Source organism: Ipomoea nil, unplaced genomic scaffold (genome assembly GCF_001879475.1).
Source record: "Ipomoea nil cultivar Tokyo-kokei standard unplaced genomic scaffold, Asagao_1.1 scaffold0642, whole genome shotgun sequence".
In the NCBI taxonomy this organism is placed as follows: domain Eukaryota; kingdom Viridiplantae; phylum Streptophyta; class Magnoliopsida; order Solanales; family Convolvulaceae; genus Ipomoea; species Ipomoea nil.
In genome coordinates this window covers 5,649,580-5,721,668 of record NW_017617070.1, presented here as the reverse complement: position 1 = coordinate 5,721,668, position 72,089 = coordinate 5,649,580, and the positions used below count along the sequence as shown (strand labels likewise).

Here is a 72,089-nt window from a genome sequence, read left to right as displayed (position 1 = left end):
TATATCCAAAAATGTTTTAAAGGTTAACAGTTTTAACTATTGTTTTCCATATTTAGTCTCCAAATTAGCATAATAATATTATTATGGCTATTTATTGCTTTTTTGGTTTATTTGCAATTTTATGCCATTAACAATACTATTAATTGAGTTTTGGAGAGTGATTTTTTATCGATTCAGAATTTTGGAAAAACATGTTTTCTAGGCATTATTGAACATTTATCCCATAATTTATTTAGTATTTAAATTATGTTTTTTTAGATGTTAGTGCCCACATTTAGTTAAGTATGAATAATTGAATGCACATTTAGTGTTTTTCATACACTTTAAATTGTTTTATGCATTCAATCAGATTAAGTGCATAATATTAAGTTTAATTATGCAATTAGAATTTGTGAGTTTTTTAATTTACGAATAAAACATATACTATGGCTTGATATTTGTGAATTCAGCCTGTTTCTCACAAATTTGATTTTATGCAATTAAAACATTTTCACGTGGGCGTATAGTTTTTAACCTTTCAAAGTATATATCTATTACATTATTATTCAAATTTTGGATTTCTTTTGGTTAGAAGTCATACTAGTTTTGAATATTAATTGTATACTTTGAGGTTATTGCTCATATTAAAATTGTTTTCATTTATGCAATTTATTTGGAATATATGAGTTTAATGTTTAATTTTATGCATACTTTTCCACCGCATAATATTTTGTTTTTTTTTTTTTGTTACATTATGCAATTTTATTATGCCTTTAGAAATGCATACTTTAGGATGGAATTATATTAGTTCCTTATTAAGTTGGACCTATGCATAAACTTTAGTTGCAGTAGTGCCTGAATTTGAGCACATTTAGTCCGTTAATTTAGTTCATTGATTTAAAGCCTTATCCATGAGTGAATCTACAATTTTATAGATCTCCCAACCGATTTTACTTCAAACATGAACACACATGACTTAGGGAAGTTTCTTGGGAAGGAATACTAGTTCTATGGCCCTGGCTTAAAAGCCTTGTTGCTACTAGTCCCCTTGCGACGCTACTCTGTCTAAGGAGTTGGTATTTAACCGAGCTTCGTCTCGACCAACTTTCCTGGGAGTATACCTAATAATTGTATATCATGTGTTGGTTTAATTCGTTTGTTAGGCTTTAACTTCCCCTTTTGCCAAGTGATTACAATGTTTAGATTAATTAAAGAGTAGCCACAACATTTTTAATTTACTAAAAAAAAAAAAAAATTGTCTAAAGTTCAAATCACATAAAGATGGCAATGATAAATGTCTAGTGATCCTATAATTTTAATTAGTTAGGGAGTAGCCACAGCATCCTTAATCAGTTAAAATTATATATTGAGTTGTTGGGTCACATAAAATTTGATAAATGTCTAGTGATCTTATAATTTAAATTAGTTGGGGAGTAGCCACATCATCCTTAATCAGTTAAAATTATATATTGAGATGTTAGGGTCACATAAAGTTTTAGACATATCAATTGTGATTAATTGTATAGACATATCAATTGTGATTAATTGTATATAATATGATGGAATTTAGTCTACAGGCAATTTCGTTATATTTGTATGATTAATTAGGATGAAATACTGAACTATGATCATAATTTAGCCCACATGCAATTATGTATCGGAATGTAGTTTAGTAGGTTTATCAGTGATGATAGGAATAAAGATTCACCTCTATCATGAAGCTTAATTTTATGATGTAAACTTTAGGTCATATATCTTAATTTGCCCACAGGGATTAAGATAAGGAACATGATCTCTTAAGTTTTTTTGTCATAATGGTTGTAATGAATCTAATTGAATTAAAACTTCAGCCCACAGGCAAGTTTTATATCACTTGATTCTTCAACCCATTTGATAATTGTATGGTTGTAATGAATCTAATTGAATTAAAACTTTAGCCCATAGACAAGTTTTATGTCACTTGATTCTTCAACTCATTTGCTAACTGTTTCATCATAAAATTTCAGTTGGATCTAATTGAGTAGAACTTTAGCCCACAGGCAATTTTATGTCACTAGATTCTTCTGACTATTTAGTAATTGAGATAAAATACTATCATAAGTGTTTAATTGAATTTAATAGAATTAAAACTTTAGCCCACAGGCAAGTTTTATGTCAATAAATTCATCAACCCATTAGATAATAACTGTATCCCAATTTCTTAGAATTTATAAATTTAGTTCAATTATAATTCTAAGTTTCATGGTTTGCATTGGTAAAACATGTATTTAGTCACTTTCCAAAATTTAGATACACCTTTTATTAAGAGTTAATACCCAAAATGGTCCCTCAACTATGCTATAATTACCAATTTGGTCCTCAACTACCATTCTTACCCAATTAAGTCCTCAACTATGTAACTTTTACTCAATTAAGTCCTCAACTATACAATTCTTACCCAATTTAGTCCTCAACTATACAATTCTTACCCAATTTAGTTCTCTGTATTAATTTGACTGTTTATTGATTGTCAAAAGTCAGGATAAAATTATAATTTTACAAGATTTCTCATTCCTCTCCATTTAGTAGCGCCAAACCATGCAGCAATACACTCCGATCAGATTTCGATCGTCAAAAAATCGTTGGAAATCAAATTCATGGGCTATCCGATGCATAACCACTACTTCGATACTGACAGGTTTAGAACCCAACCGAAGCTTATTGCTACATGGTTTGGCGCTGCTAAATGAGGAGGAAGGAGAAAACTTGTAAAATTATAACTTTATTTCCACTTTTGACAGTCAACAAACAGTCAAATTGACAAAGGACTAAATTGGGTAAAAATTGTATAGTTGAAGACTTAATTGGGTAAGAATGATAGTCGAGGATCAAATTGGTAATTACGACATAGTCGAGGGACTATTTTGGGTATTATCTCTTTTATTAATTATTTTTCACGAAGCTTACTTGGTTATTTGGACTAACTATAGTAAGTTGCGTGGTATGCTATACCTCTTTGGATTCCAATAATAAAATATATCTTCTTAGCCGAATTCCAACTTGGTTTTGGAAGGCGTATTTTATTATTTTAGTATGTCCAACTATGGTGGAGAATCATGTCCTCATTAATTATTCATTTAGTTGGACTATAATTGGAACCAAATATTGATTATTTAGTATGCCCAACTAATGGTGGAGAATTATATCTTCATTATTTAGTTGGTCTAATCAATTATGAGTGTTATATCATTAATTTGGCTAAAGAATATCTTAATCAGTGGGAGTGATCATTTAGGAAAGATCATTAAGATACTCCACTAAAGCTGATGAGTTTAGTTGTTTTCATACATTCCAAATTGGATTGTGCGTCTAGCAATAAGTCCAAAAGTTTCCACAAGTATTAATTTAGTCTTTTGTTCTTATAATTCATAAGTTCATTTCATTGAACGTTTGGTTGTACAACATATTTATGAAAATGTTGTAACAATATTAATGAATTTATTAGAACGAAAACATTTAACTTGTGGTGCACTGCCAATTAATAAATTCTTTAGCAATTAACAGAGTCTTTAGTTTCTTCAAAATTGATCCTGGGCTATTTTTGGTTTGTAAGGCTCAAAACAATTTTGTAAGACATAATAAGACTCGTAATGTTCAATTAATTTCGAGGTGGACCTTGAGATTATTTGGGAAGTTATGGTGTATGTTTAAGATTCCAAATTATGGACGTAGACCTTTTGGTTTGTTGCCCAAGTTATTGGAATATTTCTGTGACTTGACTATCTTTTGGCTATCTTAATGAGTGGGAGTGACAGACTTGTCAACTCCAAGCTCTTAGCCGTTAGAGGTAGTGTTTATGTTAACTTATAAAGAAGTCATAGAATATAGTTAGCATTATGCTAACATTAAGAGATCTCTACTTAAGGCATGCTTCTAAGATTTTTGAGATCATACAGTGAATTTGGATGGTTTCTTCCTTCAGTTGTGCACATAATATATTTTGAGAAACATCCATTAAGGGACTAAGAATAAACATAGGGTTTGTTCATTAAGAACCTAAGTTAGGGAATTTAAATGCATGTGATCATAGAAGATATTACTCACTTGATTAGTAGATGACGTATTACTATGATTCATGTGTTTTGTTCTTTAATAAAGGTTGTGCCAGTACTTGCACCAAGTGGGAGAATGTAAGTATTTTCCCTAAATACAATATATTATAATATATTGTATTATTGGGTGGCTGTGGTGCAAGTAGGAGATTGAGTCAATTAGTGACTTAATCTGTTATGCAACTCAGGATATTCAGTTAAGCTTTAACTGAATATCTGCCTACGTTGATGCCATGTAGGCTTCTAAGCAAAACAGTCCTCCAACAGCTCCCGTGTTCAGGACACGCACCATCACGTATTCGGGAGAGAAGTGGTAGACAAAACACATACATTTATTCTGCTGGTTTACCATCTCGTGGCAATACCAACGACTATGGCTGGGGATATCCGGGCGATCCTAAAGCTTCCGCTGTAACGAGGCAGGTTACTGGTTTACTACAGTTTATGTTAGTCTTAATATTATTATCTAACATCTAATTCCTTTTGTTAATTCCTTGAATGTTTTTAGGGTGTTATTGTCTAATGTGTCTTGTGAAATACCTGCAAATATTCATATGTCTAAAGCTAAGTTTTTATGTGTTCATTTACCTACTTTGGTGCTCTCTACTTCAATATCCTTGCATTTATCAAATCTTGACATTTCTTCATCTTTGCCAATGTAATATTCTGCATCTGTGATAGAATCTATTTCAGAATAAGAGAATTTACCTTTTGAATTAATGGTTCAGTTCCTACATGCTCTCGCATTGCATCTATGTCTTTTGTGCATGTGTCTCTCTATGATTGATTGGTCCTCTATTCCATTTTTTTTTAATTTTCTCGCATTTAGTCCTTTTCGTTACCTACTACTCTAAATTGCGGTTTGATTCTTTGTGTTTTGTTCTTGACGGTTTTCTATGCGTTTTCTAAATGTTATACTTGCGTTGTTTTGAGTGTTTTTAACTGATAAACATATTTTTTGCTTAAGTTATTTTATTGGTGTTTCTATATTGCATCTTTGAATTCTCTATGGTTACTTGATGAACTTTTGATGCAATTTGTTTAATATTTGTACTCTCCTTTGTTACTATGTGAATGTTTTTTTTTTTTTTTTTTTTTTTTTTTTTTGGTCCGGTCATAATCGTATCTGTGTTTGCTTGTGTACTTATTGTGCTAACTGTTATGAATTCTTGCCTGAAAGTGATTTATATGAATTTGTGCCTGATGTTGCTTTAGTTGAATCTCTGGCTGAATATGCTTTACATGACTGTGTTTGTTTTGTTTGTGTGTTTTACCGTGCTATTTGGTATGAATCTGTGCTTGACTTTACTCTATATGAATATGTCCGTAAATGTGTTTTCATCTGAATGAGCTTTATCTGAATGTGATTACTACTTGGGTATGCTCTGTTTACGTTATCTGCTCCAACTAGATATTCGTGTCTATAGGTGCTTATTTGTTAGTTAATTGTTATCTAGTTCTGCGTTTCTTGTTTCTAATTTTCTTGTGCAGGTCCAATCCAATAGGGCACTCCGTCAGACTCAATCCACTAATATAGATATTCACCTTTGTCAATTTATTGGCAAGAATGGGGGAGTATATACTAAGGGGGAGTATGGTTGGAATAAGGGGGAGTTTTGGTTAATTGTGGAATATGGAATCTGTTATGTTTAGTATTTGGCATGAATGGATTATGGATTCTGTTTTGGTATAAGGGTCTCGGTTGCATTATGGATTGGATTATCTACTATAATGCATCTTGGTTTATATTCTGGATTTCTAATAATATTATGGACTATACTGGGATTATCTTTGGATGAAACAATCTACAGATTTCTAATAATATTATGATGGACTATACTGAGATTATCTTTGGATGAAACAATCTACAGATTTCTAATAATATTATGATGGACTATACTGGGATTATCTTTAGATGAAACAATCTACAGTTTTGACTCCTTTTACAGTTAATTGAATGGGACTTATTTGGGAAAGGAGCTACGGTTCACTGGCCAAGGTAATTCAATAATTAAACTCGTACTTTTAGTATCTTGTCAAACAGATATACTATGGGCTATTTGTTAATAAAATTCATGTTTACTATCTTTTGTTTGCCCTAAGTATAGATGTCTTAGTTTTTGCCAGTTAAATTGCCAAATGGGGAGATGATTGTAAGTGTACAAATGATACACATTAAAAACCCATTTGTATTGGCTAATTTAATTGTCAATCTAATTAGTGTGTGTTGAATTTGCTTATGGACCATGAACCGTATCTCCAGTCAAGAAGATATGTACAGTCTACAAGGGAGTTTATTTGGTAAGTTGGTTGTTTGGTAATTCTTGGTAATTTTGGTGGTTTAATATTTTTGGTAACTGGTTTATTGAAAATAAATGGCACTAAGTTAGGGGGAGTAGTCGAAAGTAAACGGCTCCAAGTTAGGGGGAGTAATCCAAATGCAGTGTGACTTGAATGGTATGTTTGGTACACTCTTAACTTATGACATGCATGGATTACTGGCAGCATAATATATATATGTGAAATTTGTGAAGTCAGTCAACAATCAACAAGGTCTAAATAATTAAATCACACACACAAGTGGTCTATGGTCCAAAAGAATTAAATTCCCAACTGTAATTTATTTTATCCTGTTGTTCAGTACGTATACTACGGGATGTTAATAAAATAAAATTCTGTTATTTCTCAAAGTATATTGATACTGTGGTTTTACCAAATAAATTGCCAAAGGGAGAGATTGTAAGTGTACAAATTAGTACACATTAATTTGACTAATTTATTAGTTTAATTTATTAGATTGATTTATTAGTTTGTATTATTTAGTAGTATTATTATTTAGTTAATTTTTGGGACCAAGATCAATTTGTGGTGGAGATTTTCTCATGAAGAAGGATTCAAAATGCAAGTCAGAGATTACTAAAGAATGAGTGGCTAAGGATGTTTGAATCACATGTGCAACACATAATGTGGATCAAGAAAGTGAAAGGTGAAGCGTATAAAAGGAAAGCACATCAAAAGGGAAACTTGCTAATTTTGAGATTACAATTCTGAGTGCACACTTTCCTTACAAAGCTTCCTAATTTAATATGCTATGTTATTTAATTGTTAAGAAGATTTAAATCTGTAATACATGTTCTGTACGTGGTACTGCTGAAGCATCTTGTGAAGATTGTTCTGGCATACGTGTGTCAGTCCTGGATAGGTGTTAGAAAGAGTGGTAGTGGTAAAGGCTGAAGGCCATCTGTATTTACCTCTTGTAATACTCCTTTTGGTGAACATCTATAGTGGATTGGGCAGACGTGGAGTGCCCCGCAGACGTAGGAGAAGGAGCTCTGAACTGCGTAACAATTTCCTTGTGTTTTTACTTTCGTTTATGCTTTCTGTCTTCATTATTTATATTTGTTTAACCAAGTTTAATTAATGAACGTAACTGGTGCTTAACTTAAAAACAAGTAAAAATACATTTCTTTTTTATTTCATGATTCACGGTGCAATTTTAGTTTTTTTTTTTTTCATCTCACTTAGACGAACTCGAACATACTTTGACTTGATCCAAACTAGAAATGGACCTCATAAATATTTGTACCACAAAGTGAATATTTAAAATGTCAATTTTGCTAAAATTTCTAGTAGAATATAATGGCCATGTTTGGTAAAATGGCTGTTAGTTGTTAGCTGATTGTGTTAATTAGATGGTATAAATAGTTGATAACATTAGCTGATTGTAGAAAAGTGTTTGGTAAATTAGCTGTTAGCTGATAGCTGTTTGATATAATTTTTTTTCTCAAAAAGCTAATTGAAAAAGTTGCTTGGAGTAGCTTTTTGAATTTTAGCCTTTTGGAGTTGCAAAAAGCTAATTAATCAAACATTTATATTGATATTTTAACTAAATCAAACAATTAATAATGATCAAATAAGCCAAAATTGACCTATAGACCAATTTTTTTTACCAAACACGGCCAATATATAAAATATAAATGTACAATCTAACTATTGAAATGAAACACATCTTTTAATTTTGTAGTAGAGTTAGACCAATGCGAAAGGTCACCTGATGAAGAGGCTATGTCAAGGGCAAATTATTGTGTGGACCATGGTCCACACAATGTTACGTGGACCATAACAAAAAGTATATTTTTAATATATTAAAGGTACATTATTTTTTTACTGAATGTACATTATACAATATAATGTACACTCAATACAAAAATAATGTACATCCCCTGAATAGAATGTATATTATTTTTGTACTGAATGTACATCATTTTGTATTAAATGTATATTATTTTACAGTATACAAAATATGACCCACACAACTTGTGTGGACCATGGTCTACACAATAATGATTGTATATCAATGGTAATCAGTATCAACAAGCTAAAGAATATTGTTCGTAACTTGTAAGCTTCAAGTTGCTTGGTAATGAGATCTAAGTATAAACGGATTCAAGAAGCCTTTAATACTTTTATCCAAGCTAATTGGAATTCAACACCTTTTTATGTAGGAGTGGACCAGTTGGGAAAATCAATTTTATTCAATTAATTTTTAAATTATCTTTTTGAAAAGGGCTGCTAGTTTAAGAAGTGTGATTCATCTATGTAGTTCACCTAAATGAATAATAATTGTTTATAAATTTTGATGATGCAAATTATATATATTAAAGATAGTATATCCTAAAAATTTCTTTATTATAAATCGCAAACTTGTTTCGCTCTCTACAGAAAAAAAAATTATTAGAAAAAGTATAACCAGAAGGTGTAATGGAAGGAAGCATTTTAGGGAGAAGAATACTGAAAGGAATTGATGAAGTAAACTTTAAAGAAGTAAATCACAAAAAGTTTGACAACATAGACTGTCATGTGATTATCTATCTTCACTCAACACTCGTCAAGAGGCCAACGAATATGACCTGTTAAATTTATAATTGCTCAAATGTTATAAAAATCACGACAATTCTGCATAGATTAGCACAAACCATTTGAATAGGTTCAAGCATAATGAATTTTCATATTTTTATTGAATTGGGTAATGATGACCAAACAACACAATAAATTGAGAGGTTTGGGCATGGATGGCTAGCACTCCTAGCAGAAGCAATGACAATATGGTTTTGCATTTGCCTCCTTTGCTGAAATTACTTTGAAAGCAGCGTTGATTACAATCTCCATCGTTACATGGTCCAATCGGATTGTCAAAGCAGCAATTGAGATCGCACTTTACTTCAACAATGTCTGATGAAAAAAAAAAAACAAACAAAGAAAATGATGCAAATTAAAACTAATTATTATTAGTCAATTATACTAATATCTGTGTAATTAATTTCTTAATTACCATAATAATTATTAAGTAATTATATTAATATTGTGCAATTATACTTTTATACATTCAGTATATATATATATATATATATATATATATATATATATATATATATAATTACCATAGTAATTACACAAAAGAATAGCCTTATGCTAAGTATTAAACTTAATTACCATAATATTTATTACAGTAGATTTTATACAGTAATAGCTTGGGAAGTAGTTTGAGAGGGAATTTTCAAAAGTATGATTTTGTTTTTATTCTTCCAAAAGGTTGAACCTCAACCCTATGATTTTGTTTTTATTGGTAGTATAGATAGATGTGTTCAATATATACGTTATTATTAAAATTGGAATCTAGTTTTATTTATATAATAAACTTGAATTTTTTTCCTTCCTTTTTTTTTTTTTTGGGTACATTTGAATTTTTTCCTTCCTACTATAATATATACACTAGTAATTCACCCGCGCATTGCATGAAAAAAAATTATGTTATTATAAATATAAATAAAAAATAGAAAAACTAAAATATTTTAAATTATTTAATATAGTAATATTTTTGAGCTTGGTCAAGTATTTATTATTTTTATAGAATACAAAATTACAATTAAAATTACAATTATAATTATAATTATAATTTTGTATGGTTAATATAATCTCTAATTATGTGCATATTCAAATAAACTTATAGAGAGAATTTACATAATTACATTGATTTATTCTTAATTGTATTTCATCTATATTATAATTTTCACAATACGAATAATAACTAAGATAATTACATTTGAAAAGCAAATTTCGAATTTTGTATGTGTAAATTTAAACTCTAATTGAACACATTTTTTATATGATTATATAATATATAGATATTTTATTTTTCAAAAGTATATTTTTTATACGATTATATAACATATAGCTATTTTATTTTTTAAATGTTGTGCTTTTTTTTTTTTTCATAATAAAGGATGTTGTGGCATTAATTGTAACATTAATTATTTTCCAAACCATATAACTTTATTATATAAAGGATTATACAAATTCATTAATTCTTCTTTTAATGTATTTAATTTTTTTTGGAGATCTTTTAATGTATTTATTTAATATTAATATTAATATTAATTGGGAAGAAAATTTTTAAGTATTGGATTCTTTCCAAAATTAAATACCTAATACCATAAAATATTTTGATAATCTTATAATATTTCCTTATATCTTTTTTTTTTCTCAAACTAATTAAATATATAAATATTTTCTTGATATATTTTAGGAATTATAACAATATTATTCTTAGAAAATATTTGCAGATATCTTAGAAATGTTCCAAATTTCTCGTAGTAATTTCTACAATATATTCACAAATACTTTAAATATGAGCAAATACCGATTTTGGTCCCATGAGTATTATCAAAATGACAATTTTGGTCCACATGTTTAATTCATACCAATTTTCATCCACGACTATTGTTTTAGTACTAATTTTGATCCATGACTATTATTTTAGTATCAAAATTCATCACATCGGTCATCCATCTATTTAAGACATCCCGAAATTTAAAAATTTTAAGGGCATTATCGTCCTTTTCAACTTAAGATTCCAATTTGAGCATAAATAAATGAATTTAAGCCCTAAGATCGATCCCAATTCTCAGTTCTCCTCCTCATCCTACCTTAATTTGAGGAGGTAAACTGCGAATTGTGATAGATCTTAATGCTTAAATCTCTCTATTTATGCACAAATAGGGATCCTAATTTGAAAAGCACGAAACTACCCTTAATAATTTCATATTTCAGCATGTCCTAAACGAAGGGTGATCGGCGTGATCGATTTTGGCACTAAAACAATAGTTGTGGATGAAAATTGGTACTGAAACAATAGTCGTGGATGAAAATTAGTAGGAATTAAACATGTGGATCAAAACTGTCATTTTACTAATACTCATGGGACCAAAATTAGTATTTTCTCAAAATATTTTAGTTAATAACTACTTTTGAAATACACACTTTTATGTTTATTTAAAATATTGAGGAAATTTTCAAAAAAAAAAAAATATAGAGGAAATTTCAAATTTGGTCCTATGACTATAGGGGTCTTGTTAATTTTAGTCCCCGACTTTTAAAAGTGTCAACTTAGTACCTTGAATATTCAATTTTTTTTTTCTATTTTCATCACTCCAACCAAATTTGGTCGGAGTGATCAAAATTGAAAAAAAAAAATTGCATAGTCAAGGTACTAAATTGACACTTTTAAAAGTCGAGGACTGAAATTAACAAGACCCCTATAGTCATAGGACCAAAATTGAAATTTCCTCTTCTAATATAGCAACCGTAATTCAAATATAGAAATTAAAAAACAAATATAACATATAATCACATAATTTCAACCTGATTCTTTTGTTTTCATTTAAAGAGTGGAAAAGTAAAAATACAAAAATAATTATAGTATGCAGGGGGGAGCCAGGATTTTTTGATGCGGGGGCCAATCACAATTTAAGAGAGAATAATAAAGGAATAAGTTTCAAATTGGCCACTGAACGTAACCTGAAAATCCAATTAGGCCACTGAACACCCAAAAAACGTGCAACTAGGCCATTGAACACTCAAAATGTATGCAACTTCACCGGATAGCATGTTACCATTAATTTTAGCAGGTTGCCTGCTTATGTGACAAATGAGTTGGCATTTTAAATAATTTTTAATAATAAATTTTAAAAAATTGAAAAAAAATTAAATTAAAAAAATAAAATGCTGGCCACCCCGTCATTTTTTAAAAAAAAAAATTTATTATTAAAATTTATTAAAAATTATTAAAAATGTCAACTCAGCTGCCACGTAAGCAGGTAACCTGCTCAAAATTGATGGTACTTGCAGGTGAAATTGCATACATTTGGAGTATTCAGTGGCCTAATTGCATTTTTTTTTTCGTTCAGTGGTCTAATTGCATTTTTAGGTTACGTTCAGTGATCAATTTGAACCTTATTCCAATAATAATATACATTAATATTTATTTAACATATTCCAAAATACATCATTATATTACAAATCTACTACAATTTAGAACGTAACGTCTTCCTGAATTCAATGACTCAATACTTGTAAATGATTTACTTGAGATATATGTTGAATCTTCATAATTCTTTCTATTAAAGAAAAGATCAATTCTTTGTGTCTTTTTCATTTCAAGTCAAACTGTCGATGTTCATAGTGTTAATTTTTTTTTTTTTTTTGACAAATCAATTGAATTAACTAAAATGAAAAAAAAAAAGGAAAGAGAATAAATAGACAAAGATTAAAGTAGTAGAAATTTAAAGATTTTGGTAGCAAAATGACAATTTATTATTATAATAAGCACAATTGTAATGTATTTCATTTGCAAATTAAAAAACTAACTAGATAACAAATTAGTGAATCCACTAAGTTACCCTAGAAGCTTGCTTGGTAATCTAAATAATAATAATAATAATAATAATAATAATAATAATAATAATATATACGACAATGACTTTGTGGTCTAGTGGCATGAAGTGGCTCTCCCAAATGGGAGGTCATGGAGCCCCAGTTGGGGGTATTGACTGAAAGTAACTATGAAAAAATATTACATTGTAACATAGTCAGTAGTACACCTAAATTAAATTTATTAGAATGACTCTATTACATTGTAGTATCTGTTCAAATATACTTTTCTCAAATAATGAAGCACATAGGAGAGATCACTACATGTCATTTGAGCACAAGGTGCTTATAAAAACATATTCATGCATACATACATAATGATAATAATAATTTTGATCAAAACACACAAAGACATTTTTCCGGAAATGCAACCAAAAGCTGGAAAGGAAAATGTTTTATGAAAAATAATTCATTTTTCAAAAAATATTTTTTAGAGAAGTCATTTTTCAAGTTCCCAAACACACCCTTAAGTAAACATTGTTTCCAAATGTTTAAAATATCTACATCTCTTTTAAATTTTATTAATATTTATTTAATTTAATTTAATTTAATTTAATATTTGAAACAGTATTAAAGAAAATTAATTTTATTTTAGAAACTTTACAATATATGTTTAGAAACATCCAAACTACTTTTATTTAATTAAATATTATTTCCAAATGGTTAAAGTTTCTACAACTCAGGCCCTTAGTTTATAATTGTTAAGTCTCTTTCCAAATATTTGGTTTTTAAAATAAAATAAAAGAAAGTTTCCTAAAATTGTATTTGTTTCCAATATACTCCCTCCGTCCCGAATTGGTTGTCTCATTTGCTTTTTGCACGCTTTTTAAGGAATTAAAGTAAATGCTATGTATTTTCCAATTATGCCCTTCACTTTTTCACTTTTGGAAATAAAAGCAAAAGTCATAAGGGTAATTTGGGAAAAAGTAGAATGATGGTGATGTTCAATTTTAGAAAGATGACAACATTTTGGGACAAACTAAAAAGGAAAGTAAGACATGCAAAATGGGACAGAGGGAGTATGTTATTTATCACCCTTATAAAAACCAGACCTGACAAGCAATCACAAAACAATATAATCGAGGTGAAAGAAAATTGAAGAAGAGTTGAATTTGATAGAAGAAACTAATTAAAGAAATGGCTAGGTTTGGTGTGTTGTCAATCGTCCTAGTTTCACTGCTTATCTTGTCATCAGGTTTAATTTATTTATTTCTTCATTAATTATTTTAAATTGTTTTTGAGTTTGAGACATGACGTTGTGGCTTATCATGGAAGAATGTGGCTACTTATTACCAATTCGTTTTAAGTAGGATATGTCAATCAAATAGTCAAAAATTTTTGTGGTTAAGGCATAGTGCAGCACTGAGAACCCATCTATTATATTTGTTATAAATATATATACTTAGTGGACATTATTATGTAACGGACATATTTATGTCCTCATTATGTTTACCGTTACGATTATCTTATATATATTCCCATGTACAATGTAAGTGAGGATGATGAATGAAATGATTCCCCTTTTTCACTTTTGTCTATATCTTTCTTCCTGCAAAGTTCATCGGTTAGAGCTAATGGCCAACGGGCACAAACAAACAACTTTACAACACGTTATCGGCACTTTGCTACTAACATACTTCTCCGGTGAACGGTATGCTAATTTTTCTTATCATTCCTAATTGTTCAAATTGCATACTTACACTCTACAATCCTGTTGATTTGAAGTATATCCTTTAAAATATACATGCGATTTGTATTAGTACAGTATGAATGTTTGTATATGCTATGATATCTACCTAGTTGAATATGCATATCTTTGTTTTCATCTTATACATACTACAAATTCAAGATTGTAGTAAGTTTGGCTGAGTGAAAACTGTTTTATCCACTCGCATATGCCATTAACGAAGAACAAGAAATCTTGTGTTTTTCGAAAAAAAAAAAAAAAAAAAAAAAAGAGGTGTATATTCGATATGCCATATGATATACCGGTTTAGTGCCGGCGATGGTGAGAGAGGGTGGAGACTGAGACGGTGGCGAGCGGACGTGCTGGCTCCGGCCGGACTCCCTTCCGGCGTCTCTCCCTTTCTCGCATGTTTTCTCTGTTTTATTAAACTGCTGCGTTTTGAATTATGTTGAAGGCAGCTAGGGTTGAGGAGATTAGGCTTAATCCATAACAGGGAATATGGCCTTGGGCCGGGTCTGGCCCAATTCGGCCAGACCTGGGCTTATTAATACAAATGTTTTTAACTTATGTTGTTGGACTCATTTATTTGAACAAAATGGATGGGTTATTATGTTGGGCCAAAACTGACCCATTTGACTAATTTATTTGGGTCAATTTGGTTTATTTAGAGCATTAGGGCTTGCTTTAAATTCTAGACCCATTTAATTTAAGATTTGGGCTTAGTTTTTCCTTTTTTTTTGTTGGATTAACCCAGTTTCTTAAAAAAAATTTCCATCATTTATTTTTTGGGTCCGTGTTATATATTTATTTAAGGTTTTTGTACTAGCCTTAAATCTAGGTCTGCTCATATATTTAAATTGCTATTATTGTGCAATTTATTTGTTCAATATGATTTCATATGCATATGTTGTCCTTTTAAGCATAAATAGTTTTTAATTATGCGGACTATATGCTTCAGAATTGGACCCTCGAGCTTAGCCAGGCTTAGTATGTATTTTCTTTAAACGAAATCCAAATCATGGAAATGTTATTACCAAGTGTGAATTCATCGAGCTTGGTCTCAACGGGAGCAATTATTCAGAAGTCCACATGCGATGAGGCCTTGAAAGTTAAAAGCCTAAAATTTTTTTTCTCTCGCCACCATTTGATCCATGACTTGAAAAATGAATATCTTTCTAAAAATGACGCTTATGCCTTATAGAAGTCCCCGAAGGATAAATTTGACTAGCGCATATTCAATGGTCCTTTCTAAAATCGCAATTAGATTGCCTTACCTCGATCTTTCAAAATTTTAAATCAAATGCCTGATTCTAAATCAACTATACGCAACATTGTGGCCCAACTAAAGTTGCGTAAGCAGAATTTTTTTTCTGGCACGAATTTGATTGGCGAGCCCTTGTCTTCTTTTCCACACCACCCTCCTCCCATGAATGTAGAAGCACAACCACAGGTTGACGCAAATCTATAATGCATGCCCAGTTGGTTCTGCACCGGTGCCCGAAGCACACGATGTCACCTAATTGTGCAACACTAAAAGGGGCTGAGGAAGAAGACGGGAAAGAGGTAAGGCCAAGGTGGCAAGAACAATAACTCCCGAAACCAGAATAAAAAGCAAAAATGATCCAACTCGTCAAGAACAACAATAAAGTCATAACTTTGGCCCAACAGCAAGTTATGTTTCACGTATGGGTATAAAAGGCACTACTCACGTGTGTTTCACACCCGAAGCATTTTGCTGAAACCTGAACGAATAGCACCATGTTGAATCCAACAAAGTTTCCTTGCCTGAAGCAAAGAAAAACTTCCACCCAGTAGACACATGTGTGGCTGTTGTCAATTACGAACAAAACAATTGCCAAATTTCTGAGCAAACGTCATTTAATTAAATTTTCCCATTTATCCTCTTAAGCATATAAGGATGGATAATGTTGGTGAATTCAACTCGTCAACTTTTGACAATTGTTATATGGCATTAGGCATTATGATAAAGCATTACATGCCTTATGACCACACCTAAAAGGGTTTAGCTGAATCTCTAAATTTAAATTACTTGCTAAACCATTATTTTTCAAAATTCCAATGTGCCGGATACTTGGTGGGGAAATGCAATATTTATGCTAAAATTTTCGGCACACTGCATATCCTTATTCCCCCTTACATCTAATACGTGGTTTTCAAACAAACATTTCCCAAATCTGCGTTTCTATTCATATGAATGCAGTCCAATCTATTACATAACCACCATAGCGTATCCATCTAAACATCCATCTATTGTCTCCAATATTTAAATCCCCTGAGAGAGATGCGATGGATATGCTGACTGCATGAAGATCGGTTCACGGCATTAGGGGGAGATATGATCAAAATTGAAATAGAATGCCGAGAAATTTCATGAAATGATCTTCAAAAATTAAATCCACGTACCAATTAGATTGAACCAGAAGTTCATAAAGAAATCTGTCAAATAATCTATTTCATAAAAAGAGTGACTAGGTCCCATACATATTCCCCAAAATTGGACCATTGATATCGATCAATACTCCTTGATGCCAGAAGTACGGGAGATTCATTGGGATAGAAAAATAAAGAATCGACAAACAACTAGATCTAGTAAAGTTTTTTATGTCACTCTTGAAAATCTTAGAGCTCTTGAAATATTAAAAAGTTATATCTTTAAGACGATCGTCCAGACGACGAGAAAAAGCCCAGTAAAATTGTTGGTGCACCAAATATTCATAATACTGGGTTGCGGAACAACCAGATATAAATATCCGTGGGAAATGGCTATAATCTGGTTAACTTTGAAAATTACTTTTATATATATATGGGAGAAATTCTTGAAAATATTATAAGTTGTCGACAACACAGTTGCCTTCAAAATTGCTCATATTATATGACAATCTGGATCCAGAGCTAGGTGCCAGAAGCGCCTAGATTGATTAACGTATAAAGAGAGCAATTAAAGGCATATATAGCTCAACTCGCTAATCCTTTTATACACCATTGAAGTATTAACCCTGTAGGTTACAAATGGTGTTTGTATAAAGGAAAAACAAGAATGACAAGGTGGTGAGATATAAAGCGAGTATGTAGCCTAAGGGTTCACGCAGAAACCCATAATCAAGTATACTCTCCCATGATAAATATTATTAAAAGTTCCGCTACATGATTGGCAGAATAATTCTAGATATGCAGCTTATTAAAGTCATGACCTAGAAACTATGGGTCATTAGACACCAATGTTTATCTAAAAATCCTTGATGGATTTATAATTCTCAAAAATGAAAGAGAATAAATATCACAACACGTTTGTTGTTGAAGTACAATTGCTTTACTCAAACTTAAAATAGTGAAGCAATTGATTGAGTAATTTCCTCTTAAAATAGGAAATTATAGAAATGAATATGTACCAGTAGGTACTTATTAAGGGGCTTATTGGAGATGGAGAATCAAGTATTACATCGACCTGTAGATCGAGCATTTCCTTAAAAGGAATTTTACATACTATTTAGTCTATGTCCAAATAATCTCCCGAAGTAGATAAGGATCATTTTTACCTAAAAGGATACTTCAGGACCAGAAGTCCACTGCTTCAAAACGTCAGTTTTTGAATACCTTTTCTTTGAGACATAAAATTCCCAAATTCACATCTTATTTTTGTAATTTGTAAAGAGTGATTTGGTGATTCTCCTAGAAAGAAAAGGAAATGATGTTAAATAATATCCATTAATATCCTTAAGGTATAAAATACATCTTTTGAGAAGTCATTTGAATATTGGCATTATGTTAAATGCCATGACTTGGATTGATATATTATAAATCAATCTAAGCTTTAAGCATCTTAAAGCATAAGGGATAATACTTGTTCTTATAGATATATTTTGTATATTATCGTCTCATTATTACTTTCTCGCTTTGTCATTGCGACTGTTAAGTTATGAGATGAAATAAGGAATAGCAAATCAAGGTACAAATATTCATATTGATGCTTTTTGACATGAAGTCATCATACTTGGACAAATGAACATATATAGGTTTCATGATATGAACTCCAGAAGAGTGATAAAATATTTGTCCAGAAGATTTGCTCCAATGACAAGTTAGCAAATGTATACCTAGAAAATACCTATGAGAAATCCTTGATGAATTTATAATTTCCGAATGAGGATTTTTTTTAGTATTATTAAGTGCCATTATTTACTCTTTAAAGAGTTGCGAATGGGGTTATTATCCTCATGTAGAAGGAATAATATGTACCATTATGTGCTCAATAAAGAATTGATAATGGACTTATTTATTATCTCAGTCAATATTGATGGTGTAAACATCAATGAAATATATAAAGAGCTTGATGATGTCAGTTCATGTTTAAAGACTGAGATCAATTTTTTGAAATAAAAAGCTTGTGAAAGCTATAAGTATTATCTCGACTTGAAGATCGAGTTTTTCCTTGAAAAATTTTTATACACCAGTCAGCCTACATCTAAAAATGCTTTTCACATGTCTATATGCATAAGTGTCATGTTTTTATCAAACTAAAGGTTTCCTAATAATCTCTTGAAGCAGATAAGGAACCATTTGGACTCGAAGTCCCTTACTTCATTATCGTTGGAGCACCTTTTTAGAACCAGAAGTTCCATAATCGCAACATGCAATGCATGATATTTGCGATGAAGTTGCTAGCAAAATTTAGTGCTCCTCCTACAAATGAAGTACTTGAATAATGATTAACATATCCTCCGGTATCTTCGAGATACAAAGACATGACATTTATGTAAGAAACCATGATACGGTTTTAATAGGCTACTTGGGTACTGGCTGTTTTGTTTGATCCCTGCAATGCCAAGTCCAAACTGGTTATACAATGAATTTCCCTAAATGTTCAAAATAAGGACAATAACACTTGTGTTGCACAAATGTTATATGAGCTCTAGAAGAGCCATAAGATTATTGTACACTACTCTAGAGACAATCCAGAAGATTTGTCCAATCCATCTCTTCAAATTTTGAAATATATGTAGAACTTGAAGATTGTTATCTTCAGGGGGAGACGGGAAGTACATTTACTCGAATCAATTCGGAAGATTGGACGTAAAATCCTGAAGATTAAGTCATAAAAGACTAACAGTTGCGCACTATTTGCAACACAACGGGAACTACATTTACTTGAATCAATCCGGAAGATTGAACGTAAAATGCTGAAGATTAAGTCATAAAAGACTAACAATTGCGCAGTATTTGCAACGCATAAATACATAAATATCATGTACTCTTTTCCTCACTAGTTTTCTCCCATTGGGTTTTCTAGTGTGGTTTTTAACGAGGCATGAGTATGATATAGTAATGACAATGAGGAAAAGTTGCTTAAATAGACAAACCCCAAAATCCTGAAGATTATGCGGTTTGCGCCCTGAAGGCTTATGGTTGTACTCTTTTTCCCTTAACTAAGTTTTTCCCACAGGGTTTTCTTAAGTTAAGGTTTTTAATGAGGCGACCAAATACAATATATGTTTTTACATATATCATGTACTCTTTTCTTCAACTAGGTTTTTCCCACGTGGTTTTCCTAGTGAAGTTTTTAATGAGGCATGAATAAATTTTCTATTGTACTCTTTTCTTGTCTAGGTTTTTCCCACCGGGTTTTCCTAGCAAGTTTTTAACGAGGCAAGACTATGGACAAATAATGTCCAAGGGGGAGTGTTATAAATATATATACTTAGTGGACATTATTATGTAACGGACATATTTATGTCCTCATTATGTTTACCGTTACGATTATCTTATATATATTCCCATGTACAATGTAAGTGAGGATGATGAATGAAATGATTCCCCTTTTTCACTTTTGTCTATATCTTTCTTCCTGCAAAGTTCATCGGTTAGAGCTAATGGCCAACGGGCACAAACAAACAACTTTACAACAATATTCAATTTATTAATATATTAATTGTATGTAATTATATTGCATTTATTATTACAAGGAATAAACAATATGACACTCTTTTTTTTTTTTTTTTATCAGATGTTATGAAACCAACCTGTGCCCAAGATCTCAAATGTTGCTTTAACAATCACATTGGAGAATGTATTCCTGGCAATGAGGCGACCTCTGCAAACAAAACAATTGTGTTGGAGGTACTGCAAAGTTGAAGGATCAAAACCACCCAATCATTTTTGTCATTGTCTTTGTTAGGAAATCAAACACAAAAACACATTGAAAATTTAGTAACCATTTAGAATAAACTTTTTAAAGGAATGTATCATATTTAGTACTCATGGGTCAATTAAATATATTACATGTATGCGTAGTTTTGTTAGAAAGTATCAGCGAATAAAGTTAAACTAATTCCAGTTTTAAATTAGAGTATTATTAGCCGCCTTTAAATTAATTTTATATACAAGTATATATAAATTGCTTGTGCATTTTATTTTTAATTTTTTCACCCAAATGGTTGTATGTTTGACGCTGGCGTCAACATTCAGTGTCCACGCATGCTTGTTCGATGGAGTCCAGTGGGGGTTCAATTCGTCTCTTGGCGTTCTTCAGTTGTAGACAATCAAAGGCACGCTCAATCTCCTTTCCCGCTTCAAGAATCCAGGCCGTGTTTCTCGGGGCTTCCATTTCTTCATCACGTAAAACGCTATTATTCCGCCATCTCCATATCCACCACATTGTGACTATGAATATGGTTTGCTAATTTCCAGAAGCGCACCCCCTCGCCGTTTTGGGCATTGTGGCGGATGTTGTCGGTGATGATAGGCATGGCAGTCGTAATGCCCCTCCATGCATTTGAAGCTCCCACTTTGGGCTGGAACAAGACCATTCCCTTGTTTCCTTTGGCATATTTCCCTTTTAAGACTTGACTCCAGAGGCTGGTCTGATCAGTTAACATTCTCCAACCTAGTTTTGCCATGAATGCGAGGTTGACATCCTTAGATGACCTACTTCTTTATTTGGTTGAGTTACTGTATCCCATTGTACCAAATGAATTTTGTGGTTGCCCGTCGTGCTACCCCAGATGAACTTTTTAATTCTTTTATCGGTACTCATTGGTCAATTAAATATATTACATGTATGCATAGTTTTGTTAGAAGTATCGACCAATAAAGTTAAATTAACTCCTGTTTTAAATTGGAGTATTATTAGCAGCCTATAAATTAATTTTATATACAAATTTATATAGATTGCTTGTGCATTTTATTTTTAAATTTTTTCACCCAAATGGATGTTTTAAAATTTTTGTTGCAGAATAATGGAAAAATGTTGCAAAAAAAAAAAAATGAAAAAAAGAAAAGAAAGGAAAAGAAGAATGGTGCAGAAAATTGTTGAGATAAACAATCCTTTGGGTTGGTTTGTGGTGGGGCTTCTCTATTGCTTAGGGTCTTGAGCTACATAGACTTGCCCGTAAAAATGCAGAGCTGTGTACGGGGTTGAGTTGGCTCACATTCTAAGGGCATCCTCAATAGTTGAAATTTTATCCCAGCTTTTTATGAGTCTCAACATCCACCTCATCATCCACTATCTCACTCAATCACAAAATCTCTTCTTCCCATTAGTTTTAAGTTTTTCACAACTTTTTGTGGACCCACTATTTTATCTACATATTTTAATTATTTTTTTTTATTTATTTAATTTATAAATTTATAATTTTATAATAAATATAAATGAATTGCATACATAAATGAACATATATAAAATTACAAGCTTTTATTTTCAAACTTATAATTAAAATAAAAAAAACAATTATTAATTCCTTAAAAAACAAAACAAAAAAAAATTTAAAATAAATAAATAAATAAAGTGTGTTGTGCCGTTGCAATTGCAACGGCACAACATTGGCCGGAAAATTGGCCGTTGCTTGGCCAAGTAACGGACGAAGGCCAAATAAATATAATTTCAGAGTGGCCGCCAGTTGGCGGCCACTCTGAAACCCCTATTTATTTTTTTATTATTTTTTTAATTTTTTGACATACTTTTTTGAATTGTAGGAGAAAAATATAATGTTATGAAGATTTTGCTTTTTCATTTGTCAAAGTTTATCCCAAAGGGATTTTACTTTCTAAAATGTGGTGAAGATCCCCTTATTGTGGATGCCCTAAGGGTAGAGGCCCTAGGTTACCATTCCTTAGCTCATAAAGTCAAATGGTCTCTTTATGTAAGTGCGTTGCACCAATAAGGGTATCATCTTGTGAGCTAAGGGTGGGTCTCATTGCCTTGAGTGAGGGTAATAATGACTTTCCCGGTTACATCGCAGTTATCTTCACTCTTGGGGTGAGGACTTAAGGTCCAACTAGGGTTCTCGGGCTAGAGGATTGCTATATATAACTCCCATGCATGATGGACTTGATTTGAAGGGGGAATCATTAGACCAATGGCAAAGTTGGGAGTAAACCAGAGATGGTTGGATGACACTCCAAGTAAAGGGTATTGAAGAGTTTGGATGAAACATACTTAAGGAGCTAATCGATGTTAGACCCGGATGATAGCTTTGGGTGAAGACAAGCTGAGGGTGTTGGTTTGGTTTCTTTGTTGATGTAAGGCCGAATGGCCCCTAGTTTGGTTGGTTTTATAGACTAAAGTCTTGTTTGTAAAATTGGTCACTTTGGGACCAAGTATTTCTAGTAAGGGCTTTGTCCCTCCTTGTATGATTTAGGGGCTAGATGCTAAGTGTAAACTTGGTTACTTTTGGGCCAAGTAAGAACTTTGTGGCAAATTAAAAAAAAAAAAAATGGAAGAGAACGGTGCCACTAACGGCACCGTTACTGTGTTCAGCATGCATGTTGGACACGGGTCCATAGCATAACAATTGGAACTTTGTATGGTTTTGACCTTTTTTAGTTGATGATATGCATTCTTTGCTAAAAAAAAAAAGATTTATTTACAAAAGTGACATAAAAAAAGATTTATTAACATTAATTGGGAATAAACTCCTAAAATATAGAAATTAAACCTTTTCTTTATATATTTTAAATAAACATAAAAGTATGTATTTCAAAACTATTTATTAACTAAAATATAGTATTTTTGAATATATTTTAGGAATGACTACTACAAGAAATTTTGAACATTTCTAAGATATTTAGATTTCCAAATATTTCCTAAGAAATATATTTTTTTGTTGAATGCTACTAGCTCTATTAGATCGTATCTGTTCATATACTTTCTCAACCTACTGAAACACAAAGAGCTAATAACGCCTCCACTGAGACACGAACTCACAACCTTCCAAATGGAAATCCAACCCGGATACCATTGGACCACATAGTCCTGGTATAAGGAAATGTTATGAGAGTGTCAAAATATTTTATGGCTTTAGGTATTTAATTTTGGAAATTAAAGAGTCCAATACTTTAAAATTTTCTTCCTAATTAATATTAATATTAAATACATTAAAAGAAGAATTAATGAATTTGTATAATGTATATATTATAGTAGGAAGGAAAAAAAATCAAATTTATTATTTAAATAAAACTAAGTTCCATTTTCAAGAAAACATTTTCCTTTCCAGTGTTTGGCTACACAACTGAAAACTGTCTTTGTGTGTTTGTTTCATTTTCCAGAAAATGAGTAGGAAAATGAAAAGAATTGAATACTTCAAAATTTTAATTATTTTATACTTTTGATAAAATCCTTCCGTGTAAGAGTGTGCAAACTTCGGATAATTTTCGATTAACCGACCGAACCAACAAAGTTCAGTTAACCGTTAAGTAAACACACCGTTAAGTAAACATTGTTTCCAAATGTTTAAAATATCTAGATCTCTTTAAAATTTTATTAATTTTTATTTTATTAAATATTTGAAACAGTATTAAAGAAAATTAATTTTATTTTAGGAACTTTACAATACATGTTTAGAAACATCCAAATTACTTTTATTTAATTAAACATTGTTTCCAAATGTTTAAAGTTTCTACAACTCCATTAGTTTCTAATTGTAAAGTCTTTTTCCAAAGATTTGGTTTCTTAAATAAAATAAAAGAAAGTTCCCTAAAAATTGTATTTGTTTTCAATATATGTTATTTATCACCCTTATAAAAACCAGACCAGGCGAGCAATCACAAAATAATTGAGGTGAAAGAAAATTGAAGAAGAGTTGAATTTGATAGAAAAAACTAAGGAATGGCTAGGTTTGGTGTGCTGTCAATTGTCCTAGTTTCAATGCTCATCTTGTCATCAGGTTTAATTTAATTTATTTATTTCTTCATTAATTATTTTAAATTGTTTTTGAGTTTGAGATGAAGTGATGTGCCTTAGCATAGAAGGATATGGTTAAATGGTTAATATCTATCTACTTATTACCCATTGATTTTAAGTAGGATATGACAAGACAGAGAATTTTGTGGTTAAGGCATAGCGCAGCGCCGAGAACCAACATCTATTCAATTCAATTCAATTCATTAATATATATATATATATATATATATATATATATATATATATATATATATATATATATATGTGTGTGTGTGTGTGTGTGTGTGTGTGTGTGTGTGTGTGTGTGTGTGTGTGTGTGTATGTATATATATATTGTATGTAATTATATTGCATTTATTATTACAAGGAATAAATAATATGACACTCTCTTTTTTTTTTCATCAGATATTATGAAACCAACCTGTGCCCAAGATCTCAAATGTTGCTTTAACAATCACATTGGAGAATGTATTCCTGGCAATGAGGCTGAAGACAACAAATGTGATGACCTCTGCAAACAAAACAATTGTGTTGGAGGCCACTGCAAAGTTGAAGGATCAAAACCACCCAATCATTTTTGTCATTGTCTTTGTTAGGAATCAAACACAAAAACACACTGAACGTTTCGTAACCATTTAGAATAAACCTTTTAAAGGAATGTATCATATTTAGTATTCATTGGTCAATTAAATATATTACAAGTCTTAGTTTTGTTAGAAGTATTTGCGAATAAAATTAAACTAACTCGATCTAGTTTTAAATTGGAGTATTATTAGCTGCCTATAAATTAATTTTATATACAAATTTAAATAGATTGCTTGTGCATTTTCTTTTTAATTTTTTTCACCCAAATGGATATTTAAAATTTTATTTACAAAAATGACATCATCGGTCTATAATACACTTGTCATATGTCCGGATCATCACATCAATTACCCAAAATAATAAATGTGGAAATATCAATTTTACAACAATGTCAACTTATTAATATTTTTATTATTTTATTTAATATTAACATTAATTGGGAATAAACTCCTAAAATATAGAAATTAAACCTTTTCTTTATATATTTTAAATTAACATAAAAGTGTGTATTTCAAAACTATTTATTAACTAAAATATATTTAAAGTATTTCTGAATATATTTTAGGAATGACTACGAGAAATATATCAAAATTTAATATATCAAAATGACATGTTACTTTTAGAACAAGAAACTGATTCACAAATTCTTGAAAGTGTGCGTGAGAAAAATTTTCAAGCAATATTTAGCATTCTAAGCAAAAAGAATCATCTAGATTATGAAGTCCAACTCAAAACACAACCATGCATCTCTTTCCTTGAAAGGTGTTGGAAGATCATTTAAGTGAGACAACTTGGCGGCTGACCCTCAGTGTAGATTGACCAGGAGCTCGTGATTTACTCAAAGGACAATCGATCATTGGTGGAAACAAGTAGCACTGTGTGCGAAACGCTTCATTCACTTGTATTTGTATCAATACATAGTGAAATTTCTCTCTGGGTTATAAAGAAAAGGGTGGAATAAGAATTTTTTTCAAACTAGTACAAAATCTCTCGCTCTTTACTTACTATATTTGACTAACAATCCATACTATTTTCACACAATTATTATTGTGTAGATCACGGTCTACACAAGTTGTGTGGACCATATTTTGTAATTGTAAAATAATGTACATTAAGTACAAAAATAATGTACATTCAGTACAAAAATAATGTACATTGTATTCAGGTGATGTACATTATTTTTGTACTGAGTGTATATTATATTGTAAAATGTACATTCAGTACAAACATAATATACATTTAGTATATTAAAAATGTACTTTTATTATAGTCCACATAACACTGTGTGGACCATAATTTGCCATTTTCACAAAAGTCACGCTTACATTCAATATTTAAACAAAACTACAAATCTAAACTTGACAAGTTCAAGAGTTTCATTGTGCGAAAAATTTCATTTTCTCAAAAAAATCTTTAAGTTTTAATTAAGAAGCCTATTCATCACCCCCTTTCTTTTTAGACTTTTACTTGGTTGGACAAAAAACTAACTCGTTGTGTGACCTACTTGTTTCATCTACTTGAAGATGATTCACATGCTTGTTTGTGAAACTTTTTAACTGCCTAGCTAGTTGCTTAGGCACCTCTTTGGTTGTCATCAACCAACTAACTCTAGTAAACACCTCAAACACATAACTTAGTCTTGGAAGACAAATTAAAGCATTTAATGCTGAATGATTACCTATGTGAAGCAAATTAAGTTATGATAGTTGAATTTCAATATTGGTAGAAATTTTCCCTTGCTTGCACCAAACCTTGAAGACATTTTGAAGATAAAAAATAATAATAATAATTTTTAGGAAGCAAGCGTAAGGTATTCACAATTAACTCATTGCCAAAATTCTCTTTCAACAAGGCAATAACATTTGAGCAACTTTTTTTGTGCAACTTATTATATAAAATTATTTTCTTCCTAGCTAAGTACTTAAGGGAGAGGAAATCAATAATATTTTAAATATTTATATATCTCCCCTTTTTTCTATAAATAGCACATTGCAAAATGGTATGAAACATCTTATTTCATGAGTTGTAAGTAAGAATTCTCTCTTCCTTTATATGATGAGTGCTTAGATAAAGTTGTATATATATGTGAACAATTCAATCTAAGTAACTTAATGAGAAGTTAGTTTATAAGTCAAGATTCAAGAAGGAATCTCCGAAAACTTTGTTATTTATATTTATGCCTATATTAAAAATTTCTATACAACATCTAAACTATACTACGTAACCAAATTCATATCTATATTATTTCGAGTACTAGATTCTTAATAATCTAGTTTTTAACTGTGCTTAAGCTATCCAAGGGTTGAGAATGTTAAAATGTTCAATGTGGCATTTTGTAGAGTTTGTGATTTAAAAATTGAGAAGTCTAAAAGGTAAGATAATTGCTATGACATGAAAGGTTATGAAGTGATATCTTGAGTGTCCACTTGTTGTGAAAAAGTAACTCATGCATGTGTTATATGTAAGGATGCATGTTAAATGTATAATCCAACTATCTACTTAATTTTTTATTTAATATATATAAATAAAACACATGCTTCAATTCAATTATTGAAACATTTAAAAAAAAAAAATAGATTCAATTCGTACAATTTGGGGTTGTAGATAATAAATATTGCATATAATATTTTAATACATTTTTTAAAATCATTGCACATTATATAAATTTCATAATTTATGCAATTGATAATATATGTTATAATATATCGAGCGAAATATACTAGTAGGTACCAACAGTAAATCGTGTGGACATCTTTCAAAGTCTAGATATATAAATTTAATACCAAATAATAACCAAGTGAGTCAAGATGGCCGAGTTGGTCTAAGGCGCCAGTTTCAGGTATTGGTCCGAAAGGGCGTGGGTTCAAATCCCACTCTTGACAATTTTTAAAAACCTACCTGTTGGAATGCTTACGCGCAAGTACAATCAAAATTGGCTTAAATAGTCTTTTTGCACAAAAATAACTGAGTTAATATCCTATTGGGTCCCCCAAATGTAATGATTTTGCTACGCTTAACACGTGATCTTTCAACTTTTAAATTGTTATTATTCGTGATCCAAGTAATTTAATATGATCCTTCAAGTTTTAAAATTTAACCAGTCCTAGATAGTTAATTTGAACCACGAATGAAAACAATTTAAAAATCGAAAAATGACAAGTGGTTAATTTAAAAATTTAGAACTAAACGTGACAAATACATTATAGCCCGAGTACCCTAAATCTATTAACTCAAAATAATTCTTCTGAACCTTCTTCACTTCTGTTTATTTATAAACAAAATTATCTTTTAACCCAGCCTTACAAAGCACTATCATTCATTAAGGCACTACATTTAGCAACTCTAGGGACCGTTTGGTTCACGGAATGTCAGATTGCCTTAGGGAATGTTGGATTGTTGAAAATGTTAGATTACTGGGAATGTTAGATTCCTGTGTTTGGTAAAAACTGAGATATATAATATAAACATGTTTGGTTGAAGTATTGTTATTTATGTTATAATGATTATTTTACTTTAATACCCTTAATATATTTTAATGCATTTCAATATTCCAATGCATGTAACCATGCAAAATTTGATATATATATATATATATATATATATATATATATATATATATATATATATATATATATATATATATATATAATTAATTAATTAATTAATATTCATTCCTTCATCCGAAAAGTTGACTCGTGGCTTCATACATACAGAATTACAGATTCTTTAATTTCTACAAATTCAAATGTGGCTTCCACAAAGTTGATTTTTCATGTTAAGCAAAGTGAACTCAGCTTGCTTGCTTTAACCGAAAGGTTAATTTTGATTTTTTTTATTATTTTTTTTAACTTTTCGGTAAAAAAACAAAGCAATGTGATGGAAAATGAAGGGCAAAATTAGTAAAATGTCAAGGGAATCTTTTAATACCTAAGAATTCTAAGGGAATCACATTCCCTTCAAAAGAGGGAAAGAGATGATGTGGAGGGTAAATTTTATTCCATGTGAATGTTGCATAACTCCAACCAAACATAGAAATCTTATATAACCAACTAAATATAACCTTGGTTATCTTAGATAACTCGAACCAAACGCAACTAAGTCTCTAATCACAAGAACGTCCATAACCCAACCAAAAGACAATTAGAGCAAAGCCACACGTGATGTCCTAGACTGACAACAAGAAAATAAAGTTCCTTGAGTAGATGCAATGCAAACCTCTCTCCTTGAGTAGATGCAATGCAAGCCTCTCTTTCAACTTAAAAATAAATAGAAAAAATTGCATTTTTCGTCCGTAATTAAGTTATAGGGTAATTGTAAAATTCGTCAAAGTATTGGTCATCATTCACTTTTCATTCCTAAATTATCATTGGTATTGTACTTTTTGTCCCCTTACTAAAAAAAAGTTATGGACAAAATTTGCAACATTATTAAAGCTTAGAGACGAAAAGTAAGCACGAAAAGTCAATAAAAGGACGAAAAGTAAAACACCAATAATGCTTAGGGACGAAAAGTGAACACGACCAACATTTAGAGAAATTTTACAATTACACTGTAACTTAGAGACAAAAAGTGCAAATTTTCCTAATAAATAAGTAGTTTTATAATACAAAATTTTGAAAATTAATTATTTTCATTCCATACATACTTTAAAGATAAATTTTTTACGAGTTAGTGTCCGTCGGTACGGTGCCTTCCGAATATAGTAGCATCACCACATTTAGTCTTAACCTTTCAAGTTAAGTACATGTAATTCTTCAAATTTAGTAATTTAAGACTTTAAGCACCATGGTTTTTTTGTCAATTTTAACTGTTTAGGTTATATAAAGTAAGGGCAAAGTCGTCGTTTCTGTCTTTCAACCTAAAATAGGGATGTCAATCGGGCCAGCCCACTCGGTTTCGGGCTAGCCCTGTCGAGTTGTCGGGCTAATCGGTTCGGGCTAATCGGTTTATTAATATTTTATTCTCGGGTTCGGTTTGGCCCTAACCCTAAACTTCGGGTTGTCGGGCTAATCGGGCGGGTTGAACCATCTGAACTAAAATTAGAAACTGAAAGTGAGTACCCATATTTAAAGTAGGGATGACAACGGAGCGGGGCGGGACGGAATGGGGCGGGGCGGGAAGTATACTCCCCATCTCCGTCCTCAACGAAAAATTAAAAATAGTCCCTATTTACGTTCCCGCGGAGAATTTAGCGGGGACGAAAAATTCCGTCCTCATCAATTTTTAGTCAAAATATTAGATTAAAGTTGATTTAAATTTTATAAAACTAAAAATTTAAGTTTTAATTTAAATTATATATATATATATATATATATATATATATATATATATATATATATATATTTATTTATTTATTTATTTATTTATTTATTTATTTTAAAGTATAATAATTATTCCATATATGTTAGGTTTCACATCACTTCTATAATAAAGAATAGTTTTCAATAGTTCGGGTTGTCGGGCTAGCCCTTTTAATTTCGGGCTAGCCCTATCGGGTATCGGGTTAATCGATTTCGGACTCGTCGGACTAATGTGTTTTATCGGGCTAGCCCGTTCGGGCCATAGTCCTGTCGATTTCGTTTTTTTTCGGGTTGGCCCATCGGGTTCAGGCTAAATTGACATCCCTAACCTAAAATGGACTTAAACGTGTTGGGGACTTGGATGCCACTATACTTGAAAAACCTAAACTGGGCATTAATTACTTTTTATAAAATGGTATATAGTTAAGTAATTACATGCATACTGAAACTACAAAAATTTGACAACTAAGATTTTTTTTTTTTTTTGAAAGCGACAACTAAGATATATAATAATAATAATAATAATAATAATAATAATAATAATAATAATTAATTCCAAGGAAAGGAGAGTGAAAGGATCCCTTGTCTGTGGTGGCAATTCTAAATTTAGTCTCAGATTATCGTTTTTGTCATTTAACATCCTAAATTTAGCCTCAGATTATTGTTTTTGTCATTTAACATCCTAAACTATTATTTTTTGGACACTTATCTATTTTATAATGTTGGGCCAAATTAGTTGGTGTTTTTTTCAATTATAAAAAAAAAAATATTGTTGAAAGTAGTTGGGTGTCATAAAATGTCTTGTAAAAGTAAAGTTTCAATTTGAGACTTTTCATATAGGCAAAAGTTTGTGTGAGACGGGTTGGGATTAAGATGAAAATTGTAATACTTATATTGAAAAATGTAATATTAATTAGGAATAAAGTGTTTATTACTTATATGGAAAAGTGTAATACTTTTACATTTTTTTAAAAAAGTATTACATTTTCTTCATAAATATTACATTTTTTCATATAAGTAATAAACACTTGCCAACACAAGTTAACATATTATGTACTTTCAATTTATTTATGGGTATATAATCTGTTAATTGTAGGCGCATAAGTTGAATTTCATTTTGGACCAGTGTTCATAATACAAGGTAGAAATTGGTCCATGGTATAATTTCCCATGCAAATGTCAATTGTTACACCATGAACCATGGTCCATGAGAATCGTAGACCTTGATTTAAAATGACATTCAAATTATATACATAGTTAAGATATTATGTATCTATAAATAAATATTTAGATAGGAAGGCTGATTACCTTGGGAAGCCATTTTCCATGCCTTTTCAACTCAAATTAAGTACAATTTGTAAATCAATTTATTTATCCATTTTGAATCTACAGTATATCGTTTTTTTTTTCTTCATCTCACTTAGAGAACTCGAACACATTTTGACTTGATCCAAACTAGAAATGTACCTCATAAATATTTGTACCAAAAAGTGACTATTTAAAATGTCAATTTTGCTAAAATTTCTAGTAGAATATAATATATAAAATATAAATGTGATGTCTAACTATTGAAATGAAACACATCTTTTAATTTTGTAGTAGAGTTAAACCAATTCGAAAGGTCACCTGATGAAGAGGCTATATCAATGGTAATCAGTATCAACAAGCTAAAGAATATTGTTCGTAACTCGTAAGTTTCAAGTTGCTTGGTAATGAGATCTAAGTATAAACGGATTCAAGAAGTCTTTAACACTTTTATCCAAGCTAATTGGAATTCAACACCTTTTTATGTAGGAGTGGATCAGTTGGGAAAATCAATTTTATTCAATTAATTTTTAAATTATCTTATTTAAGAGAGCTACTAGTTTAAGAAGTGTGATTTATCTATGTAGTTCACGAATAATAATTTTTTATAAATTTTGATGATGCAAATTATATGTATTAAAGATAGTAGATCCTAAAAATTTCTTTATTATAAATCGCAAACTTGTTTCGCTCTCTACAGAAAGAAAGTTTATTAGAAAAAGTATAACCAGAATGTGTAATGGAAGGAAGCATTTTCGGGAGAAGAATACTGAAAGGAATTGAAGTAAACTTTGAAGAAGTAAATCATAAAAAGCTTGACAGCATAGACTGTCATGTGATTATCTTCACTCAACACTTGTCAAGAGACCAACGAATATGACATGTTAAATTTTTAATTGCTCAAATGTTATAAAAATCACGACAATTCTGCATAGATTAGACACAAACCATTTGAATAGGCTCAAGCATAATGAATTTTTATATTTTTATTGAATTGGGCAATGATGACCAAACAACACAATAAATTGAGAGGTTTGGGTTTGGATGGCTAGCAAAAGCAATGACAATATGGTTTTGAGCTTATGGTTTTGCATTTGCCTCCTTTGCCACAATTACTTTGAAAGCAGCGTTGATTACAATTTCCGTCGTTACATGGTCTAATCAGACTGTCAAAGCAGCAATTAAGATCGCACTTTACTTCAACAATGTCTGATGAAAAAAAAAACAAAGAAAATGATGCAAATTAAAACTGGTCATATTATTATCATAATTGATCAATTAGATATTTTTATTTTGTTATTTTTACATTCTTTTTTAAAAATTATTTTTTAATTTTTTTTTGCAAGTATAAAATGTATTTCGATTGATAAAGTTAAAAGGATAAATTAAAATAATAAGAAATATTCCCCAAAAATAAATTGCATTATACACATAAGAAAGAATAGTCAAAATAATTTAAATATATTAAAAAAAAAAAAAGAAGAAGAAATAAACCTGCTAAGATGATAAACACTACAAGAAGGATGGTTAAGACACCCAACTTGGCAACTTTGCAACTTTGCCATTCCTAACAAATATATGCAACTCTTTATAAATTTGCTTTTCTTTACTATTGATAATTATGTGCTCCCTCGATTCGTTTATATAGGTAAGATTATACTGTTAGATTACATTATGTAATATGATTATCTCTAAAATGAAAAATAAGATTATGAGAATGCAAAATCACCTAATGTGATTGATTCCCATAATGAAAAAGTTATATTAAATATTTTGGTAGATGATTATATTCAATATTACGGAATACGTACTCCGTAATATTAATTGGGAAGACAATTTTAAAGTATTGTACTCTTTCCAAAATTAAATGTTCTATTTGTCAATAGAATTGAGATATTATAATATAAATAAATAAATATATATATATATATATATATATATATATATATATATATATATATATATAGAATAAATTTAATTGTGATAATAATAAAAAAAATCCAACGACCATGTTTAATTGTAATTATAGTATTATTATGGTAGTTATTAACTTTATTATTATTATAATAATTATTCAATTATATTAATATATGTGCAATTAATTCTTTAATTATCAGAATAATTATTAGGTAAATATAATAATATTGTGCAATTATACAATTATACCTTAAGTATAAAAATATATAGAGAGAGATTAGCTAGCATAAAATTACCATAATAATTAAATGGAAGAGTGAGAATAATAATTTATTTTGTTCTCATTGTGAGCATATAGCCATTAATGTGAAATTCAACTATCAGCTTAGGCTTTTAGTTGAGATGAAGTACATGCTTCAATTTGGTATCAGAGCCAGACCAAAGGTAATGGATTCAAATCTTAGCGCCATTCATAAGCGGCTACAGCTTTTAGTTGAGATGGAGCACATGCTTCAATTCTCATATTAAAAAAATTCAACGACTCATGTTTAATTGTAATTATACTAATATTTGTGTAATTATTATCTTAATTAATATAATTATTATTAGTCAATTATACTAACATCTGTACAATTAATTTCTTAATTACCATAATAATTATTAAGTAATTATATTAATATTGTGCAATTATACTTTTATACATTGAGTATAATTATAAATATAAATATAATTATATATATATATATATAGAAGAATGATAGCGTTATGTTAATTATTAGCTTAATTACCATAATAATTATTACAATAGATTTTATACAGTAATAGCTTGGGAGGTAGTTTGAGCGGGAATTTACAATAGTATGATTTTGTTTTTATTGGTAGTATAGATGTGCTCAATATATACATTATTATTAAAACTAGTATTTGTCCCGTGCGATGCACGGATAAATATTCATGATTTATTTGTAATGTTATAATAGATAAAAAAAATGTTTTTATTTATTACCATTTGAAGATGAATAAGTACTATCACTTCTTGCCGGTCGGATATAACATGTAATACTTAAAAAAATAAAAAATACAATACACAAACTACAATTAATACATATTTCGAATGATTAACAATACACATTGACAAATAAGATAATTAAATAAATAAATAAATTATATATATATATATATATATATATATATATATATATATATATAAACTTATTTATTTGTATTATTAAAGTCATTATACAAATAACACAAATTAATATACACTTTCCAGCATCTTTACATTTTATATTTTGATCCAACCCAAAATATGTACATAATTTAAATTTTATATTAGGCCCAATATATTTCAAAGCCCAACAAAATTAGAAATTAAAGCTCAGCCCGTATGTCTAATTTTAAATTACGCAAAACGCTTCGCGTTCTTCATTTTCCACTCCAAGCATTAACGCAGTAGCTCTCCGTCTCTAGCTTCTTCCGTAGCTTAGGGTTTGCGTCTCCATCCGACCTGTGATCCTCTAAACTTTATCAGATTATATCCAGATTAGCGTCTTTCTTCCATTCTGGTCTTCAGTTCTCTGCGTTGGCAGTATGTAAGTTAATCACAGTGTGAGTCCATCAATGATGGTAGTCCGGTGGTTGGTGGTGGGGCTTTGAGGAACTGTGCTTACAGCCGCAGTGGTTCTCTGGTGTACAGGTAGTTTATGACAGTATGCCAGTTTTTTTTTATAAATATAATATGCAAACCCAACCCTAATCCATTACTGAGGAGCTTCTCCCTAAAATACTACATCTGTCATCTGTCGATAATTTCTCTTTGTTTCCTTCATTCTCAGAATCTCCGCCATCGGCTTCTCCAGCCGCACTCCGCCATCGGCATCTCCGGATTGCCCTCCGGCATGATCTCCACTAGTGGCTCGTGCGGCTCAAATGGCTCATCAATTCATTCTTCCTACCAGGTATACAATTTCCTTTTTCCATCTATGTGTAAATTGGTTCTTGAAATCAACCAATTTGATATAGTGTAATCTCCACTTTCATTTTGTCTGCCACTTTATTCTAACTGTACTCTTTTCCAATGCAAATCGGATAAATCCTTATATTCGCATCATGTTTATTTTTTTTTTTTTTTAAACATGCAAGAAGATACTCCAAAGTGAAGTTGTTTTTTTTGTTTAAAATCAAGTATTACATTGACAGTCTGAGAAGTCAATTCTCTGATGGTGATGCTCTTATCTTTACATGTACTGCATATTTTTAGTGACATGTGAAGTAATTTAGTTGAGAAGATTAAAATAGACCCCCTGGTGAAACTACATTGAAAATGATTGTATTGGATTTTTCTGAGGCCAAGTAATTGTTTCCTTTTTCATTATGTATACTCTTACTTGCATTGTTTTACTTGTGTTTTGTGTTGGAAAGATATCAGCACACATTATCACTTGTTTATACACTACTCTAACCTGCAAAACTACTGATTATAAGCCAAATAAAATATTCTGTAAAAAACTTCAGTGCAAGATTATTTGGCAGAAAAAACAATAATAATATAAGATAATTCTCTGGATATCATAAAATTATATCACTTCATGTCCATTCAAGAATACAATATACTTAAAGAATTATATGTTTAACATGACTCTCTTCCATTCTTTCAACCGGAAGTTGATGAGAGAAGTACTCACACATGCTGACATGCATAACAGAACAACAATTATAGAGTCAGTTGTAAGGCATTACATCAAGATAAGTTTAAAGCACCAATCGGGTATATTTACATGATACCTTGATAAATATTACTTATCCAAGGAAAATTTTACTTAATCATTTGAATTTGCATTTTTGTAATTGCTAAAATACTCATATTTCTCACTCTAAGTCTCTTGTATGTGTTTATTCCTCTTGCTAATAGTCATATGCTTGAATGCATTTTGATCCTTTGTCCTACTGGAAATCAAAATGATAGTAGGATTGCTTTATTTTCTTTCTTTTTTCACAGATTTCAGTTAATACTATATTACCTGGACGACCAGCCCCTGCCAGACCCCAAAACTTCATTCAGACAAATACAATTTTCTGTAAAAAGTCAATGGTAGAAATTATAAATCTAGACTACTCTAAGATGCATTGTTGGTATTTTTATACTAAAGCCAAGCATAAAAATATAAAATAAGCTAGCAATTGTGTTTTTATATAAAATATATATGATATATATAGATAGATAGATAGATAGATTTTGATACCTCATTTGATTTTTATTTTTACAGAACTCTTTCTTTTTGCAGCTGCCATTTTTCATCAGCTAAACTCCCTCCTGTAAAAGGTTCATCTTTGGAGTTGTTCTCAATTGTGGGCCTCAACACACCTTAATCTTCAACCAAATGTCTTCTTCCTCTTATTGGATGCTTTCCCAAATCTTCTTCCCTGCAGCCTCGAGGTTGCAATGGATGCTGCTCATTTTCGCTCTTTCCTCCACATATATATATATAGGATAGGAAAGTTCATTTTAAAATTAATATTAGTTTTGAAAATTGCAACAGTCATCCCCAATTAAATTCATTTTTGTATTCACACATGTATTGATGGCTTGTAATAATAGTTTAAGTATATGAAGAGCTTTCAAGCAACCTTTCAAGTTCCAAGACATTTAAATATCAGTTTTAAAACAAAATTTAAAATGCATGCGTTTACAATTACTTCCACCCCTTATTATAGATGTGAACTGGCGCCCACTCCTTTCCTTTGGCGGGAACTTTTGGGTTCTGCTTTATTATAATAGAAGAGAAGATTGGAATCTAGTTTTATTTAAATAATAAATTTGAATTTTTTCCTTCCTACTATAATATATACATTATACAAATTCATTAATTCTTCTTTTAATGTATTTAATTTTTTTTTGGAGATCTTTTAATGTATTTAATATTAATATTAATTGGGAAGAAAATTTTAAAGTATTAGACTCTTTCAAAAATTAAATACCTAATACCATAAAATATTTTGACAATCTTATAATATTTCCTTATATCTTTTTTTTTCAGACTAATTAAATATATAAATATTTTTGTTCAAAATATATATATATATATATATATATATATATATATATATATATATATATATATATATATATATTTCCTTGATATATTTTAGGAATTATAACAATATTATTCTTAGAAAATATTTGGAAATATAAATCTTAGAAATGTTTCAAATTTCTCGTAGTAATTTCTAAAATATATTCACAAATACTTTAAATATGGCAAATACCAATTTTGGTCCCACGAGTATATCAAAATGATAGTTTTGGTACACATGTTTAATTCTTACCAATTTTCATCCACAACTATTATTTTAGTACCAAATTTAATCCATGACTACTATTTTAGTACCAAAATTCATCACATCAGTCACTCATCTATTTAAGACATCCCGAAATTTAAAAATTTTAAGGGCATTTTTGTCCTTTTCAACTTAAGATTCTAATTTGAGCATAAATAAATGAATTTAAGCCCTAAGATCGATCCCAATTCGCAGTTCTCTTCCTCATCCTACCCTAATTTGAGGAGGTAAACTGCGAATTGTGATAGATCTTAGAGCTTAAATCCCTTTATTCATGTTCAAATAAGGATCCAAATTTAAAAAGGACGAAACTACCCTTAATAATTTCATATTTCAGCATGTCTTAAACGAAGGGTGATCGGCGTGATCAATTTTGGCACTAAAATAATAGTTGTAGATGAAAATTGGTACAGAAACAATAGTCGTGGATGAAAATTAGTAGGAATTAAACATGTGGATCAAAACTGTCATTTTACTAATACTCGTGGGACCAAAATTGGTATTTGCTCAAAATATTTTAGTTAATAAATACTTTTGAAATATACACTTTTATGTTTATTTAAAATATAGAGGAAATTTCAAATTTGGTCCTATGACTATAGGGATCTTGTTAATTTCCGTCCCTGACTTTTAAAAGTGTCAATTTAATACCTTGAATATGCAGTGTTTTTCAATTTTGGTCACTCCAGCCAAATTTCCGGTCAAGTTTCGCCGAAAATTGTTAATGGTTAAAAAATTGAGGGTATTTTAGTCTTTTTGCATGTCTTTTTTTTCCCTCCCCATTTTTTCGTCGAATCTGTGGAAATTCGTCGAATCTGGAAGGGTTCCGGCCTAAGTTTGCGAAGTAGTGGAACGAGGCAGACTGGTCCGACGGCTGCGTCATGAACAATCAGATGGGTTTTGGGGAAGGAAATGGGTTTAGGACACTTTCCGGCATTAAAATGTCATATTCGAGGGAAACATGGTACAACACAACCATGAACCTTAAGGAATGTGAAAAGAAGTGCATGCACAACTGTTTGCGAACTTGGACCAGATCACCATCTTCTCCGATGAATTTCCACAGATCTGGCGAAAAAATGGGGAGGACAAAAAAAGACATGAAAAAAGATTAAAATATCCTCAATTTTTTAACCATTAATATTTTCTGGCAAAATTGACCGACAATTTGGCCGGAGTGATTAAAATTGAAAAAAAATTTGCATAGTTAAGGTAAAATTGACACTTTTAAAAGTCGGAGACTGAAATTAACAAGACCCATATAGTCATAGGACCAAAATTGAAATTTCATCTTCTAATATAGCAACCGTAATTAAAATATAGAAATATATATATATATATATATATATATATATATATATATATATATATATATATATATATATATATATATATATATATATATATATATATATATTCACATAATTTCAACCTGATTCTTTTGTTTTCATTTAAAGAGTGGAAAAGTAGTAAAATAATAATAATAATAATAATAATAATAATAATAATAATAATAATAATAATTTTGATCAAAACACACTAACACATTTTTCTAAAATGCAACCAAATACTGGAAAAGAAAATGTTTTTTGAAAAATGACTCATTTTTCAAAAAATATTGTTCAAAGAAGTCATTTTTCAAGTTCCCAAACACACCCTTAGTAAACATTGTTTCCAAATGTTTAACATATCTACATCTCTTTTAAATTTTATTAATATTTATTTAATTTAATTTAATTTAATATTTGAAACAGTATTAAAGAAAATTAATTTTATTTTAGAAACTTTACAATATATGTTTAGAAACATCCAAACTACTTTTATTTAATTAAATATTGTTTCCAAATGGTTAACATTTCTACAACTCCGGCCCTTAGTTTATAATTGTTAAGTCTCTTCCCAAAGATTTGGTTTTTAAAATAAAATAAAAGAAAGTTTTCTAAAAATTGTATTTGTTTTCAATATATGTTATTTATCATCCTTATAAAAACCAGACCAGACGAGTAGTCACAAAACAATATAATTGAGGTGAAAGAAAATTGAAGAGTTGAATTTGATAGAAGAAACTAAGGAAATGGTTAGGTTTGGTGTGCTGTCAATCGTCCTAGTTTCATTGCTAATCTTGTCATCAGGTTTAATTTATGTATTTCTTCATTAATTATTTTAAATTGTTTTTGAGTTTGAGACATGACGTTGTGGCTTATCATGGAAGAATGTGACTACTTATTAATATATTAATTCTATGTAATTATATTGCATTTATTATTACAAGGAATAAACAATCACTGCTGAAAATCTTCCATTTTCTGACCACATTTCCGACCACCTAGAAAATTGGTCGAAAAAATTGAATTATTTTCACTTTTCCGTCGAAAGATTATGAAGACCGACTACAAAGTAATGGTGATCAGAAATTTCTTTTGGTTGTTTAAATTTTTAAAATTTATCTTATTTATTATTTCCGACCATCTTCAAAGGTGGTCGGAAATTCTTTTTTTTTTTTTTTTCATTCTTGTCATCCCATCGTATGACGATCACATAATTTATCATTAATTATTTTAGGCATACTTTTTTTTTTTAATGTTTTGATTTTAACTTGCATTTCTTCAATTGACCACGACACAGAGTTTAATGTTGACATGTCGTAATGTTCAATATAAACAATCAATTTCACATACCTTTGTGTAAATTAGATACTTCAAAACTATCTATTAATAGTACATAACAAGAAAAATATACAAAAACAATAATTTTTTACAACATCTTTTATGCAAAAGACAATATATAATTTTGTCGAAAATCGTTGTCTTTCTTTGATTTTTTTTTTAAAAACAACAATTTATTTATCTGTTGTTGTTAGTATTTTATCTTTAAACACACATTGAATACATAACACATTTACAAAAATTTGATGTCTTTGTGTATTTTTTAAACGACAATGATTATTTTAACTCTTGTCATTTTTTAGAAATAGAAAAATTAGAGATATAGAAAAATGAATAAATGATGTAAACCAAGCCCAGCTTATACACTGCTCTCAGCACTCACTCCCTTTGTTGTTTAGACACTCACTTCCTTCGCAGCTGTCACTCCCTTCGCTACCGCCAAAACCTCCTTGTACCTTCTAGGTATTTCCCATTTCCATATCTATATTATGCTGCCATTCCGGCCAATCCAGTCGGTGCATCTCTCATAGGGCTTCACTGTTGGAGTCGCCTAAGACTCGTCTACCTTCGTCGCCGAACAGATCATAGAGGGGGCGCGGTGCAGCTTTTTGATTTCCGGTTAATCCAGCCGATGGATGGAGGTGGCGTTCACACCGTTGGCTTCGTTGTACCGTCAGCTACCTCCGCCGACCGTCGAATCAGACATCAGACCATCGCTGTCGGAACCCTAGCTCTGACCATCGCAATCGGTAATTTTCTCCCTCTTCTACAAAGTCAAAACCATTTTTCTCTTATTTTCGTTTTGTCTGCCCCTGCTGCAATATGATATATTTGTTAAAAGTTTTTTCCCCTGATTATTTGAAGTATAGTTATGTTGGCTTTTGATATTTTCGATGAGGATTACTAATCTGATTAGCAAGCTGGGAGATAGTTTTATTTTGGATTGAATATGCTATTAGGGTTTTATAGTTGATTTTCTGGTTTCAAAGGTTTGTTTGTATATATGATGTGCTTTGGTTTTTAAGTTGAATGGTTATATGTGCAGCAGAAGAAACACATGCAATAATGTGCAGATTATTGACACATCAATTGATTCTCTCTCGTTTCTGTTGCTGCTGCAACATCAAACAATGCATATGGTAGTTATTAATTTACCTTCTCACTCTGTTTGGTATTCTGTTTTATATATATATATATATATATATATATATATATATATATATATATATATATATATATATATATATATATATATATATATATATAATTTTTTGGTAAAAAATTAAATTCGTGATTCAGTAGTTTGTTGATAGAGATATTATTATGAAACTGTTTATTGTTATTTTTTCTTGAAATTTTTTGCTCTAGGGGATTGTAGATATCTAATGAAGTGATAAATTGAATGATAATGAGCTTTCCTTTTTTAAAAAATCTAATTTGAATTTGCAGATTACTCAAATGGGCATGCATCGACAGTTAGCTCTGTTATTGTTTCAAACTTGAAAACTGGTGTCAGAAAAGGAGCATGGGACAAAGTAGAGGTACTTACAATCTTCTTCTAAATGATTTTTAAAAAAATATCTGAATTTATCCTTATACTTCGTGAATTGGGCTTCTTCATTTGAACGCATACACAACATATATATTTATCTAATGGATATGAAAGTCCTGTAACTAGTGCTCATTACTTACAAATTATTTTAAATTTGTGAAGTACTGAAGTGTAATACTGGCATTCAAGGCTGCTGCTGAGAGTCTGCTAATTACCTCTGATCTGTCACCAGCAGATTTAGTGAGTAAGTTCAGGGATGTACTTTCATTATGTTTACGAGTTAGGGGTGGCCCCAATCTGATTGGTTGCTTCTTTTCTTGAACTAGGGCCAATATGGAATACTTTAAGGATCTTGCAAATGCTTAAGAACCAAAGGTATATGTTCTGCATTTGTTCATTTTCGGAACTTTCTGTTTGATCATTAAGTGCTGCTACTTGCCTAATTATGCAGTCCATGTGATGAAAATTCTTACATGTTTGAAGGACAGTTTATGGTGATTGCTTGCGCAGACTCTCGGGTTTGTCCCTCAGTTGTCTTGGGATTTCAACATGGAGAAGCATTTGTAATCCGCAACATCGTGCCTTCTTATGAGGTAACTATTATGTTCTGAATGATGATTACTAACCATGCACCACTTTCTAATCTATTGTTACATCTCTAGTGGAATAATACGCATCCAAGATATTATATATGAATATAGTTTTGCTGTTAATGCAGACTGGTCATGTTGTTCTTGTTGTTATTGTTTTTTACTTTTTTTTTTAATAAATAAACATATAAGGTGCTCAAAATTTTGTGATTCACTCTTCAATAATAACACTGAAGTGATTGTCGTTGTCCTTACTTTTGATGAAGCATAAGAGTAGATTAGTTTAGCAAATTTTACAGTAATTTTTTATCCATTTAGATATGCAATGAGAATTCAAGATCTTCTCAACCAATGCTTTATTTTATACATCACATTGGTGCTAATTGGTTTAATGTCTCCACAAGGTTAGTCATCCTACACGTTTTGGTTAAGTACATAGATATGTCATTTTTTTACCAAAATCATGTAAAAAAGGTCAGATTATAAACATTCTTAATTCTTGATATCACTTCTAATTTGTTGCAAGTTGGTAGTTCAACTTTGAGTGCTCTTTTTTCCTTTTTCTCCCTTCTTAATCCAAATGTTTTCCACTTATTCATTTTAATTGAAAATTTTTAGTTGTTTAATGGCTGCCATAGCATGCGTTGTTGGATTACATTATGGGCACATTCTTGTTCATGTCAAGGTAAGATGCACTCTGCTCCATGGGGAGCTATGTGTCTCACTTACAAAGGCAAAGCTTTATAACTAACTTGCAAGCTTTGGATTGTACTTCTTCACTTGGTCAGAAGTTACAGAAGGCTAAAGTTACCCAAAATGTATACAATCTCTGCCACATTGGTCTCAAGGATTTTTCTGTCCAAGGTCAGTTATTGTTCAGGATACCAATTTCACTCTTGTTTAAGACGTGAAGCAATTTACTGAATGTTAATGTGGGAATTTGTGGTTATGTTACATGGTTCATTCGGGATATCTCCGAACAACTTCTCCGGTTGCACCAGATGGTAATTTTCCTATTATACTTGTTAATCTACATCTCATCAGTTACCTTTATATTGGTTCAGCTTTAGTGCATAGGTTTTCAGGTTTAACTCGAGCATTTCCCTTCATTGTTATTTATTTACCTATCTTTAAATGGAAGACAAAAATAAATAGTACTCTGTAACATAAAACAAGGTAAGGTGTTCTGTCCCCCTCCTCCCATGTACTTTCCTTTTGGACATATATAAAACGCCAAATTGACTACCATTCAGAGTATGGTGTTTCTATGCTTTTTTAAAGAAAAAATGAAAGAATAATTTAATTTTTCCTTTCTTTTCAGTTTACTAATATAATTATTTGAAGGGAATTTATGCTTTTGGTAATTAAATCCTATCATTATTTTCTTCAACTTGCAGAGATAGAGCTGGTGGATACACTAGATTGTTAAGAACAAGAATACGTGTTGGTGATGCTGTACCTATGGTTCCTATATTGAGTGCGATATTTACCTTATTTGCATTTAGCTCAAGAACCGATTATAGCTTTTGTTTATTTTGAATATAAACTGTAAAGAAAATATATAGCAAAAAGTTACATTGGAAAAGGCTATCATCTAAAATATTCATGAAAGAATTGTGTTCAAGTGTATGAAATTTGTATATGTTTTTCAGCAAATATATATATATATATATATATATATATATATATATATATATATATATATATATATATATATATATTTCATTACAGAGGAATCCTCTGTAGTGAAATGAATTTTTTTTATTGACTGCGTCCAGTTTTCCGACCATCAAAGTGGTCGAAATTTCCGACCCCCAATGGTCGGAAAATCTGAACTCTAATATCTTGGCCTTTTTTTTCCGACGGTTTCAAAAAAGTGGTTACTCTTTCCGACCACTCTCTCTGTTTGTCGAAGATAGCGTGGGGAATTTTTCCGGACACCCAAATTGGTCGGAAAAGAGGTCGGAACAGGTGTTTCCGACCTATTTAAGGCCATTTCCGACCATTTTTTGGTGGTCGGAAAATGGCAAATTTCCAGCAGTGAATATGACACTTTTTTTTCATCAGATGTTATGAAACCAACCTGTGCCCAAGATCTCAAATGTTGCTTTAGCAATCACATTGGAGAATGTATTCCTGGCAATGAGGCCGAAGACAGCAAATGTGATGACCTCTGCAAACAAAACAATTGTGTTGGAGGTCACTGCAAAGTTGAAGGATCAAAACCACCCAATCATTTTTGTCATTGTCTTTGTTAGGAAATCAAACACAAAAACACAATGAAAATTTAGTAACCATTTAGAATAAACTTTTTAAAGGAATGTATCATATTTAGTACTTATTGGTCAATTACATATATTACATGTATGCGTAGTTTTGTTAGAAATATCAGCGAATAAAGTTAAACTAACTTCAGTTTTAAATTGGAGTATTATTAGCAGCTTATAAATTAATTTTATATACAAATTTATATAGATTGCTTGTGCATTTTATTTTTAATTTTTTTTTTCACCCAAATGGATGTTTTAAAATTTTAGTTACAAAAATGACATAATCGGTCTATAATACACTAATCATGTCCCGATCATCACATCAACTACCTAAAATAATAAATGTGGAAATATCCATTTTACAACAATATCAACTTTTTTTTTAGGATAACACTATCAACTTATTAATATTTTTATTAGTTTATTTAATATTAACATTAATTGGGAATAAACTCCTAAAATATAGAAATTAAACCTTTTCTTTATATACTAGTATTTGCACCCGTGTGATTCACGGAATGGATTTGTTGTAATATATTAAGAATATATGAATTGATATATAATTTTTTAAATTAGAACATCAAATATTATATAGTGCAATTAAAGATATTATTTGAATCGTTTATATATTTTGATGTTTTCATTGCTTGAATTTGTGCAAATAATTGCTCAAATTAATAGCTAATGTCTAGATGTACGCATGCGGTTCTATAATTTTGAAGATTTTATTTATCATTGTTTAGTATATATTTTCATACATTCGGCAAATGTGCTCGTTCTTTAACAACTCAGTTATAGAAATGAATTGCTATCCTTATTCATTTGTATGGAAGATATATATATTTTTTCTAGATATATAGCAATTTTTTTTTAAAAAAAAAATTAATATCACCGATTATATTTTGACATTATTGAAACCTCTTTGTAGACGACATTGGTAGTAACAACACAATCTTGTTCATCTTCGTCTAGAGCTAACATCTTCTCCATCAGGACAGGTTATTTGGGTGAAAATATATAATGGTAGAATATCACTCAATTATTTATCCTTTTATATTTTCAGTCAATTCGTAATATCAGATTCATTTTCAGCCAATTATTCTTTTTTATTTTCAGTCAATTAGAATATCAAATGCAGTGATATTTTTACCTAACTTTCGTTCCATTTTTAATTGATGTTGTAGATATTATTATTGAAATATTTCTGTTACATTTTTAATTTACCTTTACTATTGTTTAAAATATGTATTTACTATTGATAATGTAGAATATTATTATTGGAATATTTGCCTCCATTTTTTAATTTCCATTCCATTTTTAATTAAAATGTAATGATCTGACCATTTTTTTTAGTCAATTATAGATCATTTTTTATTTGCAGTCAATTATTAATATTCATTTCCTTTTATATTTTCAGTCAATTAGTAATATTAGAAATTAAACATTTTCTTTATATATTTTAAATAAACATAAAAGTATGTATTTCAAAAATATTTATTAACTAAAATATTTTTAAAGTATTTTTGAATATACTTTAGGAATGACTACGAGAAATTTTGAACATTTCTAAGATATATAGATTTCCAAATATTTCCTAAGAATAATATTGTTATAATTCTAAAATATATTAAGGAAATATTTATATATTTAATTAGTTTGAAAAAAAAAAAGATATAAGGAAATGTTATAAGAGTGTCAAAATATTTAATGGCTTTAGGTATTTAATTTTGGAAAGAGTCCAATACTTTAAAATTTTCTTCCTAATTAATATTAATATTAAATACATTAAAAGAAGAATTAACGAATTTGTATAATGTATATTTTTTTTGAATGCTTCTAGCTCTATTACAATGTAGTATATGTTCATATGCTTTCTCAACCAACTGAAACACAAAGAGCTAATAACGCCTCCACTGAGGCTCGAACTCACATTGTATAATGTATATATTATAGTAGGAAGGAAAAAAAATCAAATTTATTATTTAAATAAAACTAGGTTCCATTTTCAAAAAAAAAATATTTTCCTTTTCTGTGTTTGGCTATACAACGGAAAACTGTCTTTGTGTGTTTGGTTCACTTTCCAGAAAATGAGTAGAAAAATGAAAAGAATTGAATACTTCAAAATTTTAATTATTTGATACTTTTGATAAAATCCTTCTGTGTAGGGGTGTGCAAACTTCGAATAATTTTCGATTAACCGACCGAACCGACAAAGTTCAGTTAACCATTAAGTAAACACACCCGGTCCTTAAGTAAACATTGTTTCCAAATGTTTAAAATATCTATATCTCTTTTAAATTTTATTAATATTTATTTTATTTTATTAAATATTTGAAACAGTATTAAAGAAAATTAATTTTATTTTAGGAACTTTACAATACATGTTTAGAAACATCCAAACTACTTTTATTTAATTAAACATTGTTTCCAAATGTTCAAAGTTTCTACAACTACATTAGTTTCTAATTGTAAAGTCTTTTTCCAAAGATTTGGTTTCTTAAATAAAATAAAAGAAAGTTCCCTAAAAATTGTATTTGTTTCCAATATATGTTATTTATCACCCTTATAAAACCCAGACCCGAGCAATCACAAAATAATTGAGGTGAAAGAAAATTGAAGAAGAGTTGAATTTGATAGAAGAAACTGAGGAAATGGCTAGGTTTGGTGTGCTGTCAATCGTCCTAGTTTCAATGCTCATCTTGTCATCAGGTTTAATTTATTTATTTCTTCATTAATTATTTTAAATTGTTTTTGAGTTTGAGATGGGGTGATGTGCCTTATTATAGAAGGATATGGTTAAATGATTAATATCTATCTACTTATTACCCATTGATTTTAAGTATGATATGACAAGACAAAGAATTTTGTGGTTAAGGCATAATGCAGCGCCGAGAACTAACTCCTATTCAATTCAATAATTCATTAATATATATATATATATATATATATATATATATATATATATATATATATATATATATATTAATTGTATGTAATTATATTGCATTTATTTTTACAAGGAATAAAGAATATGACGAATTTTTTTTTTTTCATCAGATGTTATGAAACTAAGTTGCGCCCAAGATCTCAAATGTTGCTTTAACAATCACATAGGAGAATGTATTCCTGGCAATGAGGCCGAAGACAGCAAATGTGATGACCTCTGCAAACAAAACAATTGTGTTGGAGGCCACTGCAAAGTTGAAGGATCACAACCACCCAATCATTTTTGTCATTGTCTTTGTTAGGAAATCAAACACAAAAACACATTGAACGTTTTGTAACCATTTAGAATAAACCTTTTAAAGGAATGTATCGTATTTAGTATTCATTGGTCAATTAAATATATTACAAGTCTTAGTTTTGCTAGAAGTATCTGCGAATAAAGTTAAACTAACTCGATCTAGTTTTAAATTGGAGTATTATTATCTGCCTATAAATTAATTTTATATACAAATTTATATAGATTGCTTGTGCAATTTCTTTTTAATTTTTTCACCCAAATAGATATTTAAAATTTTATTTACAAAAATGACACACCAGTCTATAATACACTTGTCATATATCCGAATCATCACATCAATTACCCAAAATAATAAATGTGGAAATATCCATTTTACAACAATATCAACTTATTAATATTTTTATTATTTTATTTAATATTAACATTAATTGGGAATAACCTCCTAAAATATAGAAATTAAACCTTTTCTTTATATATTTTAAATAAACATAGAAGTGTGTATTTCAAAACTATTTATTAACTAAAATATATTTAAAGTATTTTTGAATATATTTTAGGAATGACTACGAGAAATATATCAAAATTTAATATATCAAAATGACATGTTACTTTTAGAATAAGAAACTGATTCACAAATTCTTGAAATTGTGCGTGAGAAAAATTTTTAAGCAATATTTAGCATTCTAAGCAAAAAGAATCATCTAGATTATGAAGTCTAACCCAAACACAAACATCTCTTTCCTTGAAATAATAAATGCATGAAATAATAATAATAATAATAATAATAATAATAATAATAATAATAATAATAAATGCATGCAATTTTATGCTAATTAATCACTCTAATCAATGTGGCTTTCAGAATTATCTCCAAAGTTTTTGTTAGTTGAATGACACCTATACTGTAGAAGATAATATGTCCACATTAAAATAGTTTCCTTCTAGGTAGATAAACATTTGACAACATCGTTCTCACTCACGAAATGGTCGTGGCATGAGAAATAAGAAAGGGATTGATTATATTGCTAGATGGTCATGAAGTTGGATTTGTACAAAGCATACGATAGCTTGGGAGTTCTTTGAGTGGATACTAGGTGATTTTGGTTTTCTATGAAAACTTGTTAATTTTATTATGATTTCCATCTCTTATGGTTCAATTTCATATCTTTGGGAGGGTGAGAAGTTAGCCCCATTCTATGCTAAACGTGGGTTAAGTCAAGGGGATTCTATAACCCCTTATCTCTTTATTCTAGCTATGGAGAAGCTCTTGTAGAATGTTGAAGAGGAAATCAGCAAGGGCTGGTGGAAGCCTATTTGTTTTAGTCGGGTGATATGCTAGGCGGCCGGCAAGCACCTAGCGCCTAGGCGCCTAGGCCGGATTTTTGCAACATTGTCTATAAGACAGCAAGCGAGTTTTTTGCACTTTTAGTCCCACGACTATAGTGGCACTGGCAGAATTGATCCACGACTTTTGAACCTTGCAATTTTAGTCCACGACTATTGATCTTTTTGCAAAAATGGTCCTTCCGGCCACTTTTCCGTCAAAATTTCACCGGAAAAAAAATTCTCTATTTTTAGCTGGGTTAAATGCGGCGGCGGAGTACATGTACCAGTCCAAAGCTGTTGCCGGATAACCCAACTAGCCCGGGGAACGCCACGGCCGCTCCGCCGCTTACTGACAGCCCTGCCTGCTCCAGGAACTCCGCCGTCTGAGACAGTAGTATGTCGCCCAGTAATATTGTATGTAGCCAAATATCAATTTTTTTCTTTTAATTTGTTGAGATAAGTAAAATGTCAATTTTAACCCGGCTAAAAATGAAGAATATTTTTTTTCCGGTGAAATTTTGACGGAAAAGTGGCCGGAAGGACCATTTTTGCAAAAAAATCAATAGTCGTGGACTAAAATTGCAAGGTTCAAAAGTCGTGGATCAATTCTGCCGGTGTCACTATAGTCGTGGGACTAAAAGTGCAAAAAACTCGACAGCAAGCTAACATACTCTCTGAAGCAAGGCAAATATATCTGCTAACTAAGAACCAAACAAGCCTTTTGTGAAATGCAAAATTGTTGACGCAACTTCCATTCTACACTAATCACAAGAGGTGGACTGGTGGAGCAATGATGTTTGTTAGTGATCACACAGAATTCAGAAAATGTGCCTAATCCCAAAGGTGAACAAGAATACGAGAAAGACAAAAAATGGACAGAGAAATGCAAATACGGTACCAAATGAAAGATCTATTTCCACATAGTACCTTACTGCAGTGTCCATCACTCGAAGGCTTAAAACCATAAGTTTGATGCTGGCTGAGCCACCATAAATCACAGAGCGCTAACAACAATCATATCATAGGAAATTCTAGCTCTCATGTCAATAAAAAGAAGAAAAAAATCAGTACAAGATATCCCATTTGTTTGAAGCAATTTGGCTAAATCATGAACAGTCAACTCACCGGATCTTTAATCCATGAATCAGTAAGTAATCACTGGTTCAGATAAGAGCACTATCAACATTCGGCTCATAAAATTTATGCCGTCAATGACTCAATTCTCAGTCTCTTTGCACGTTTTGTCCGATAAATCAAAATTATTTTGTCCAAAGCATCAATAAAAGGAATAGTTACTCATAGAGCATGTTAAGAGATTACTACATAGGACTAAAATTATGAAAATTCCCACAGAAATATAGCAAGGAAGACAATCCCATCCAACATCATATATATCACACTATGCATAATCACTTCAACTTTTACTAATCTACATCATGATTGAAACTTGAGACATTTAAATCTTGAATAACAAAAATCAATGGTTTTTTTTTTTCTTTCTTGAAGTTAATTTAAAGCACTAAGAGTTACATGCTTCAAAAATCAACAATGGCCATTCATAGCCACCATTTTTTCTCTTCATTCATGCTGGAAAACGTGCAATAAAACTAAAGAATGGCAGTTATGTGATCAATTTATCTTGACAAAGCAACATAGATCAATCCAAGAGCGGCAACACCAATACAGGAATAAGAAACGCCTTGGACGCGACAAAAGAACAAGTTCAATTGCTTGGCAACCTGAAGAGTAAGAGTCAGGATCTGGAGCCTCCCTTGGTCTTCCATTTTCTTGAAGAAATACATTGGTTTGAGCGACCTTCTGAGCATGAAAGCCAATGAAATCGGAAGCCCAAAGGCCAAGAAGCTCTGCAAAGAAATCTCAGGCATGGGCGAATCCCTAGTAGCATACAGAAACCAGGCACCCAAACTCAGCTGGACAAGGCTGAGAACCGCCAACGCCTTGCTCAAACTGTACACATTCTTCATCATCTTCTCAAGAACCTCTCGGGTCTCATTGGCGAGCGCGGAGACGTCGCGCTCGACGGTGGGCCCAGTGATCTCCTGGTGCTTGAACTCAGAAGCACTTTGAGATTTTTCATTGCCATTTGATGGCGGCTCTTCAGAAGTCGATAAAAACCTCACCTTTTCACACTTGTTTAACAAAAATTGATCACGGTTATGGTTAAGATAAAATGGGTATTTGAAGCTAGGAAGATACCTAAACTGGGTAGTTGATCCAGTGAGAAGGGAATCTGGGAAATTGGGGTTTGGGTTCAGTGAAGAGGGAGACTTGATTGAAGTGGAATTGAAGAATTGAAGGAGGAAAGGTGAGATCTTTGCGGTTTCTGAGAGACCCTGATGGGTGCAGAGGTGAGGATAAGATGATGAAAGAGAGAGATTAGGTCTGAACAGCGAGGAGGTGAGTCTCTTGGCCAAGGTTGAAGCCATGGTGCGGAACTGCGGAAGAGTAGACTTTAGAGAGAGAAATTGGTGAAAGGCAGCAAAGCAAAGAAGAAGACAACAACACAACGGCTTGTTGGGCCCTCTTAGCTTAGACTCCCTTAGAGCCTTTTTATATATATATATAAATTTAGAAAACCTTAGCTTAGAGCCTTAGAACATAGTAGTTGGGCTTTTAAAATTTTGATTGTTATTGAGTTTGAGTCCAATTACTAAAGAAGGGCAAATTATTGCATTGACCATGGTCCAAAATGATACAGTTTTGTCTTAATAAAAAAAAATTCGCTGATTGATTGTTAACGGCGTTAGATTAGCCGTTCCTTCCTTCTTTCCTTCTGCGTTTCTTCTTTCTGCGATTTCTCTCTGCGATTTCTCTCTACGATTTTCATTGTTTCTCTCTGTGATTTCATTCGGACTACGCAATTTGTTTCTTCATTCAATTTTGGTAATGAATTCGGAATACTCATCTTGGATCATGGATAGTATTGATGATACAGACAACAGAGTAGATGCGATTGATTTAGAGGATGATATTACAGGTTTTTACACCATATTTATGCAATTTATGATTCGTTTTTTATTTTTTTTATGCAATTTATGATTGTGTATATTGTTTATGTATCATAGGTGATTTGAATGCTGTGGTTAATGTTGATTCAACTTATCCAATTGGTGTTAATTTTAGTCATATAAATCCAGGTTTGTGATTCATGTATTGCAGTGAATGTGGTGTGATTAGGGTTTGTTTAGTTGTTTGCATACTGTACATTATATGTGGTCATATTGTACATTATTTTAATGCATGGTGTACATTATTTTCATGCATAATTTTTATTATCTTTCAGTTGATGTCACTTTGGGGGATGCAGTTGATGAGAGCTTACCTAATGTAGTCCATGCAAGTTCTTCAAATGCTATTGATGAGAGTTCATTTATTCCAGGTTTTGTTATTAATTAGTATTATTAGTATTATTGTAATTATTTTAATGACGGGTAGTTATGTATGAAATGATCATGTTGTAATGATTTGTATTTTATTTGTTATTTTTCTTTGTGTTTATCTTATGTTACAATGAATTATTTTTGCCCCTAGGTATGCATCTCAAAATAGTTCAAATGATAATTGGTTGCCAGAATTTGCTGCAAATGTACATTATATTTGTCCTTAGTTTACATTATGTTTGCCCCTAGTGTACATTATTTTATATTGTTGTTGTTTGTGTGCATCAGAATGAAAGTTCCTTTCAATCTGAAAATGTACATTATTTTTGTCCTTAGTGTACATTATTTTCCAATCTAGTGTACATTATTTTACTGTGTTGGAATTTAAGTGCATCAGACTGTAATTTTCATTCAATCTGAAAATGTAGTTTATTTTTGTCCTTAGTGTACATTATTTTTGTAATTTTCAGTTAATCAGGAGCTATTGGGGCTTTTAGTTCATTCAATTGAAGAAGCGTTTACTCTATATAATGATTATGCATTTAGGGTGGGATTTAGTGTTAGAAAGGGGAAGCAATATTACTTTGCTGGTAGTCAGAATGTGAAGATTAAAAAGTTTCATTGTTCAAAGTTTGGTTTCAAATGCAAACCAGATAATTCTGTTAGGTCTTACACAAGGGTAGACACACGTACGGGATGTCCTGCTTTTTGCCAATTTGATGTGGACCCTAATGGGAATTGGGTTGTGACAAAACATGTGAAGGAACATAATCATGAGCTGTGTCCATCTTCTAAAAGCTATATGCTAAGGTCTCACCGAACCATTGGTATTGACCAATTATCCTATCTAAAAGACTTGAAAAGAAGTGGGGTTGCAATGGCGGATGACATCCGATTTTTGAAAAGACAATCTGGAGGGTCACTCTTTGTTGAATTTACACAAAGAGATGCATATAATAACTTGCTTACAGATTCAATAAAAGGTTTAGATGGCACTGATTCAAATTCATTAATTGACATCTTTAGGCAGAGGCAAATCAATGAACCTGAATTTTTCTACGATTTTGAAGTGGATGGTGATGCAAGATTGTGTAATTTTTTTTGGAAGGATGCAAGAATGAAAGAGGATTACGCGTTGTTTGGTGATTTGGTAGTACATGACACAACTTATCGTACTAATAAGTACGATATGATTTGTGGTCCTTTTGTTGGCATGAATCACCACTGCATGAACATCATGTTTGGGTGTGGTTTTTTGTTGAATGAAAGGACTGAATCATTTGTTTGGCTGTTTAAGACATTTTTGCGAGCCATGGGTGGTAAGTTCCCACAAACAATCATGACGGATCAATGTGCTGCTATGTCTGCTGCAATTTCTCAAGTTTTTCCAAACACAAGTCACAAGTTGTGTATTTGGCATATTGGGGAAAATTCAAAAAAAAAAAAAAACATATCAAAGGATTACGAAATCAAAATGGTTTTGTAGAGTTATTCAACTTTCTGCTGAAGTACACTGATACGGAAGCTGAGTTTGAGTTTTATTCAACTAGGTATGTTTTATATTATATTTAACATTCTTCTCTACGTGTTTATAAAATCAAGTTACACAATTTTATGTTTTGTTAAGTATGGATTACATAGTAGTCATAAAATAAACATTTTTAGATATGTTTTAGAATTCCATGTTTGATGTGTTTGGAGTGATGCACTTTATTCTTTAATATTATGGTCTTTATGTTTAAAATTGGTTGTTGAGTTGAATACTGAGTTTGAATACAACCATCATTCAGTTATTTGCCATAAGTTTCTGTTAATGTACATTATATTTGTCTTTAGTGTACATTATTTTTGCCCATAATGTACGTTATTTTATAGTGTTAGGTTTTGACTTCATCAGAATGAAAATTTTATTCAATCTGGAAATGTACATTTTATTTGTCCCTAGTGTACTTTATATTTGCCCCTAGTATACATTATTTTACACTGTTGGTTTTTAACTTCATCAGAATGAAAATTTCAGGATGGTGACTGAATACAAGTGTCATGGAAATAGTTGGTTAGAAAAATTATATGATATTAGGGAGAAATGGTGTCCTGCATTTAACAAAGATTACTTTTCTGGAGGTATTCTATCTTCTCAAATGAGTGAGACTACAAATCACTCAGTTTCAAGAAGGTTATCCAAGACAGCTGGCTTGTGTGATTTCTACAATTATTTTGTTAATGTAGTTCATGAATGGAGGAGTAAAGAAAGTGGGGAGGATGTGCTTTGTTCTCAAGGGGTGCCTACAATGGCTATGGATCATGTGAAACTTCTTTCACATGCTAGAGGTATATACACTATTGAAGTTTATTATTTGTTTGAGGAACAATTTTTGAAAGGTGGTGCATGTCATCAAGAGATGGTGGTCAGCCGTGGGGATGAGTTGAAATATCATGTATGGCGTCCGGATATTGACTTTATTCGGCATGAGGTTTGTTTTAACCCCAAGGATATGAAGATTTGTTGTAGTTGTAAGTTTTTTTTTTTTTTCTGAGATGGGGATCTTATGCTCACATTGTCTACGTATTCTCAACATTAACTATGTTGGAACAATACCTGACCAATATATATGTCAAAGGTGGACAAAAAGAGTTGTTGAAGATAGGATCATGGACATTTCATCTGGTCCAAATATGTTTACTGTTGCATCTTCCATTTGGGTTATACAAATGGGTAGGAAGTTCCAAAGATTAGTTATTTCAAGTCAAGATAACTACGAAGCTCGTGAAGTTTGTGAGGCAGGTTTTGATGATTTTAGAAGAAGGATTGAAGCTAAAGTTAGTCCTATTAGTGTTGATGACTTTGAAACACCCTTACCAAGTAGTGTAATACAAAATCCTGTACGTAGAGGTGTGAAAGGAGAGCGTAACCGAAGGTTGGTTAGTACAATGCAAAAGAAGCATAATCAAGCTAGAGCTCGAAGGAATTATAGCAAGGCGGTTGAAGAAAACACGAAAGCTGCAGCCCAATCTTCGGTTCAACAGGTTGTTTCTGAGATTGTTGGGAGTGGATATATTGTTCATTCAAGTGCTAGTAGTAGTTCAAAGTTTGTTTGTGTTAGGTCTGGATCACAGAATATTTCAAATGATAATTGATTGTAGTTATAATAGAATTTTACAGGATATAGACTTTGATTTAGAATTATGATCTTTATTATGTTTAAAATTGGTTGCTGAGTTTATTATTGAGTTTGAATACAACCAGTTGGTGCAATTTAGTAGTCCACTGAAAATTTCATTTAGTAATCTGCAAATATACATTATTTTTGTCCCTAGTGTACATTATTTTTGCCCGTAGTGTACATTATTTTACACTTTCAGCTTTTGACTTTATCAGAATGAAAATTAATTCAATCTGCAAATATACATTATTTTTGTCCCTAGTGTATATTATTTTTGCCCGTAGTGTACATTATTTTACACTTTCAGCTTTTGACTTTATCAGAATGAAAATTAATTCAATCTACAAATGTACATTTTTTTTGTCCCTAGAGTACATTATTTTTGCCCCTAGTGTACATTATTTTACACTTTCAGTTTTTGACTTCATCAGATTGAAAATCCCATTCAATCTGCAAATGTACATTATTTTTTTCCCTAGTGTACATTATTGTTGCCCCTAGTATACATTATTTTACACTTTCAGTTTTTGACTTCATCAGAATAAAAATTTCATTCAATCTGCAAATGTACATTATTTTTGTCCATAGTGTACATTATCTTTGCCCATAGTATACATTATATTACACTGTCAATTTTTTACTTCATCAGAATGAAAAGTCCATTCAATCTGCAAATGTACATTATTTTTGTCCATAGTGTACATTATCATTGCCCATAGTAGACATTATATTACACTGTCAATTTTTGACTTCATCAGAATGAAAAGTTCATTCAATCTGCAAATGTACATTTTTTTTGTCACTAGTGTACATTATTTTTGCCCATAGTATACATTATTTTTGCCCATAGTATACATTATTTTACACTTTCAATTTTTGACTTCATCAGAATGAAAATTTCATTCAATCTGCAAATGTACACTTTTTTTGTCCCTAGTGTACATTAACTTTGCCCATAGTGTACATTATTTTACACTGTTGGTTTTTAACTTCATCAGAATGAAAATTTCATATATATACATAAAAGCTAAGTAATACTAGGAAATCAAATGCTATTAAAATTTTGATACTCAAAATAGGGGTCATCACAAAAATATCTTTCCTAATTAGGTCTATTTGAAACATAGTAACCTATTAAAATTTACATGAGTTTTGTCACTGCATAATGCACTTGTCAAGCAAAAATTAAATTTTCCCTAACTATATCAACCACTTCAAATCTAATGAACATATAAAGTCATTTTGCAACATATATTTTGCCTGCTTTCTTCAGCAATTCCTCTTTTTTCTCATTGATTTCCATCACTAATATGCATGCTGCATACTTTGCTCTCAATGATTTTAGGATATTGGCCTGCACATGTATTCACAAATAATTGGGAGTTAATATATATATATATATATATATATATATATATATATATATATATATATATATATATATATATATATATATAGAATAAAGTTCAAATGCGGCGGGGTCTTCCCGTGCGGCGAAATTTCAGAATACACCAACAGTGTTAACAATATGCACCAATAGTGTAATAAAAGCACACCACAATGAAATGTAATAAAACATCACAAAATACACAACAGACTCAAAAAAATACACAATATAACTCATCACCCCCAATGGTGTATTTCCGAACAGTGTATGGTGTTTTTACTCACACCTAAAGGTGTGTGTTTGGTGATGCAGGGCTCTGTTTACTCTATTTTTTGTGGTGTATTTTCCTAACGTTGATGGTGCATATTTGTTGAACTATTGGTGTTGCCGCACCGTAAGAAATCGTCGCACCGTAAGACACTGCCGCACCTGAACTCGCCTATATATAAGGAAAATATGATAAAAACAATGGTACCTACATCTTGTTTTGTTCTGGTAAAACCTGTAGTCCAGTTTGGACCAACACCTTTGTAGGTTTCAAGGTGCCTCATACAATAGACTCCACAATCTATCACATTGTCAGAATTTCTCCAATGCATTTTCACAATCTCATGCTGAAATGCATTTTCCTTTGCCATTTTGCTAAGCAATATTGTGATTTTTCATTCTTTTAAGTAGCCTTTGAAGCATTTATCTGCACAGTAGTTAATTCTCATAAATTATAATCATTAAAGAACTAAAATATATATGGCTTCAGCCTTAAAGGAAGGACCAACACCTAGCATTGTATTAAGTAGGGATCATGTGCAAATTGAGACCAAATAAATGATTCATCGAAGCATGAAAGAACTGCAACTTACCAGCAATTTATTACAATTTTTATATTTTTTTTTCATAGTTGTTAGTCTTTCCAAGGGTCCTGTTATCTATCACTTGAAGAAGTAACTTCTTAAAATTGAGACATAAAATGAAGTAGTGGTCATGGCGAAGAATAGCAAAGAACACCTAATTTAGAATAGAGTTAACAAAACATTTAGAAAAGTAGAGAATAACCAATCACCAAAACGCCAAAATATTCAAATAAACTCATACCAATTCTGCATCAGATATGTCCAAGTTGAAACCATTCTAAGCTCATGGTCTATTGCATCTTCAAATTGCTTTTGTTTGGTCATATCTGGCACCCCAATTCTATAAGGAGCAGCTGGATCAACTTGCATCTAAGAGAAAACAATATAAAACAAAGATTAAAGAATGTATATCATATAGGAAAATAATTTCATTTAGGAGAAAACATAATGTACACTACTACTTACGAAGACATTTGTGGTGAAGTAGACACATTTTGGTTCACTCATGCCACGGGTGAGATTTGTCATGTTCATCCTTATGCACCATACATCAACTATGCTCTTCTCCACCTTACCATCCCGCAAAGTTAGGAATTGATCCCGTGCAATATAATTCCCGTCATATTTAAAGAGAAGTTCTTTGCAACAAATATACTCGTTAATACATATTAAAGATGAAAATTAGTATGTAATAGTATCAAAGTTAGTTAATAGCATACTCTTTTCTGTGCTCCTCACAAGGCTCAATGAAAGCATAGTAAGATAAAAGCTTTTCTTTCTGAGTCACGTCTAAAAGCTCTTTATTATACGTTGTCCAATTAGGAGACCTATATTTTAATGGAAGATTTTTAAACTTTCTATGCTCTCTTTTTCTGACTCGGACATCTTCAAGATTTGACTCGGATTCTTCAATGATACTGTAAAAAAATAGATTAATGACACACAAATATATGTATGTATTCATGTGTATACAGTGAAACGATAGCAAAGTTAAATAATGTACATTATAGACAAAAATAATGTACTTTAGGGATAAAAATAATGTACAATTCCAGTTTAACTTACTTATCCAGCAATGTTTTCTCTTCAACAGGTGGGGTAGGTGTTAGAAGATCAAATCTTGGTGGGGAGAATGCGCAAGAACTTGATGTTTCTTTGAATGCGTCCTCAAGTGCTGCTATTGCAGCCATGAAGTTCTCGTCTTCAAATATTGGATCGTCATCCAACAGCCTTGGATCCTTCTCAATAGCTTGTGAAGATGACATTGTGGTTAGTAGATCAGATATCTTGGTAAATGTCCTCTTCACAACTTCCTTGCCTGTTTGCTTGCTGCCCACATCAGCCATCACCCTTCCAAATTCAACTACCGCAGCAGCAAATTTCATCATGCCCATGGAGATCTTCTTAACATCACTTATTTCACAGTCTTTATCATGAACACCTCCACTTGTTTCTACGTTGTCAGTGTCTATAATAGCCTCATTAGCATCATGAACCCTCTTTGTAAGGCTGTCTAGGACCTTTCCTCTGCCAAATCCTCCTGACTGTTTTTCACTCATAATCCTCTTTTGAACCATTTCGCATGTCCAATTAGAAATGGCTGGGTAGTTCCTCTTAAAATGTTGTCCCTTGAACTGCAGCCTATCAAGATATGAATACTAAAAAAATAATAAAGTTAAGAAGAAAGCAAAAAATAAATTAAGAGATTAAACAATATTTAGAATTAGTTGATATCGAATTAGATGTATTACCACTAAGAAAACAAGTGGCCCAGTGAAAGGTGTAGATGTTTTTGCTTTCTTCCATCTATCAACTGTGTCAACCAAACACTTCATGATGTAGGCACACCAGTTTAAGTCTTTGATTTTCTTAACATCTAAGAGTGAGAAAAGGATTCTGAAATTTGTAAGTCTGTTTGTATGGTCGTGGATGAGAGTAGAAACCACAAAGACAACAAAATCTATCTTGAACATGTCTCCATGTTCTTTCATTTTGATGATTCCTGTTGAAAGATCCTTAATCAAAGGGCCGCATGTCTCGATCTTCCATCTTTTCGTCCAATGCTCCAATACACTGTTGTATTCATTGTTGAATTTGAATTGTTTCCTTCTAAAATTTCTATATCTCCTTTTGGGAGACCTAATGTGTTGTGAACATCATCTTGAGTCAGTTGCATCTTCTCATCTTGTAACATCAATGTACAGCTATATATATCAAAATTCTTCACCAGATATGCACATAATTCTGAATCCCAGCAGGACAATTTCAACTGCAATAGTGATCCAAATCCAATATCTTCTACTGCTTTTCTTTGCTCATCTGTTAGTTTCTCCACTAACCGCAGGAATTCGATAGGTGACATTCTAGTTTTAAGCTTGTTTTTATCAATATGCTGCTGTTGCTCTACATTCTTAGATTGCCTCACTTGTTTTCGTTTTCCTTTGGTTTTTCCTTGTGATGTTCCTTCATTATCTACTGCTCTATCCCTCTTCCTTTGATATTTTCTTTTCGTTTCAGCAGGATCTTTGTTTGAATTCATATTTTGATGTGGCTAACAAGATAGAATACACTGCATAAATAAAGTAAAACACCAACACTGTAAAAGAGTGAGTAATGAAGGACAAAAATAATGTACATTTTTAGATTGAATGAAATTTTAATTCTGATGCACTTAAAATCCAACACTGTAAAATAATGTACACTAGGGGAAAAAATAATGTACATTTTCAGCAAATTATGACAAAGAACTAAATGATGGCCTAAGCCTTTCAATGGACTGCTAAATTGCACCAACTGATTGTATTCAAACTCAATAATCAACTCAGCAACCAATTTTAAACATAAAGATCATAATATTTAATATTTAAGAATAAAGTGCATCACTCCAAAAACAGTGTACAGTTTGTGAGATAATTGGAATTTTGTGTTGGAGTGATGTTTTCTAGTTTTGTGTACAGTTTAATAATTGGAAAACACTCCAAAACTGTTCAACACTCCAAAAAATAAATATAGTGTTCAACACTCCAACGCAGCAAATATTGTGTTTTCCATTTATATCACAACATTCAACATAGCAAGCATCTAAATTGAAAATATTGTGTTTTCCAATTTCTGGGTGTTTTGCCTCCTAAAATCACATAAAAATAAACTTAGAAAATTCAACAAAAACCCTAGATAGAAATGTTGCATGTTCTATGAATCGATTCACCAACAAAAATCCAAAAAAAAAAAAAAATGCAGAGAAACCACTATAAAGGTATAAATGCATAAACCCTAATTAGAATCTAGAAATAATATACATTCTTGTTTGAAGCTCTAGTAGGAATAATACCTTATGAATCTTTGTAGCAATGGAGCTTTTCTTCGTTTCAGCAGGGGAGACGATGAAGCGTTGGAGACGAAGAATCATTGGAGAAGGCGAAGCTCTGGAGACAAAAATGGTGGAGAAAACACTAGAAAGAAGGAAAAGTGCGGCCACAGCTCTGGTAAGATAATAACGATAAGAAAAATAAAAAATAAATAAACATCTAACGGCGTCGTCTCTCCTTAAGTGGAGAGAGGCGCTGTTTTGGACCATGGTCCACACAAGTTGTGTGGACCATGGTCCATGCAATAACAATTGCTAAAGAAGAGCTAACCATCATTCTAATGGAAATTTATATCATGGACCAGGTCCGCATAGTATTATGAATCCTGAATGGAAACAACGAAGTACAAAATTTATATTTATAAGATACAGAATTTCAAAACACATAACACGTACCAATGTTATATATTTGCTTATTTTCAAATCTGATTTATGTACATAATTTGTGTTCATAGGCACATTTTCATAGCACAGAAATTCATAACATAAGACAAGCCTAGTCTATCAATTTTATCTCTCTGTTGCACAAAGTAGTTGTCGTGATCTGAAACAGCGTTGGCAATTCGTAAGAACAAATTTCGACTCATTCGAAATCGTCTACGAAATATTGCCTCATTATATTTTGGATTTTCTGAAATATAATCAACATGTAATCTTCGATCACCATCAACGCGGTCACGGTGAATCACTCTATGCCCAGGAATTAAACCTCCAAGACTCGGGTTGACAGTTTGAGTAGACATTATCTCGAAATAGTAAGTCATGGAAGCGTTGTTGTGAGCATACGTACTTAGTAGTGCTTTTTGTTGTGATTGTATTGTAGCAATGAGATCATTATCATCCTTTTGCGAGGATGAAAATAGGTGTTAGGGTGAGGATGAAAAGGGGTGTGAGGGATTCATATTTCAAGATTGCTATGGTGAAGGGATGAAAGATAAGTTTGTATGTCATGTATTTATATATCTGATATGATATCTTTTCCAAATCCCAAAGACGATTGTTTTCAAACACTGATTAGATCACAAGCATCTTAGCCCTTAATTGCTATGCATATCTTTCCAACACACAATCCAATATTTGACATGATATCTTTTTCAAATCCCAAAAGGCAATTGCTTTCAACCGTTGGATTAGATCACAAACATCTTAGCCCTTAATTGGTATGCATATTTTTCCAACACACAATCCGATATCTGACATGATATCTTTCCGAAATTCCAAAAGAAAATTGCTTTCAACCGTTAGCTTAGATCACAAGCATCTTAGCGCTTAATTGGTATGCATATCTTTTTTTAACACACAATTCAATATCTGACATGGTATCTTTCTCAAATCCCAAAAGACAATTGTTTTCAACCGTTGGATTAGATTACAAGCATCTTAGCCCTTAATTGGCATTTGCTTTCACTCTATATAATAATACACTACCTCTAAATAGAAATCACAACTCTTTGAATTCTCTATTCATATAACTCTTTGCTATTTGAATTCTCTATTCTATATTCCTATCCATTCTCTTTGAAAAATGTCCAAGGCACGCACAGTTCGAATTGCTTCATACTCTATTGAAGAAGATCAACTCCTTTATCGTGTGTATGTTGATATTTGCCAAGATAAAATTACGGGTCATCATCAAGTTGGGGACATATTTTGGACTCGTGTTATGAATGCTTATCATGAAGCGCTACCAGCAAATGTTGGAAGCACTCGACCATTGAGGTCAATTCAGACCCGTATGAAAACTATAATGACAACTGTCGCCAAATCAAGAGGATGTATTGTGTAACACCCCTTATTTTAGCAACATTTAAAAACTTAAATTCAAGGATAAACAGCTAATCATCAAAGCAATCATAAAGCGGAATCTATATTAAAACCGGGAAGGCGTTATGCCACACCCAAAAACCATGGGTGCACAGGCTAAAACTATCAAAATCATTAAGCATAACAAGTCTAGGCACACAGGCCACTAGTCTAGGCACACGGGCCAACAAAAGATAAACGTCTAGCAGGGAATCTACACTATCTAGAGTCCACATCTAGCGCGCACTCCAGACTAGACAAAACCTGTAAAACATGGGGATAGCACCCAGTCAGCGAATAATGCTGGTAACCCACCAACACGCGTTAAGTATCATAATATACATAGATATAAACAAAACCATTTGAAACTGGGAATACAGTATATATCATTTTAAAGCCGAGAGAGAGGAAACATCAATAGACTCATCAATCACTCACAACAGAGGTTAAAGACCATCATACTCAACAAGATAACAGAACCACAAGCAAGAAGCTCAACAACAAGGTACATCGTACGACACACAAAGAAGGATTCACAAAAGACATGTTCTTAAGCAAAGAGAGACAAGATTCACACCATAACGAGTTCCAAGTCCACATAGGACACAATCACACCAAGTCATATACCGTGGAGTCAGCACCACGGCTCGATTCATAGTGGATCAGTGTGGAGGGCTCCAAATCATCAATCATGTATCACGTAGTCATCGCAACGACCCGGATCACACGCATAGTGTCATCGCAATGACAAGGACCGCAGCCCAATGGAAACAGAGCTAGCAACTTTAAGTGTATACACCCCCTATTGAGATTCCAAGCTCAACGGGTTAGCTACCATCTCTGGCAACTGGAATGAGTTTCCTATGTTGCCCACAAGTCACAAGTAACCAAACGGCAATCCGGAGCTTTAAACCCACTATTGGATCCGTTCACACATAAGTCCCCATATTGTCCACTTTACCAGCTCAATCATCTCATCACATCAATCCATCATCTCAACAGAGTAAATACACACGGAATCTAGAGATACAACAACACATAGATTTCAGACAAAGTGTGTACAACAACGGATAAACTCAACAATAGCTTAATCAAGAAATAATCATACACACGGGATCACATCAAGGGGTTTCAATAAAGGACATGAAACGGTACTCAACAACAACAATGAACCTCAATCCAATACCAACATGATTGGCAACACGAGTTGCCAATCCTCAATAGAAAGGGACAAACAACACATACTAGTAACAATGACACCAAGACTAGCATGCATATCAAACGGTTAAACCAAAAGGGTTCCAATGAACCTTCAAGACTCATATTAGTCCAACAAATCACAAGGTTGGACCGTTAGCACGATTCAAGACACCAAATCCTACCACGGATTTCTAAAGCATCGTTCTAGACATACGAAACATCAAGAAGACTCACAAAAGCCCAACAATTCAACAACGGGAGGCCAAAACATCAAGTACCAAAAAGGAAAGGACCAAGGGGAAAAATTCCCCGCAGTCACCAAACATGTTCCCCGCGAGTGGGGCCACGGGTAGGCCCCCACCCGTGGTTCCACCCGCGGGGTACGTCCTGCCCCAAAAATCAGCATCCGCGGTTTTTCCTCTACAAGGCCAAGTTCAAGTCCAAATGACCCCAAATCTTCCACACAACAAAGATATGACTTGGACCTATGAATAGCTCATACAATAGCATTCAAGAACCCTAAATACAAGCTCTAAAAATGCATTATCACAAGGTCATGCATCAATCACTCAAACACATCAAGAATATCACATGGAAGCCAATAATCATTCTTATCAAGTGAAAATAGGTTTTGTGTAGCATGGGTTACCTCTTTTAGACCAAGAACACCTTCTTAAACCTCAAAGCAAAACCAAAGATCCTCTAGATCAACCTAGCACTTCACCCACCACAAGATCTTCTACAAACCCCCAAAACCCACAAGGTAGAAGAAAGATTTAGAGAAAAGATGGAGGAATCTTGTAATGAAAAGGTAGGAAAGGATAGATCTTACCATTCCTAGCCTTGTAGTGTTGGAAAGTTGGAATCTTGGTGGAAGACTATGCAAAGCTTGGAAGTTCCCTTTTTGACTTGGAGAGCAAGCTAGGATTCTTTTAGAGAGAGGTTGGAGAGTTTTTAGAACTTTGGCTAGCATGGAATGAAGACAAGAGGTCTTGCTAGGGAAACATGAGCACCTCTCACTAGTGAAAGCACCAAGTTACCCTTACTAAGGTTTAGATGAATAAGGGATTGAGGTACAACATACAAGGCACAAGGTACACCAAGAAGACTAGTCAATTTCTAGTCCTTCGACTATGAAATTTTAGAATTTTAGAAAAAAGTTACCAAGGAAGGCTAGAATTAATTCCTTAATTAATCTCAATTAGCATTTAGATTTACGGGGTGTCACATATTGTAAAGGTTGAGAACTTGAACCCGAGCGGTGCTTCAGAACAAGACATTGTGACTATTTTGTGTTTATATATAAATTGTGAATACTTTGTACGTTTGTGTTATTTTCTTACTTTAATTATGGTTTATTAACAGCTTGATAGGGCAAAAGAAGTAATGACACAAGATGCCAAATTTAAAAAAAGTTTTAAATTTGATCATGTATGGCCTATTGTTAAAGACTTGGAGAAATGTAAAGGTCCTTCAAGCAGAGAACCAAGTATTGCAAGTCGAAAGCGAAGTTCTGACATTGAAGGATCAGAGTCACAAGGCGATAAGTCAATATGTTCATCATCTTTTTGCCTTAATTTAAACGATGATTTCGAAACTCAGGGCTTGAACAATGAACGTCCTACCGGGAGTAAGAAGGAAAAAAGAAGAAGCAAGCATTTGCAGAATGTCATGATTACTTTGCCAAAGTCACAGATCATAATGAAAAGATTGCACAAATGTTCGAACAAAGTCAAGCTGAACTCCAAAACAATTATGAGCTTCAAATGATAAAAACTCAAAATGAAGCAAAGCAACTAGAGTTGACGAAAGTACGAAACTCCAAGAAGAGAATAAAATCATGAGCATAGATGTTGATTCCATCACAAATCCAATAAGGCGTGATTGAGTCAGAAATACACAACTACAAATTCATGTAAAGAGAGTTCGTCAACCATTTGGAGGAGTAGAATCAAGTAGGCAGTTTAATCAATATTTTGATAATTTTAGAGGAAATAGGGCTGACCTTGGAGATTATTGAATTTAAGTATGTTTAAAATAATTTTAAATTTAATTTGCTTTAATTTTGTTTTAATTAAGCTTTATGTATTTTCAATTTTAATTAATCTATGTTCAATTATATACACAAAGAAAATGCATTCAAAAAAAAAAAAATATACACAAAGAAAATCTATGAATTTATATGATATAAATTTATTATATCTCTTTAATTACTCTTTGATATAATCAGTTAACCTATTATAATCATATCACTTTTAACAAAACAAAACAAAAAAATAAAAAACAAAAAAAGGTTAAATTTTACAACTTAGCAATGATCATCAAATCACATTAAGAACACTTAATTAATTTATTTTAATATGAAAATGGTTGGGACAAGATTTTTATTTTCAATCATAATTATCTATAACAGTACTCATCTTACAATTACTTTTATCACAAGTTAAAAATACTCATTTTGATTATCTTGAAAAAAATAATTATATTTATTTTATATTAATTAACTCTCATGTTTAAAAGATTATTATATTAATTATTACTTATTTAAATTTACATATCGAACATAATTTTAATTACGCAACGCTTATATTATAACTAGTAACTATATAACAACCAAGAAATTATTTTGTACAAACTTCAAAGTGTCACATTATGGGGATTGATCAGAAGTCAGAAGGAAGAATGAACTAAAATCACTCCCAGCCCCATAATAATATCTAAAATTACGCATATATACACGGCTGAAAATAATTATGAAATTCCCAATATGCCCAAACCTCTCCCCATATAAACCCTCATCCCCACGCCTTTCATCATCAAGGCAGCAAATAATAAACGCAAAGAGAAAGCTAGAAAGAGAACGAGAAGAATTTGAAAGGAAGGTTTTCGGTGATCGATCATTTCTCTAGGGTTGTTGCCGATCAAGCCTTCTTCAATTCACACAAATCAAATCAGAAGAATGGAGATGAAGAAGATCGCATGTGCCGCCCTTGTTGCCGCCGCCGCCTCCATGAGCGTGGCCATGGCTACTGATGCTGCTGCAGCTAGCAGCCCCGCACCGTCGCCTGCGAGCGATGCCGTCGCTGCCTTGCCGGCCATCGGATCTTTGGTCGGGGCTTCTCTCGTTTCCTTCTTTGCGATCTACATGCACTAATTAAGCCGCCGTTACGTTGTTCGATTTGAAAGTCCTGAAATGTTATCGTGATGGTGAAAGGGCATGATTGTTATTGTCATTCTATTAATAATTTAGTGGAAAAAAAAAACCAAAAAGAAAATGATGTTAGCTAGAAATTAAAGGGCTGGGTTTGGGTTTGATGGTATATATCATGCCTTTATTTGATAATTTCTTTGAAATATATTAATATTTATTATTATAATAATAATTCTCTTTGCTTTCTATTATGTATTCGGTTCGGATTTAATTCGGTTCGGTTTAAGATCCCCAAATTTCAAACATTTTCTAATTTTTTGAACATACTATCAAACAATACATATTTACATAATCCAAATTCAAACTCTAAACATTATATAACAAAATAGCAATACAAAGTTCAAACACAATGCTAAGTACTAATTACAAAACATCAGTTAACGTTTTTGCACAACCGACTCTTCAGTTGGTTCAGTTGGAATACTTTTATTGATAATTACTATATAGTTAATTTTTGGACACAATCTGTCATTGCTAGTGCACTCAAAATATATTCCAGTACTAGAAAATAATTATAGTGCACTGGAAATCAAAATTAGAATGACTGTAAAGCACATTAAATTTATAGAAAAACATGAAACTAAGGAAAATACAGAATAAGTTAGATATAATTGTGAGGTAAAGAACAATTGCGACAAACAACAAAAGTGCAATGTAGAAAACAAGCTATAAAGAAATCAAATAAAAAATTTAAGGTTCAGTACTAGTAAAAATGAAAACTGAACGTATCAAGGAACTTGGATTTACTTCTTTGTTATTGTTGTTGTTGTTATTATTATTATTATTATTATTATTATTATTATTACTATTATTACTATTATTATTATTATTATTATCTTACAAAAATATATTTTTATAAATCATAAATAAATTAATGCATTGCAAAAATAAAATAAAATAAAATAATTATTATTATCTTACAAAAATATATTTTTATAAATCATAAATAAATTAATGCATTGCAAAAATAAAATAAAATAAAATAAATAGTGATTGTCACAAAAATAGAGTGTATTAAACATAAAAGAAAATATAATCAATTTTCACTATAAAATAAATGAAAATCTCTCAAAAATTTCAACTTAACACAAATACATATGTAAACACAAAAAAAAAAAAAAAAAAGAAAAAAAAAGAAAAAAAAAAGTAAACTTTGTATATATTCCACAAAATTTCGTGCACAGCGTGTGTATAATTCAAGTGTAGGTACAAAATCTCTGTATGGTCCTCTAATTTTTCACTGACGTTATTTACTGAAGTGCCTCTGGGATTCAAATAACGTAGCATCCGGGGGGATTCAAGTGGCGCGTGCCTCCGGGATTCAAACGGCGTAGCTTTCGGGGTTCAAGTGGCGTGATCTTCAATAACAAACGTCAAAAATTTAGAAATAATCAACCCTGCAAAGTTTCAAAACACATACAATGAATTCAAGTTGCCTTAAGATCCTCAAATGCCTTCAAAAGACTTCAAGATCTTCGAGACAATCAATTCTGCAAAGCTCCAAAGTACCTGCAATAGATTCAAATTGCCTGCAAAATTAACAAAAATGCCTTCAAGTCTTCAAGCGTTCTTCAATGCCTTCAAGCTCTTCAAATGCTCTAGTTGTTCTTAAAATGCTCTCAACTCCTCAAGTCTTCAAGTTGTCAAGCGTCGTTCTTCAATGCCTTCAAGCTCTCAAGTCTTCAAGTTGTTTTCAATGTATTTGAGGTGTGATTTAAAGAATGAAATTGAAGCTCTATTTATAGTGAAGTTTGTAACTAAAATCCCTCAACAAACTTCACTAATATTTATTAAATTAAATTAATTAATTATCTACTAAAATAACCTTGCCAAAATCAAGTCTAGATTCATTATTCTATCATCTAATTCAAATTCAAATTAATTTATAATTATCTAATTCAAATATAATAAAATTATATTATATTTAAATTATAATTATAATTATAATTCAATTATGAAATGGGCTTGGACCAATTAATTAATTAATTCAATAGCCCAAATCAAATTTATTTAGACTAATTGAATTAATTTAATTATCATAGCCCAATTATTAAATTGGACTAATAATCAACCTCGAAATTGGGCTCAATAATGATTTAATTCGTCCACTTGTCGGCTTCAAATTTTCCGTGTCTACAAATTGCCCCCTCGAGACTTTCTTGGACATGCCACTTGAGAGCATACACTGCTTGAAAGCATGTAGTGCATGGAAGTCTCGAAACTATAAGGCCACTTCAACTCGTGCCAAGGAGCCTTGTGGGATATGAGGCAGTTTCGACTTGTGCCGGGCAGCCTTGAAGTAATATGAGGCAGTTTCAACTCGTGACGGGGAGTCTTGAAGGAATATGAGGCAGTTTCGACTCATGCTGGGGAGTCTTGAATATGATGCGTTTTCAATTCACATTGAGGAAGCTTGAAGAATATTTCCTCCATCACATATTGTGGTATAATATGTTGAGGCACATTCTTCTCTAGCATATGGGTTGATTAGAGGAATTTCCATCTTCACTCCTTGGTTAGTTGGAGTAATATGGAATCACTTCGGCACGTAATCCGCCAATGTGACTGGAACTCGTGCTTTTATATGGTGGCTGCAAGTCCTCCCATCAATAGGGCCCTTTAACATTTTCTTCTTAACCCACCTTTTCACAGCTTGTTAGGCGGTCGTGTTGCAGCACAAACGTGGTGTTGCTTAGCATGCTTAATACCAAGTCGAGTACCATACTCGGGGGTTTGGTATCATAAGACTTGATGTTAAGATGGAATATACACTTGTTTCGTTTCCCTTTCATCGTCACATTGTTCATCTCAATGAGTAGCGAAGTAGATTTACCGCATGAGATGGAAACTTGATTAGCGCTTGCTGTGGCATTTGCAAGTTCAATTCTCCAATCTCGAGCTAACTCCATTAATTTATCCTTAAAGACAAAGCAATTATCAATTGGATGTCGGACACGTCTATGAAACTTGCAATAACTCGGATGATCCAGCATTGATGCCTCGTGTGGTCGCCTCATTTCTGGAAAATCAATGAGATTGTGTTTCAATAGCTCATCAAACATATGTGGAACATCAGAATCCAAGAATGGATACTGCTTGTTTTGTCTTTCCCTGAAAGAAAACCTTCTACTACCCCGTAATGATCTAGAAGCATCCTTAGACTCACCAGTAGCTTCAGTGAATATCCTAGCTGGTTGAATATTCACATGCATAGCGTCCATGCTTTCATATTTCTTAAAGGCCTTGCCGCCATTTTCAACGTCATCATGACTCTTGCCCCCATTGTAGAAGCTTTGAATGGGTATGTTTTGTCCACCATTAGCCGTTATGCTTAACTCCATATCGTGGGCGCGACTAGATAATTCCTCAAAAGTCTTAGGCTTGAGCCCTTGGAGGATGTAGGAGAGCTCGAAGTGCATGCCTTGGATACACATTTCAATCGCGGAGCTCTGTGATATCTTTTTCTTGCAATTCAAGCATAGCTGCCTCCATCTTTCAATGTGAGCGGCCGAGCTTTAACCATTCCTTTGGCGAGTGGTGGTGAGTTCTAAGAAGCAAACGGTTTTTCTTGTGCTGTAGAAGCGGGTCAAGAACTCGCGCTCCATGTCCTGCCAGCTATCAATGTAGCTAGGCTCCAAGTCAGTGTACCAATTGAAGGCAGTACCCTTCAAAGAGCGGACGAACTGCTTGACAAGAAGATCTCCATACGCCCCAGCGTCGTTGCATGTTTCCACAAAGTGGGCGATGTGTTGTCTTGGATTACCTTTCCCATCGAATTGTTGAAATGATGGAGGTTGATATCCAATGGGCATCTTCAAATCCTCTATCCTTTGGGTGTAAGGCTTGGTGTAAGTGTATGAAGGTTTTCCCCCCTCAATCTTTTCTTTGATA

The 72,089-nt window shown here is 31.6% G+C and overlaps 2 protein-coding genes, 1 long non-coding RNA gene and 1 other non-coding gene across 4 annotated transcripts; 3 read left to right on the top strand and 1 right to left on the bottom strand.

Moving 5' to 3' along the window:
* Positions 1–28,107: 28,107 nt before the first annotated feature.
* On the top strand, positions 28,108–28,188 carry TRNAL-CAG. The gene has a single exon. It is a non-coding gene; the product is annotated as a tRNA-Leu (tRNA).
* A 7,088-nt stretch (positions 28,189–35,276) lies between these two features.
* LOC109174527 lies at positions 35,277–37,473 on the top strand. Its single transcript, XR_002053093.1, has 3 exons — positions 35,277–35,524; positions 35,664–35,786; positions 37,113–37,473. It is a non-coding gene; the product is annotated as an uncharacterized LOC109174527 (long non-coding RNA).
* Positions 37,474–41,903: 4,430 nt separating this feature from the next.
* On the top strand, positions 41,904–44,585 carry LOC109174340. The gene is made up of 10 exons (XM_019323578.1): positions 41,904–41,971; positions 42,282–42,373; positions 42,620–42,628; positions 42,711–42,759; positions 42,836–42,977; positions 43,293–43,378; positions 43,593–43,659; positions 43,763–43,838; positions 43,967–43,978; positions 44,372–44,585. Exons 2-10 carry the CDS (start codon positions 42,358–42,360, stop codon positions 44,401–44,403), a joined length of 489 nt encoding a protein of 162 aa, XP_019179123.1. The 5' UTR covers positions 41,904–41,971; positions 42,282–42,357; the 3' UTR covers positions 44,404–44,585.
* A 6,594-nt stretch (positions 44,586–51,179) lies between these two features.
* Positions 51,180–52,345, bottom strand: LOC109174339. The gene has a single exon (XM_019323577.1). The coding sequence runs from the start codon at positions 52,259–52,261 to the stop codon at positions 51,449–51,451; it is 813 nt and encodes a 270-aa protein (XP_019179122.1). The 5' UTR covers positions 52,262–52,345; the 3' UTR covers positions 51,180–51,448.
* Positions 52,346–72,089: the final 19,744 nt, after the last annotated feature.

What these genes read in the sequence shown, in the direction of transcription:
- LOC109174339 (XM_019323577.1), bottom strand. Translation starts at nt 52,261, where the DNA reads ATGGCTTCAACCTTGGCCAAGAGACTCACCTCCTCGCTGTTCAGACCT.
- LOC109174340 (XM_019323578.1), top strand. An exon ending in TGGTTTAATGTCTCCACAAG is followed by an intron (nt 43,379 to 43,592) that starts GTTAGTCATCCT and finishes GAAAATTTTTAG; the next exon opens with TTGTTTAATGGCTGCCATAG. An exon ending in ACATTCTTGTTCATGTCAAG is followed by an intron (nt 43,660 to 43,762) that starts GTAAGATGCACT and finishes TCACTTGGTCAG; the next exon opens with AAGTTACAGAAGGCTAAAGT.